Below are 69,903 nucleotides of genomic sequence, written 5' to 3' on the forward strand. Positions count from 1 at the left end.
AACTAACTATATCTTGACTCTGAACAACTTGAGCCATGTCAGAGGTTGTCTTAGAAATCTTTCTTGAAGTCATAGTAAGATCAGCATCTTCAACAGAAATTTCTTCATCCACAGGAGGCACATAAACCTTTATAGGTTCACCAACTTTTTCTTTGCCCTTGGATCTTGGATCTATCTGCAATTGTGATTTAGTCTTGGTTACCTCAAGATTTGTCCTTTCTTTTATCACAATGTCTTTGGCCTTAGGAAGTTTCTTTTTACCAATAGAAGCTTCAGATTTAGAATTAACTTTTTCTGACTTAAGTCTAGCTTCTTCTTCCATCAGACTCTCAAAGTCCATTCCTGGATTTTCTTTCAGAAATAACTGTCTTGAAATTTCTTTATCAAGATCCAAATGTTCATCAGAATTTATCCTTTTACCAGTATCAGAGGTTATTCTTCTCCCAGTATCAGAACTTATTCTATGACTTATAGTTCCAGCTCTTCTTGATGAGAGACTTCTACCTTGACCATGACCTCCACCCATTCCAGAGTTTCCCTGGTCATCCTTTTCATCATCCTTCTCGTTCAGTGTCTTAACAGTTTTGCATTTGGACTTAATTACTTTCTCCCCCTTTATGGCATCAGCATGTAAGAGAAGAGAGACAAGCAATCCCACTGAGGATTGGATCTCATCGAGTTGAGATTGCTGAGAAGCTTGATTTTTCAAAATTTCATCAATCTGAGACTGTTACTTCTCTTGGGTCTTCTCAATGTAAGCAACTCTGTCAAAGGTAGGTTGGAAAAAGTTTTTTTGTCAATTTTCTTAGTCATCTCTTGCTTGAGTAATTCTTCCTGAATTTTATGCATCTCTGCATGAGTTGTTGAATGTAGACCTTGAAGATGTCTAGTACTCAATGCAGTGACAAGCTGTGTCTTGAAATCATCATTAATAAGCATCTCATCAGCTTTTGCCAAGTGCTCAGCAAGAGTATTTTCAGATGGAACAAAGGTAACTGTGTTCCACTCCTCAGTCCACTCCTGTCCTCTAGGAGTTTCACTCCAAGGTACTGGTGCATCTCCTCGAACAAACTTTTTGACTAGTTCAGATTTAAGAACAGTTTGTTGATGTGCATGTCCTGATGGACCAGCTTCATCTGCATCTGTATTTATAGCAGCATCACCAGTATTAGCAGCATTTGCAGCATCAGAACTTACAAATTCAACATCCTCTGATAAAAGAACAGTATGAGAGGCTATGGAGGCTTCAACATCATCCTCTAAGTGCTGATCTGCTTCCAAGTTCTGATCAACAGCCATATTCTGATGCTCACCTATAGTCTAATCTTCAATGTCTAGATGCAGAGAAGGTGTTGTAGACAATTCTGGAGTATCATTAGCATCAGGTGCTGGTGTTGTTGATGGATTGAGTGGAGCTGGTGGAGCTTCTAAGTAGAGAACCTCAGGCACAACCAGGTTGTGAATATCAATTTCAGCACTTGTGCCTGGGTCTACAGTAGATACTGGTTCATTTACAGGAGACACAGGTGGTGTAGATGCTTTATCTGTAGCAGCTTCCTGAGTTGGTGACAATGGAGGTGGAGATGCAATAGTTTCAGCAAATTTTGGCTCTTTTGAGATCAGAGATTCCTGATCTCCTTCCTTAGCTGCTTCATCCTCATCCTCGGAAACTGGCCTGTGAGCTCTCTGTTTCTTTCTTTTCTTTGAAGAAGAAGATTCCTTGGGAGTTTCAGCATAAGACATTCTTCTAAGCCTTTTGAGAAGCTTAGATCCCCCAATTTCAGTATCCTTCTGAGAAGGGACCTTCTCAGCTTCTTTAACAACAGGTTCTGATGCAGGAACCTGTTCCTCACTGTCTGACTCATCTCTCAGAACAATCCTCCTTCTCTTCTGTGGTGTCTGAGGTATAGTCTTTGTCCTCTTGGGCTTGGAAGATGAAGGCTTCTGAGGTATAGTCTTTCTGATGATGAAGGTTGAGTTATCTGTGAAGGTTTGAGATGTGTTCTGATAGAGGGTTGAGTAGGTTGAGGAGTGTGTGTGGTATGTTCTGATGTTTGTTGTGGTGGTGGGTTGAACATCAGAGTAGACAGATCTGTAGGTTAGAGGATCAGCATTTACCGAGATATGTTTTACAGACTGAGGTATCTGTAAGGGTCTAACTACCTTCTTCTTAAGGTCAGCATTTACCAAGTCATTAAAAGTCCGTTTTGCAAGTTTAAAGGGTGGAAATAAAGAACTGGCTGTTTGAGGTACATTAGCACAACAAAAAGTATATATAAGTTGACAGAATCTAGCAAAGTATACTACATTTCTATCCTCTGTCATCTTATCCCCTATAAAGCCTAGCACAGCACTTGCAAAATCAAAATGAGTTTGGTTAATAATAGCATACCCGATGTGCTGACTCATAATATGAATGGCATCAAAGTTGGAACACTTATTGCCGAATGCTTTAGTGATGCAGTCGAAGAAAAAGCTTCATTCCTTTCTCATATGTGCTCTTTTCAACTGTCCAAACTTGGCCAAACTCTTCTCATACCTCAAATTGGCCATGAGCTCCTGTAGAACTGGTTCCTCCGCTGTTGAGAAAATGCAGCCTTCTGGTAAATGTAGAGCTTTGCGAACTGCTCCAGGAGTTACCACATGCTCAACATCATTTACTTCAAAAATAATGCTTGGAGTACCAGTAGCACCACCATTATCAAAATGCCCAGTCCGCCAAAACGTCAGAATTTGTTGGCTGGAAATGACTTGAGGCTGGGTCAATGCATACCCAATTTCACTGTGCTAGAAGATTTTGCACAAAATGCAACTCAGATGGAGCTTCATCATGGTTTAAGATTGCAGCATAGTTGTTGGGTACAAACTTGGCTCCATCTATAATCAAATCCTTAGGTGCCATGAGAAAAATTGAGAAATAAGGTTGCCTGTAAGGTGTTTGATAAAATGTCTGTATGAAAAAAACGTCAGGTGATAAGAGAGAATAGAAGTAAAGAAAGAGAGATAAAGTGTGAAAGTAAATAAAAGATTTTACAATCTTCTCTCTCTTTTACTTATACACGGTAGAAAAAGTAACCGTTGGACACCTGTCAGACATGCAGCAGTAAAGAATAATTAATGGGCACGGGAAAACAGTAATCATTACTTATCACATGCAGTTTTTCAAGGAAAAATTGTTTCATTTAACAAGTAATCCCATTAAGTAATGTAGTTCAGTTTTAATTTTAAAATTTAAAACTGATCCCACTTAGTAAATCATTTTCACTGCGAGTCCATTATCCTGTAAAAATACAATGAGTGGGAGAATGACCAAAAAATAAATCAAGTAAACCGAGCTGCCACGTCAGAATCAGAACTTGATTTGTATCAGAGATAAAGTGGTCATCAGAATATGGATAAATCAGGATTTAAAAATGCATCAAAACACCAAACAACTCAGAGACAGAATCTTGCAAAAATATAAAATTTCATTAATATACTGAGTGAATACATTTCATGAAATTTTAAATTACATTACAAAATTACAAGATTGTCCTAAGCTACAATTCCTAACACCAATAACTATTGTCCTAAGCTAAGAAGCCTGACAAAGCTGACGGTGAAGATAAACAGGGAGCAGAAACTATTTCTTCTTCCTACTCTCAACAAAAAGAACAGCGAGACGAATGATTCACTCCTGCTGTCGAAGGCGACGGAGATGTAGTTCTCTTCGAACTGTCAACATATCACATTTAATAATCTCTGGAAATTGAATCCAGAGATTGTGAGGGATGTTGGCGATAGGGTATGGAGTTGGAATTCCATTTATAAAGACATGTACAGTCTCATCGCCATAATTGTAAAACCATCCAAACGCAGCCATTTTTGGTGTTAAGAATAAAACGATAATGAGTTTGTGAGAAATTTAGAGATGTGCTGGCTGGAGTGAAGTGTTGGTTTATATAGCCAATGGAATGTCAGGAGACGCAAGTAAAATTTAATGAGTGTAGGTAAAAATAATTTTGTCTCGTCTCCCTGGACTGATGAGAATAAAAACAACTCTTGGAAGTGTAAAACATGATTTAATGCGCACATGAAACAAGTAAAAATTATTGTGCATAGCTGTGTACCACTAGTCCAAATTAAATTGACTGTTAATATCTCACCTAAATATATTCTGATTTCAAATACGACTGTTTCAGATTTTAACCATAAATAAGTCAAGTAAAGAATCAGGTGTTAATATCAGAACTTAGACTTATATCAGAACTTAACAGTCATCAGAACATGATTTCTTAACTCGAAAAGTGAATGCCTATTTCTGTAATTCTTCACACAAATTCTGATTTCGGTTTTTCAGAACTTAATCATCAGAACCTATTCTCAGAATTAATGCAATCTGACACATAAACTGTTCATCTAAAATATCATTTATCATCACGATAATTTTCATCATTCATATGGAGTGTATGTGTGTGCAATAAGCTAAATATCAGATAAAGATTAAAGTCTGATTTACTTCAGTACATCTTAGAAATAAGGCATAACTAAGAACTTTGCTCAAAATCTGTCAAAATTCTGAAGTCTACTTTAGAATGAGTTCATGCATGAGTCTACCTCAACTGTTTTGTGCTCATTTTATACATCTTTTAAAATTCCATTTTACAGTGGCTTCTCAGTGTAAGTGAGTCACGACTGCTTATCAGAATTTATGCTATTATCAGAGTATTTTTCCAGTAATCATAGAGTGTGAAAAGTCACCAAGAAAAATATTTATTTTTGCTTTTCTGATGCATATAACTTAATACCGGCAAATGCACTTGGGTCGTCTCTTCCACATTTTTACTCTAGATCTCAAAGGAGTACCTGATTTTTATTCATTTTTCTTTTTCTTTTGATAAGTGAGGTTTATCAGCACTTAGTACATCCATCAGATTTACTAACATCAGAACTTAACAGATTAGAAGCATTATTCTAGTTTTTGACTTAGTAATAAGATACACAAAGTAAATTTAACTAAGCTCAATATCAGAATTTGCTTGTGTTAAAAGATTTCCACATAAACAATTACTTCAAACATGGGATCTTTAGTATATTAAAGACTACTAGGTCAACATCTAGCGCAGTTATCCTCATAGGAGTGAATAGTCACAGAAATATTCATATCACTATCAGAGTTTAGAAATTCACATCAGACAACAATCAGTACTTAAGCAATTTTCAATTAAGCATAGAATACACAAAGATAGTAATATCTGTAAATACTGATCATAAAGTCTGATGCAGCAGAACAAAAACTAAGCAGATTTAGAGAAAGAACCTGAAACCATTCCAAGTTAATTTCCAATCTTGTAAAAGTAGCTTCACACAGTGGTTTTGTGAAGATATCTGCTAGTTGTTGATCTGTTGGAACAAAGTGCAATTCCACTGTACCTTCATCCACATGTTCCCTTATAAAGTGGTACCTAATGCTGATGTGCATTGTCATTGAGTGTTGAACTTGATTACTTATCATAGCAATAGCACTTTGATTATCGCAGTAAATAGAGATTTTAAAATATGTTAACCCATAATCCAGTAACTGATTCTTCATCCAAAGAATCTGTGCACAACCGCTTCCTGCAGCACTGTACTCTGCTTCTGCAGTTGATGTGGAAATTGACTTTTGTTTCTTGATAAACCAAGAAACCAATCTGCCTCCAAGAAATTGGCAGCTTCCACTTGTGCTCTTCTTGTCAATTTTGCAACCTGCAAAATCTGCATCTGAGTAACCTATTAGTTTAAAATCTGATTCTCTGGGATACCACAATTCCAGATCAGCTGTTCCCTTAAGATACTTGAATATTCTTTTCACAGCTGTTAAGTGAGGTTCTCTTGGATCTGCTTGAAATCTTGCACAAAGACAGGTAGCATACATGATATCAGGTCTACTAGAAGTTAGATAGAGTAAAGAGCCAATCATACTTCTGTAATCAATAATATCTACTGATTTACCAGTATTCTTATCCAATTTTGTGGCAGTGGCCATGGGAGTGGATGCACTTGAACAGTCTTGCATTCCAAATTTCTTCAGCAAGTTTCTGGTGTACTTGGTTTGACAAATAAAAGTGCCTTCTTCATTCTGCTTGACTTGAAGGCCCAGAAAATAGCTGAGTTCCCCCATCATACTCATTTGATATCTTGACTGCATCAGTTTGGCAAACTTTTTGCAAAGTCTGTCATTTGTAGAACCAAAGATGATATCATCAACATATATTTGAACCAAAAGTAAGTCATTTCCATGGTTGAGGTAGAACAATGTTTTGTCTATAGTTCCTCTGTTAAATTCACTTTCCAGAAGAAACTGAGCTAAAGTCTCATACCATGCTCTTGGAGCTTGCTTAAGGCCATAAAGTGCTTTATCAAGCCTGTAGACATGATTTGGATATTTGGGATCTACAAAGCCTCGAGGTTGTTCAACATATACCTCCTCTTCCAATTCTCCATTGAGAAAAGCACTTTTCATATCCATTTGAAAGACAGTAAACTTTTTGTGAGCAGCATAAGCCAAAAATATCCTTATGGCTTCCAAGCTAGCAACTTGTGCAAATGTTTCATCATAATCAATTCCCTCATGTTGAGAATATCCTTTTGCAACCAACCTTGCTTTATTTCTTGTAATTATGCCATCACTATCAGTTTTGTTTCTGAACACCCATTTTGTACCAACAACTGATCTGTTCTTTGGTCTTGGCACAAGGGTCCAGACTTTGTTTCTTTCAATTTCATTTAACTCTTCCTGCATTGCTTGCACCCAATCAGCATCTTGAAGAGCTTCTTCCACTTTCTTTGGTTCAGTCTGAGAAAGAAAAGAATTATAAAGACATTCACTTGAAGTAACTGTTCTAGTTCTGACACCTGCATCAGGATTTCCAATTATTAAATCAGGTGTATGTGATTTAGTCCACTTCCTTGCAGATGGAAGGTTTTCTCTAGAACTGGATGCTCCCCCATGATCCATGCTATCTTCATCAACATTTTCTGATGCTCCCCCTGAAAATGTGCTCTCTGAGTTGGGTCCTTCAGAATTTAAGTTTTCAGAACTATCAGAACTTGGCTTATCAGAACTTGAAGAGCTAGTTGTCTGTTCTGATGCTTCTTGAGATGTGGTTGTATCTTCAGTATGCTCCCCCTACACAGGTGCATCCTCCTTTGACGTAGTCACCACAGTTTCAATGACATCAGAGTTTAATCCATCAGAGTTTGCAGTATCAGGACTTAGACTGTCAGGGTTTTCAGTATCAGAATTTAATTCTTCATTTTCGAATCTCAGCTGATCATGATCATTGAAATCTTCAAGTCCAGTAATCTTCTTATCATCAAAAGAGACATTGATAGATTCCATGACCACCCTTGTTCTCAAGTTGTAGACTCTGAAGGCTTTTGTGGAAAGTGGATATCCAACAAAGATTCCTTCATCAGCTTTTAGATCAAATTTGGATAGTTGTTCATGATGAGTCTTAAGAATAAAATACTTGCATCCAAATACATGAAAATACTTCAGATTTGGCTTCTTTTTCTTCACCATCTCATATGATGTCTTTCCTTGCTTGTTAATGAGTGTTGCATTCTGAGTAAAACAAGCAGTCTGCACAGCTTCAGCCCAGAATTAGGTTGGAAGTTTTGGTTCATCAAGCATAGTTCGTGCAGCTTCAATAAGAGTTCTATTCTTTCTTTCAACAACTCCATTTTGCTATGGAGTTCCAGGAGTAGAAAATTCCTGCTTGATTCCTTGGTCTTTGCAGAACTCTTCCATTGTCAAATTCTTGAACTCAGTGACGTTATCACTTCTTATTATCTTCACATAATCTTTGACCAATTTATCCAGTTGCTTTACATAATCAATCAAGATAGATGCAGTTTCAATTTTTGTGTACAAGAAATGCACCCATGTGTATCTGGTGAACTCATCCACTATGACCATAACATATTTCTTCTTTGCAATAGACATGACATTCACTGGACCAAATAGATCAACATTTAGTAGGTGATAAGGCTCAAGAATTGATGATTCAGTCTTGCTCTTGAATGAATATTTCCTTTGTTTGGCTTTCTGACATGAATCACAAAGGCCATCAGGAGCAAATACTGACTTTGGCAGTCCTCTCACAAGATCTTTCTTGATTAGTTCATTTATATTATTGAAATTTAAATGAGAGAGTTTCTTGTGTCAGTTCCAGCTTTCTTCAATTGATGCTCTACTCATCAGACAGATTGCAGAACCATCAGTACTTGTTGAAAGCTTAGCTTCATAAATGTTACCATGCCTGTATCCTTTCAGAACAACTTTGCCTTTAGATTTACTTACAACTTCACAGTGTTCTTCAAAGAAATCCACATGATAACCTTTGTCACATATTTGACTAATACTTAGCAGATTGTGTTTAAGTCCTGATACCAGAGCTACTTCTTTAATGATGACATTCCCAAGATTGATATTGCCATATCCCAATATTTTTCCAATGTTTCCATCTCCATAAGAAACATTTGGGCCAGCCTTCTCCACAAAGTCTGATAGCAGGGCTTTATTTCCAGTCATATGTCCTGAACATCCACTGTCCAGAACTAGGATGTTTTTCCTGTTGCCCTGCAATCACAAAGACCACTAATGATTAGTTTTAAGGACCCGGACTTGCTTGGATCCTTTGGCCTTATTAAGTTTGTTAATATTTGCAGCGGATTTAGCATCAGAGTTTATGTTAATATTTTTCTTATCAGAATTTACACTATCAGACTTTGAATCAGTACTTACACTAGAAGAAACAATGCTAACTTTCTTTAAAGAAGGTTTTATTTGATAATAATCATAGTACAAACTATGATATTCCTTACAAGTATAAATGGAATGCCATAAACTACCACAATGAAAACAAGGATTTTGTGGCTTATATCTAACCGACTGACTCTTAACTCCTGACTTTGTAGGTAAGGAGTTTATGTTCTTATTCTTCCTGCAAAAAGAAGCCAGATGGTTAGAACTTCCACAGTTATGACATGTTTTTCTAGGAGCATCAGGAACATGCTTATAGTCATTGCTTTTATTCACACCTTCCTTTCCATTCTTATTTTTCCTAGGTGATTTTACCTTGTTTGCATTCTTAACATCTTTTAGCTTATGCTTAAGCTGCTTCTTTGTCATTAAGCCTACATTTACTTCAGTAGTCTTTTCCTGTTTTAGTTTTTCAGAAGTTAATTCCTTTTTAACTTCTGATTTCTCAGTTTCAGACTTTACAGCTACAAACTTAATAGGTTTTAACTTTGGCTTTTGTTTAACAACTATATGCTTAATATCTACAGTTCCTTTATCATTCTTATCATCTCCATAACCTAAGCCCTCTTTCCAGTTTCCACTACTTAACAAATTCTGAGTTGTTCTGCCAGAGTTAGTCCAAGTCCTGATAATCTCTCTTTCCTTTTCTAACTCAGTTTTTAGAGATTCATTCATTTTAAGTACTTCATCCCTAACATAGAAAGCATCATCTCTATCTTTCTGGGTTTGATGGAACATGACTAACTCTTTTTCTAAATAATCATTCCTCTTTTTACAAGCAAGATTTTCAGAAGTTAATCTTTCACATGTTAAAGTTTGATCTCTATAGCTAATGAACATGGTTTTAAGATATCTTCTCAACTCATTAATATTATCAGTATGAAAGGCATAAGTAGTTTGAGGTACCTTTAACTCAGCAGCTTCAGGACTGCTATGAGCATTTGCCATATCAGCATTTGCCATCAAGGCATAGTTCTCCTCACTTTCAGAATCTGAAGTGTCTGTCCAGCTTTTCTTCTTTTGACAAGAGCCTTGCCTTTGTCACTCTTTACTTTCTTGCAATCAGGAGATATGTGGCCTTTCTCACCACAGTTGTAGCATTTGACATTTGTGTAATCTCCTCTGTCAGATTTCCCTCCTTTGCCTTCAGATTTTCTGAAATTCTTCTTATCAGAACTTGCACCTTTCCTGGAAAACTTCTTTCCCTTCCTGATCTTCCTATATGCAATCCTTGTGATTCCTTTCACCATAAGAGCACACAGCTTCATCATCTCTTCATCAACATCCATCTCAGGCGAGCTTTTAGTTTCCGAGTCACCATCACTATCAGAACTTGATGACTCAGTATCAAACTTTGTGAAGAGCGCTTTACCCTTGCCTTTCCTTGAGGTAGCTGTCTTGGGGGACTCTTCTTCAGCCTTAAGAGCAACTGTCCTTGACTTTCCTCCTTTCCTCTTGCTTCTTTGTTCCATCTCAAGTTCATGAGTCTTGAGCATCCCATAGATTTCATCAAGAGTTGTTTCTTCAAGACTATAGTTGTCTCTTACGATTGTGGCCTTCAAATCCCAGTTTTCAGGAAGAGCTAATAGGAATTTAAGGTTTGAATCTTCAAGATCATACTCCTTATCAACCAGTGACAAATCATTCAAGAGTTTGACAAATCTATCATATAAATCAGTCAATGACTCATTATCCTTTGAGTCAAAATGTTCATACTCTTGAGTGAATATTGTCTTCCTGTTCTTCTTAATCGAATCAATTCCCTGACATCTTGTTTCCAAGGCATCCCATATCTCCTTTGCAGTTTTGCAGTTAATTACCCTGTTTGACATTACATTATCAATGGCACTATGCAGCAAGTGTCGTACCTTAGCATCCTTAGCAATTGATGCGATATCTTCAGCAATGTAATCACTCTTTTCTTTTGGTACTGACTTTGCTGCTTCACCTGCAACTGCAACAACGAGTTTTGTTGGATTGTGAGGTCCTTCCTTGATTCTATCAAGATATTCTGGATCTATAGCTTCCAGAAACATAGTCATCCTCACCTTCCATATGGGATATTCAGATAGTTTCAATATGGGAACTCTAATAGCCTCATATCGACTATGGATTTGTGTCTTTGGAGGTTCTTCAGTTTTGGTGGGCTTAGTTGGAGTTTATGCTTCAGACATAATTGTTTTTGGATCTTAAACTGTTTGTGTGTTAACAAATAGGCTCTGATACCACTTGTTAGGTCACACACACTGTAGAAGGGGGTTGAATACAGTGTATAGCACAATCAAATGGAATTCAAATAACACAAGTAACAGAAAACAAACTTTATTCAAAGCAATAAACTCTGTTACAATATGGAACTGTCCTCTCTCAGTGATGAACAAATATCACGAGAGCTGCTAGGGTTACAATGAATTATATTCTCGATAATGATAACACTTATAGTGTAAATCCTATGTCTGTGTTTATATACTACACAGTTATAAGATAATCGCTAATTGATATGAAATATAATTCTGCTTCCTAAAATATATCAATCAGATATCTTTTCTTCCAATATTCTATTCTTCATAGAATTCCTTCTTCATGCATATCTCTTCTTACGTTTGTCTCGATCTTCTCTTCCTTCAATCAGCCGCCTTCCTTCTGAACGTTTCCTTTAAGTCCTGATATTATCTTCTGATAAATATCTCCTGAACCTTAAGTACTGATGACTTAAGTTCCGACTTCAGTATAAGTGCTGATTTCAGTTAAGTACTGATTTGTCCTGTTTAAGTAAGATCTGAAAACTAAACATAAATCATATTAGTCATGACATTATCAAATATATCTAACAAAAAATATGGAAAGTTGTCCTCAAAGCAATCAAAGAAGGTGTACTTCCAATCGTGGATAGAAAATACAAAGGTGGATGACAAGATGTGCTTAGGACTTGGAAAATTTATGGCAAATTCCTCTTCACCTAAGAACTAATATTAGGACATTGGCAAATCAATTAAATACAAGCAAATCTACCGTGCATAAACTTGTTGAAAAAGGAAAAACTAGATCTCATTCCAATGCATTGAAGCCATTTCTAACTCCTCTTAATAAAGAAGTAAGAGTTAAATTTGTCTTAAACAATATTGAACGTTCGACCCTCCTCACGAATCCCGCGTATGTAGACATGTTTCATGTAGTTCACATAGATGAGAAATGATTCTATATGACAAGTAAAAAATATTACCTCATACCTAATGAACCCGAACGACACTGAACGTGTAATTCAAAAAGGTTCATAATAAAAGTGATGTTTATGAGTGCAATAGCTAGGTCTCGTTACAATGAAGATGGAATTTTTGTATTTGATGGAAAAATTGGAATATTTCCTTTTACAATTGAAGCCCATTGAAAGCATCAATAAGTTAGTGATTAAACAATGTGTGGTTGAGAAAATCATACCCGCTATTAAAGCTAAATGGCCGACTGATCTTAACAAATACATAGTCATTCAGCAAGATAATGTGAGGCCTCACATCAAGGATAATGATCTAGATTTTGTCAAAGCGACTGAATCTGATGAATTTTATATTAAATTAGAAAACCAGCCCCCTAATAGTCCGGACTTAAACATCAATGACCTTGGTTTTTTTAGAATAATGCAAGGATTGCAACATGAAAAAGCACCAAAAACTGTTTGTCAATTGGTCGACGCGATGGTCAAAGCTTATGAGGAGGTCACACCTACAATATTAAATTATGTTTGGCTATCTTTGATGAATTGTATGACGGAGATACTGAAGAATGATGGAAATAATAACTACAAACTCCCTCACATTGGGAAGAAAAATCTTCAAATTTAGGACAACTTTCTACTCAAATTACTATCTCTCGTAACTTGGTGCAGGGCATTCTAAATGGATTGGAATGAAACATGCTTGTTTAACTTTTGCTAATAAACTTTTGCTATATATAAATTATGTTAGTTCTGATTAACTTTTGCTTATGCTACTATTTATGTAAAATATGCTAATTTTGTTTATAATCTGTTTAAATAAATAATGATAATTGAGTTAATAATTTGTTTATGTAAATTATGTTAATTCTGTTTGGAATCTGCTTACTAATTTTGATCACAATGGTAATAAAGGTTTTCCTCTCCAGGGTCATTTACAGTACATTCACGGTACATTAAAAGGCCAACAAGTTCAGTTAAAACCTAAACTTATTGTTCAGTTAAAGTTCAGTTTATTGGAGCTTGGACTGCGATGATTAAACTTATCAGAAGAGTAGTGGTTAATCAGCGCCTAATCATCTCAAACGGGGCATGGCAATTTTATAAGGTTCTTGTTTATGATGACTGATGAGCCATCTCAAGATATTATTGAATGTTGTATAATGGGTCAGTATAGGTACTCCATGGTATAGGAAAGCTGCAAAACTAGGATATAATAAACAAGCCTGTATATCAAGGGTTTTTGATGATTAATCATATGTTCATCATGTTCCGGTTTCCATCACAAATCAGAACTCATGAGACGCATTCACATTAACGCATTACATTACCAGATTAAAGCAAACACATTAGTGATCCGCTACTCTTCCTAATAAACACAAAAATTAGACCCTTTCAACTTTTTAACATAAAAGTCATATGAATACACCGCATACATTAATTTAATCATAAGATTAACCCAAGTGTCGTTAAGATCAGGGGATGTGTTCTGCATTGAAATTCATCATCAATGTTATTTACCAATTTTATAATCGAAACAGTCTCTTCTAATTATCAGAAGTTCATAATTGTATGCATTGTCAGAATATAACCCAACTAGTAGTCCGTAAATCGAACAAATCAAAAACTAAATAAAAAATAATTAACTAGCATGTAACGAATATGAACCCTAATTCTACCAATAAACAATTCCATACCAAAATATTAAAGCATGAAACCCTAAAAATCAAAATTCTCCGAGCTATTAAAATATAAACTTCCAACAGAGAATACATATATTATTCTAACAAGAAGAAATCATACCTACCTTCAATCGTAAAATCGAGGGAGTAAAATCTGCAACAACCCCGTTGGATCCTCGAATTTCTTGATTTATGAGATTTCAACAACCTCGGTGAACTGTAGTTTTTGGGGTTTCAATTTCGTCACTTTCGATTCCATGCCCCGAGATTCAATTACTTAATCATGAGTATCTTCAACGATACCGAATTCAAAACCACGATTTGTAGAAGAAAGCGATGGCGGTGATAAAGAAAGATTAATCTCATAATCAGTTTCATTTTTCAGTGCTGAACCTTTATTAAGCTGGGACTCCATTGAATTGAAACTTTACATGCATAAATAAGAGGGGGACATAGTGGATAAAAATGGGGAAAATGCGACTTTTTCATTTAGAGAGAGGGTAAAGTAAGTACCGATAATATAATTAAGGGTTAATTATCAAATAGGTCATTTACCGCATCCAAATGTATCAATTGAGTCACTGATTACAAAACTGACTCAGATGAATCACCCATTTAAAAATTTGTGTAAAAAATATCACTCCATCGTTAGTCTAAATTCTTAAAAGTATTATATATTGAGTTTCACACATTTTTTATTAATAATATTATGCCCAAATAAAAGATTCCGAATCCTACTATTTTAGATAATATCGCTAATTTTTTTAAAATTAATTAAAAATAAATAAACAAAAGAAAAGAAATAGGAAAAAAAGGAAAACACAAGGTCACTATCACTACTCACTAGGTCACTATATAAATACATACACACTTTTTTTAGTATAAATAAAAAACATTAACAAAACACAAACACAAACACAGAGGTAAAAAGAGGGGAAAAAAGGCAGCAGACACATCCTAATTGAATCTAAATGGGTAACCCTAACAAAGATCTCGACATGTCTGATCTCGCCGCTTCTCTCCCTGCCGCCGCCGCCGGTAACATCCCCCCACTTCTTTTTATTACACAACCCCCCTTCCATCTCTTATGTTTCTATCCTAGTACTTTGCCCCTTTTTGTTTCCTGTCTTAATTCAAATTCAACACTTGTTTTTGTTTATTTATTTTTTATTTTTTTATTTGTTATTTATGCTTAATTGAGTTTTAATTGTTGTAGCTTTAAGTGCTGAGGATCGTGCTGGTCTTGTTGATGCTCTCAAGGTCATTATCTTTTATTTATTTTGTGTTTATTATTTTTTATTTTTTATTATTTTTGATTTTTTCTTTCTAATTTTGTTAATTTGTTTGGATTGTGTAGAATAAGCTACAGAACTTGGCTGGCGAGCACTCTGATGTCTTGGAGTCATTGTCGCCTGTGGTGCGGAAGAGAATCGAGGTTCTGAGAGAGATTCAGGTGCTACTTTTGTGTTTTCGATATATTTTTTAGTTGTATTGATAAGATTGGTATGACTAGTGAATTAAATTAACTTCTGAATCGTAGTTTAAATGAGTACATTTTGTTGTTGTTGTTGATTGGTATGCCTAGTTAATTAAATTAACTTCTGAATGATGGTGTAATTGAGCATGTTTGGTTGGATTACACTGTGTTAATGGTATGCCTAGTTAAATAAATTAAATTCTAAATTATAGTGTAAATGAGAATGTTTGATTGGATTACACGTGTTAATGGTATGCCTAGTTAATTAAATTAACTTCTAACTCATACTGTAAATGAGCATGTCTGATTGGATTACACCGTGTTCAGCATTTTGTAATCGTGTTTCGTCCACTTTGTTGGATGCATTTCTTATCCTGTTAAGTAGTGTCTATTTACATAAGTTTATGCGAGCATGAGAACTTGTGGTAGCATAGATGTTGAGTGGTTTCTTGCTTCAATTTTTGGAAGCATAAAGTTGGGATTTTAGGTTGTGTCAACCGAATTGTTGTTGTGTTGAGGCTGAGGATGTTGTTATGTTGCAGAGCGATCATGATGAGCTGGAGGCTAAATTCTTTGAGGAGAGAGCTTTGCTTGAAGCTAAATACCAAAAATTGTACCAACCTTTATACACCAAGGTAGGTCATGGAAAGTGATATCTGACAGTATCTTTCGAGCTAATGTTCTCCGAATCACTTGTTTTGCTGATTGTATTTTCAGAGATATGAAATTGTAAATGGAATTGTGGAAGCTGAAGGAGCTAGTGAAGCTTCTGCGGAGCAAGAAGAAGGTATTTGACTATATAAAGTGTAGTTTTTACTTGCAAAGGCCTGAAGAGTAGTTAATGTTCTTATTAACGACTTAATGTGTTATTTTTTTACCCTTCTATGCAGAAAAAGGAGTGCCTGATTTCTGGCTTACTGCAATGAAAACCAATGAGGTTTTGTCAGAGGAGGTGAGGAACTGATTTTCTTAAAGTAGCCTTACCGGTTAACTTTTTTCTTACTCAAAAGCTAATAATTTAGGTTGATGACTTAATGTTTTGTTTTATTTAGATAACTGAACGTGATGAGGAGGCTCTCAAGTACTTGAAAGATATCAAGTGGTACAGAATTGATAATCCCAAAGGATTTAAGCTTGAGTTCCATTTTAATACAAACCCCTTTTTTAAGAATACATTGTTAACCAAAACATACCACATGATTGATGAGGATGAACCTATTCTGGAGAAGGCTATTGGGTAAACGCTACATACCTGGTCTTATGTTGTAAATTTCCTTACCTCTTCTCTTTTGTATCTTATTCTAAGTTGGATTTTTTTGTAGGACGGAAATTGAATGGTATCCAGGCAAATGTCTGACACAGAAGATTTTAAAGAAAAAGCCTAGAAAGGGGTCAAAGAATGCAAAACCTATCACCAAGACTGAAGATTGTGAGAGCTTCTTCAATTTTTTTAGTCCGCCTGAGGTGCCTGAGGATGACGAAGATGTTGATGATGAAGTTGTAAGTTTTGATTTCTTTTAAAATTTAACACTGAAGACACTGGAAGTTATACTAACTAAATGATGTGCAATCTGTTGTGTGCATAACAGGCAGAGGAGCTTCAAAATCAAATGGAACAGGACTATGATATTGGGTAAGTGTATCATCTCAGCCCAGATGTTTCCGTCTGTTGATAATGGTCAAGAGTGCGTTATAATTATTCCATTTGGAGGATTAATTTCATTTTTATTGTCATATTTTAATAAGGCTTGTGTATTTGCTTTGCCATTCTCTATGCTTTGTTGTCATTTGGCCGAGGTTAAAAGCTGAGTTATAACCTACTTTTTTTTTTAGAAAAAAGCAGGACTATAAATTTCCAGCATATAATCATTAGCAAAATTGGAATTTTGTTTGTTTGTCTAGTTTTAGCTACCGTAATGAGTAATCTATGGTAGTTTAATGCTTTGAAGTCTGTAATCTATGGACGTAACTGTAAATGATGAAGAAAAGTAGCAGCTTTGCTGTTTATGTAATGTTTTCTAAAACATGGCATGTCTATTCAGGTACTTTGTTTGGCATCACTGCTGCTGCTTAGTTACTCTGAAATTTACTGCATCAATTCATTTGAATTTGTACTGTTAAAATGTGGAACATGGTCTCAAGGAACATTAGAAGAGGAGAGTAGTTTAGTTGAATCTATACTGTGTGTAGACCCATAGTTTATTAGTTTATATCAGATGAATGATATAAATATATAATTAAGGTAACGTTGTGTTTGTTTCCATGCAGATCAACCATTCGGGACAAGATTATCCCTCATGCTGTGTCATGGTTTACTGGGGAAGCTGTGCAGGGAGATGAGTTTGAAGATATTGACGGTGATGATGATGAAGATGATGAGGATGAGGACGAGGAGGAGGACGAAGATGAAGAGGATGATGACGATGATGAAGAGGAAGAGGATGAAAGAAAAAACAGAAAGAAGGTATTCAGACGGAATCTATAAACTGAACTTGCAATACCGTGTACTATTTGTACTTTCTAGTGTTTGAGTTTGCTAATACCTTGTCTTTTTAACCTTTTGCAGTCATCTGGATCGAAGGTGAAAAATGAACTTATGAGTTAATCAAGTAAATGAGTTATTTAAATAGAAGGAGATTCTCATAGGTTCTTTTATATTATGCAGAAGGGTGTGAAAGCACCAGGCGGGGAAGGTCAGCAGGGTGAGCGTCCCCCAGAATGCAAGCAGCAGTAATTAATTCAAATTCCATAGTTGATTGGCAAGTTTGGGTGTTTATCTTGGTATGCTTAGTAGTGAAGGTTTTTGGCTCTATGATTCTCGTCTCTTGCCCACAACGATTTGCGTTTGTGAGTGTACGGAGTTGTTTTATAGGATGAGTTAAATCTATCCTTTTAAGCTCGTATTTCGTCAGGTTTTGCCCTTGTGAAGTTTGATATGAACCCTTTAAATTATCAAGTGGCTTTTTTAAACTTATGCGATTATTTGTTATTATTATATAGATGTAGAAAGAATGCAAGATTAGAAACGCATTTTCTCCTCTGCAAGCCTGGAGTTGGTTGATTGTTACTTTAGCAGTTTAGCATTCATAATGTTGGTTCTTTTATTCTTTTGGCTAATTACAAATATTGTTTAACTGGCATTTGCTTGGCGTATTGCAAAAGAAGAAAAACATATACATATGGCCTTGCACAACAATGAATTTATCGGCAAGGCAGAATTGGTAGAAGATGTATGAAGATGTTCCAAGTGCATCAATGTCTATGCAAGAACTGAGAAATCTTTGGATCGGAATATCATTATAATATCAATAACAGTGTACATTTGCATTAATAGTTAAAAATCAGTAATCGTAATTTATGATGGCAATAAATATAATTTATTTTTAGTAAATCAAATATTTTTCCATACGCATTGCAAAAAAAAAGAAAAAGGCGTGGAGTGGAGTCGGTGACATAAGAATCTTAAAAATTATATTTTTTTGGGGTAAAATGATAAATGGTTGAAAGTATCCATTCCCGAAGCCGTATGTCTAAAAATATTATTTGTGATATACATTTGTCATACACAATTGTTAATGGGATACACAATTGTTAATGGGGATCCTATTTTGTATTAGAATTTGTTCGTTTGAAAAAATTATGATATGTATTTGATAGCTGATTATCTCAAATGTAATATTCAAATTATGAATACGTATTTTATATAATTTTAGGAAATATGCGTATTATCATTTTTTAATTAAGGAATGTGTAATTAAATTGATACTTCGATCGTGTACTTGCAAAATGAGTATTTTGATGAATTACGTCTAAAAAGGTATCATCCAGTCGTGAGTTGTGACGTTTGTCAAACGAAAACAATTAAACAAAGTGCAGAGAGCCGGAGATACTTAAAGAGAGAAGGGGCGAGAGAGAGAGAGAGAGGGAGAGAGTAATCGAGAGAGATTAGTTAAAATGCTGCTGCGAATTCGGCCAGCAGCAGCAGCTCCATCTTTCCGGTCAATCTCCTCCGACCGTTTTTCATTTTCAATCCCATCATTCAAGTCGTTGTCCTCTGCCCTTGTCTTATTTCCATCGACCAGTTTCTTCAAAACTAATCCTCTTCACTCCACAATCACCAATCTCTCTGGTACTCTCTCTCTCTCTCTCTCTCCCCCTCCCTCTCTCTCCCTCCCGTCCTCCCTCTCTCTCTCTCCCCTCCCCTTCTCTCCCTCCCTCACTCTCTCTCTCTCTCTCTCTCTCTCTCTCTCTCTCTCTCTATCTCTCCCTCTCTCTCCCCCCCTATTTGTCTTTAAATTTGCAATGTGGTCTTTATTAGTGTATATGTTTTTTATGTCTATAAGCTGTGCACAAGAGATACAGCACTACAGAATCTACAACAGCACAGCTCGGAACAGACATCCCACAAGATTCTGAAATCCTATTCGTAGGAACAGGAACTAGCGAAGGGATTCCACGTGTCAGCTGCCTCACCAATCCTTACAAAACATGTGAGGTACTCACACACTCACAACACCAATCAAATTGCATTTACATTATTTAAATTTAGGACACTACTTGTGTTGTGTTTTATTCATTTATTATTCTTAATATCGAACTCAGGTGTGTTCGAAAGCTGCTAATCCTGGTGACAAGAATAAGAGGCTTAACACCAGCATTCTTATTCGTTATTCTAGACCCTCCGGATATCTTAATATTCTTATTGATGCTGGAAAGTACGTTTTAGTATCTGTTATTACCATTTTGCATTTGTCTATAGTTTTTGAACCGCGTAATTAGCAAGTGTATCTTGTCATACAGGTTCTTCTACCATAGTGCTCTACGATGGTTTCCCACAATTGGGTAAGATACCATTTTATTATTACCATTGTTGCTTATGGAGATTTAAGAATATAACATACTTCTAAAAGTTTTCTAGCTCTCACTGATTTGATATTGCCTATATAGAGATTACAAAAATTTACATAACTTTAATCAGTGACGTTTTGTATCTATTACTATATCTGATTTGAACTATTAACCCTGATGGCTTCGGTATCTTCTGGAAGAAGGTTGAAATGATTATGTGCTTAGTAAATATATACATACTCCTAGTTCAGTTTGGGAACTCCTCTTGATCATGGATTTACTAATTACTATTATAAACTAACATTTTACTTCTTTAAAGAACATTGAAGAACTGGTTTCTGTCATACCAGTAATGTTGCCCTAATTCCTATGACGTCGATGAAATTGCACGTATCGAGATTCAAAAATGAATTAGCTTTAGAAGGACGAGGATACATTCCTTTCCAGTAAGCAATAGGTTAGTTAAGCAAAATATTCTCACCTCTTATGAGATGAGTAACTCCCAAAAGGTATTACAATTATAACTTTCTAAGTTCTGTGCCATTCTTAGCAACTTTGGTTCACTTGCGAGCGAAGTCCAGACCGTGGCTTGAAAGAGGATGTTCAATAGACTAGCGTCGCTAACCCAATGGTGGGGACTTGGTCAACAAGCATCACTATGATTTAACCAATTAATCAACATTTAACATTCTAAAGAGAACTTGAAACTTAACAGAAAGTTTGGTCCAACACCAAATGAACATTGAAACTAAACCCGTGCGTTGTCCGGAATTGAGCTGAATATCTGAATCACCAGTCTTAAGATTAGCCCCTTATTTTCAGCTAAGTGTTCTTATTATGTTGTCGTAGCTGGAAAATAGTTATGCTCAATTGGCTGAAGAATAGTTACCTAAGGGTGTTCAGGAAAAAGTTCTCCTGATGATTATCTTTGAGACCATTTGGCCACCTTGTATCTCTTTTTTACACCATGACAGGTTCATCAGATATTGAATCACATAATTTAGACTTAATAATATAAGCTTGCTTCTTTATCAGTAATTTTTTACCATTGTTCTTTGCAACTGCTTTTCATTTCTGTATGCAGTAGTGAATTTGTGATTATAGATCAGAAGATTCTGTATTATGTGTGTTTAAGTATTTGATTCTGTTTATTTTTTTCTACCATTTCCACATGTCAGGGTAAGAAAACTTGATGCGGTTATTATCACCCATTCTCATGCTGACGCAATTGGAGGTCTCTGTGCGACTCTTTTTTGTTATCATACCTATGATTTTTATTCTACATTTCAGTTTAATATTAAGAATATTTTCTTTTAGTAACAACAATCTATTATGTTCCTTTGTTATTTATCTGAATGTTATATTATGTCAGGTTTGGATGATCTTCGTGATTGGACAAACAATGTCCAGCGTAATATTCCTATTTATGTAGCGAATCGCGATTTTGAGGTTCAGACTCTACCGTACTTTTGCTCCACCCCTTTATTTTTCTTGATACATGTCTGTGTGGTATCATTTGTATAAAAGTACAGAAGAGACCTACGAAATACCAACTAGAAAAGAGATATACATTTTCTTATTTACATAATAACCTTCCTTAGTGCATGCATGTAATATGTATTAATTTGATAATGACTGTTTAATTTTTTTGTGCTCATAATTGTTAAGTTCGATGACTACAAGCTATAATACATTTTGAAAACTGTTATATTTCAAATAGTTGTAACGATGAGAATTGTTTCAGATTTGGCATTTTAAACCTATTTCTGAAATAATATAATTATTTTTATTGCTCCGTTTATTTGTACTCATTAGTGCAGTGTTTTCTCCCAGGATTTTACCTGCACAAGACCGTGCTTCCTTATGTTTCAACTTTTTAAAAAACATTGCATGAACAGGAAAGTAACATAAACATCTGGTATACTATTGATATTTTTGTTCAATTAAAAACTAAGAGCAGTTTCCGACACTACTAACATTAACTGGAATAACCATTTGAATTTTCAGTTCATCTTCCAAAAGCCAGATTTCGGAAGATCGTTAAAGTTAATATGACTTCTACTAATATTAATTTATTATCCTTATATTGTCCTGAAAATATTATACCAAATACATAATATATACACATACACGAAACTTTAGTTTTTGTCTTTTTATTTTTTTAATTCATCTTGAAAAGTAAAAAGGGGTTATTTATCTGGAAAGCAGGGAGCATATATACTCCTATCAGGGTAGCAAGTACAAACCTTCTTGTTGTGTTTGTGTCTAAATTTTTTACTCTTGAAGTAATAGTTTGTCTCAAATTACCTGGCCAAGTTATCTAATTTATAAATTGTCCAGTTGAAGATGTTCAAGATTGAACTATATAATTATTATATAATTGTTGTAGACATTTTCAGGTAATGAAGAAGACTCACTATTATTTGGTTGATACAAGTGTTGTAACACCTGGAGCTGCAGTATCAGATTTACAATTTAAGATTATAAGTGAGGAGCCTTTTGTTGTACATGATATTAAGGTTAGACACAACCTTCCATCCCTAATTTTTTTACTTTCTGTACATGATATTTTTCTCTGTAATTCTTCACAACGAGAATGATAAATGTGGCTCAAAATGTTTCGACATTAAAACCAAGTCTTTCGGTTCTCCTCATCAGCCCCATTTATAGGAGCCCCAGTTCGACGTTTCAATTTATAACATCCTTTAGTCCCTGTCTTTTAAGGCACAAAGTTATACGTGACAGTAGCTTGGGTTTGTTATTACACTTATTATGGTCATCTGAAGTTGAGAACAGCTATATGGAGTGAAACTTATGAAATTTACCTCCTTTAGAACGAAAATGACCACTGTTCTCGAAAAAATGTATTGCTGTGGATTTTTTTTCAATTTAAAGGACAGCCAACTGAATGTGGATGTTCTTCGTGAATTTTCGTTCATTTGTTTGTGAATTTACATTTACTCAAGTGACAAGAAGAAGAAGCAATGGTCAATACTTATGTCCAAAGGCAGATCCTGAGAATTTTTACAGTATCTCAACCTAAAAACCTAAAAATAGGAACTTTATAAAAAAAATTATTACTTATATATGTGTTTGTGAATTTATGTGAACCTGTTTTATGGGATGGTATGTCTTCCATCCCATGTTTTTATTGGTCTAGTTAAAATATTCTATACAGTTAGCTATTGTACGGGTTCCAGGGGTCAGTGAGTACTGAGAAGTGAGCACCGCCCATATATTTTGTATGGGTCTACATAGAATTTTCTGTTTAGTTGCATATCATTTGGGTTCCAGAAAGAGGGTAACTAACAGCCTCTTCTACCTGAACCCACCTCCCCAATATGCACTTATTTGAAGAAAAAACTAGGAATCTGATGTTACTCTTCGACCAGTGAAGTGTTTTCAGTCCCATCTGTGTCGTAGATTTATAAATCATTTGGGTGACTAAATGCGGAGGAAGTATATGTTAATAATGGACAACGATTGCATATATTATATAATTATTTTTAAAAGAATTTGGTTTTGAGTATGTTGCTTCAATACTTATCAGTTCCAGATGGCGTGCTTTCTCATGACCTGAATTTTACATGTAGACTTATAAGTAGCTGTCAGTTGATAATCACTTGTTATATGTTTTTTTTTCTAATATTCTATATTCAAAAAACCTATATAGACATGATGATATCATCTGTCAAGCAACCTTTTTTTCTAAATTGTAGTATGCAGTCTTACTTTTTCAACTTGTATATTTTGACTGCACAAAATGCAGTTCAAAGTGAATTAGTATTATAAATAATCGCGTTGCCGTGGATTGTGCTTTCAGTTTACACCCCTACCAGTGTGGCATGGCAAAGATTACCGATCCTTGGGTTTCCGATTTGGAAATATTTGCTACATCAGGTAATGTTTCCTAAGGTCCGTTGCCCTATTTGATTAGAGAGGTGATATGTGCACATCCTCTATGTATACCCTTAGTTAGTTAATGGGCTAGAACACCCCTGTTTCTAATTAATATTTAGGTTTCGTATATTCTTACTTTTTCAAGTTTTTTTTGTATAATATTTTTATTATATTTCGAATAATATAATTATGAAATCTATTCATTAGTTCTTACGCATGAATTTTAGAATATCATCTCTGTTAAATAAATAAAGACTTGCAAATGTATTAACTGAATATTTTTTCAAAAATGAGTTATTTTAATCAATTAATATTCAATAAACAAAGTTGTTTTTTAGATGAAAATGTAACGGGTTTTATACTTTTACACATCTATCTTACTTTAATGTAATTATGTAACTAAAATTTATTTTATAAAAAAATAATAACATATAAAATAAATTAATAAATATTCAGTTTTTAGAATTAGTAAATACAATATAAATATTTTTGTGGGTCAAAATTGTAATGTAGTGTGTGAATTATACTGTAATGTGTGAAGGGTATTCTAGTCCGTTAAATGATAAAGGTGTGCACCTATACATGCAGGGTGTGCACATGTCATCTCCCTTTGATTATGATTTCATGTGGATCCCTTTTTCTTCTGCAGTGATGTCAGTGAAATACCTGAAGAAACTTATCCACTTCTAAAGGACTGTGAACTCCTCATCATGGTGCACTGTCTCTCCTCTTGCTACTTTAATGCATATGAACAGGGAATTAGTAATTTATTCGATATACATTGATGTGCAGGATGCATTGAGGCCAGATCGATCTTCTGCAACACATTTTGGACTTCCCAGGGTATACTTTCATCTTCTTTACTTGTGTCATTCCTCATTTATGTTTGTGGTGAAAATTTAATCCGGAATTTGACCTTTTCAAGGCATTGGAAGAAGTCCGAAAAATTCAACCCAAGAGAACCCTTTTTACTGGTAAGTTTACCTTGATTACTCGATTGCTTCTCAATAGACTAGAATAAGATCGTTTTAAATTCTGAGCTGTTACAGATTTGACTTTCAGGAATCCATAAATGTAGGATATTGATATTAGACAGTCAAGGTTAATTGTGAATCATAAGTAGTAATGCATAGATTACAAGAGGAGAGGCTTTGCGGTGATTTTTAACTATAATTGGATTACTTTGACAATTTGAAGGTATGATGCATCTAATGGATCATGAGAAAATAAATGAACAACTTCTCAAATTGAAGGACAGTGAAGGCCTAGATGTGCAACTCAGCTACGACGGGCTTCGTGTACCGGTAACTCTATGATAATAGCCTTTTGGATTTTCTCGGGTTACTTTTTCCTTTTAAAAGTGCAAGTAGACAAGCAGGCGACTAATATCCTATAGAAACTTTATTAATCGAACACCAATTGCCCACCGTCCATTGGCTTTTACCTGTAAAAAATATTCTTTTAATTCTATTTATAAACATTGGTGCTATATACAATTTGGCGTTGGCTTAGACTTCATCTTAAAGAGTTCATTTTTCTCAATAATGGAGAAGTGGAATAGTTCAGTTGCGCATGCAAGTAGGTTCCACCAAGGGCATGTATGCTTATAATTTCTATGTAAAGAATAGAAGTGGGACACTCTAGTGTGTTTGCACCCTGTATGTGTGTTTCTGCGTGCAATATATGTTCAAAACTTGCCATGAAAACTCGCTTTCAAGTTTAGTTTAAGTGTTTAACACAAACCTACATTAAATTATCTATTAAGATTACAGACAGTCATAGATTAATATCGCCTTCTCAATCATTGGGGGTTTTAACTTTAAATTAGTACTGTGTCTGACGGATCGAAAGCTTTTGGTATTAACTAGTAACTCTAGGTTTGATGCATGCATCTACATCTACCTTTAGAATATTAGCCTTGTGCCCTTTTGTGCTGGCAAATGTTGGTCGTTTGTGTATTTTGTGTGTGTGTGAAGATATAGAACCCAACTTAAAGAAAACAGGAAGCATTATTATTCAAATGTTCTCTCTTTTGTAACTTACTTATAGCCCTGCTTATAAGTTCTTACTTACTTCGCTTAATGTTCTCTCTTTTGTAATTTACTTGTATGTTCTTACGTACTTCGCCTGAATTGGTGTGATACGATGTTACTATTGAAATGACGATGTGCCAATTGTCACGCTTCAACTGTAGTTCGATATGAATGTCTTCATTGTTTGACTGCACATATTTTTCAGCCTCTATGCGTACACAATACTAAGTATATAGAGAGTGATGGGTGAAGATTATAGATAATTTACTATGGAAAATTATCCCAAATTGACTTCTAACTGTGACGGATTTGAGTCGGCATTTTATTTGTAAAATTCAATATGCTCCGATTCCACACCATAAAATTGCTAATCCAAATACTATCAATTGAATTTTAAGTTCTGATTCCATTTAACCGTGTACTTTCAAACAATATCACCTTCTAATCCACGGGCGGATCAGGAATAATATTCTGGGGAATATTCACCATATTTTGTGAATATATCATTATATTTTTAAATTTTCCGAAATACTTTTATATATTTTCAAAAAATTTAATAATAAAAAAAGATAAAATTTCCTTTGAGGATGTATAGAGATGCAAAAAAACCCGGGTCCGAAAATCTGGCCCGGCCCGATCCGGTCAAAGCCCAGTCAAGCCCGGCCCGGTCCCGGCCCGGGCTTCGGGCCTCGACGGACCCTATATCTTTAGGCAAAACCCGGCCCAACCCGGTTAAAAGTCCGGGACCCTTAATCCGAAAAAACCCGGTTATAATCTGATTATTCTCATATATTTTCTTATATATTTATAAATTCACATTTATTATAAATATAAATAATACTTTAAACACATATATATTTACATATTTGTGATTAAAAATATTATTTATATACATCGTTGCATAAATAATGAAAGAAGTATATATATTTGGATATCATTGTTATCATAACAATGATAAAACGTATTATTCTATAAACATGTTTATTTTTTGCCGAACTTAAATGTTTTCATAAAATATTCCATGTAAACTGATATATTTTTACGATGATTTAGTTGCTAATATATGTATTCTTCGGAATCTCTAATAATACTCGATCCGATTTAAATTAGAAAAAAGTCCGGCCCGATCAAGCCCGAAAAAAAGCCCGGTTAGGCTCGCCTCGAGGGCTCAAACGGGCTATGATATTTTCGGAAAGTCCGGTCCGACCCGGTCAAAATCAAAGCCCGAAAAGCCCGACCCGATCAAAGTCCGAGTTTTTTAAGATCAGGTCAAAATCCTGTTCGTGGGTCTTTTGTGCTATCTCTAACGATGTACCCGTCCCTCGTTAGATCCTCCCGTGTTCTAATCTAACTTTGCTTCGTTACAATTTCTTTTGTAGCCAAGCGTACGTTTGGATCCACGAGTTAAATAGTTTAATGTAGATGAGCTGGAAAAGCATGTTGAGACCTTGGTCGAGCAACATGCAATATATAATATTGAAGGATTAACATATAAGACAAAATTTAGTTATTTTAAAATGTATGTTTTTTAAAAAATCACTAATATATGTCCCCGTCCCCACATTTTGTCAGCCATGCCGGATTCCACAACAGTCAATAAACGCATACAAGAAAAGATAAATAAATAAAATAAAAAGAATAGTATAACAGTGTATTAAATTTGCTTTTTTTTTCTGCATGCATGCACTAAGAGAACAAAAAATACTCTCTCCCGTTCAATTCTATACATTTAGTATTTACACATATTTCCAGACTTCTATAAAGTATAGTTTTATAATATTTTTTTTCAATTTTTTTTGAATAAAAGTTTAAACATAAAACTTTTATTCAGAAAAAAAATTAAAAAATACTGTAGAATTATGTTTTAAATAAGTATTAAAAAGCGTCAGCTTTATTACCTATTGTTTTCAAAACCTTGTGCGCCTGTCCGTTACGTACAAGTTGGCTATTAACTAATTTTACACGGCGGTTCTCAAAATCGACGCTGATGTGATTAATCATTATTAAATGTTCTATTCATTTATTTCTAAAATTTGATTACCTTTTTATATTCTTAAAAGTTAATATAATCAAGTTTGATAATAATTTATTATATTATTTTCTTTGAGTATATTTGATTACTATTCTTATCAATTTCGGATTATCTGATTAATCGTTATAAGATCGTCTTGCTGATCAATCCCCATCGAAAGTAATAAATTTATCTAAACAAACCATTATAATAATGCATGTTCTTTGTATGTGAGTGATTTCACATGATTGTAAAAATCGGTAATCGGCATTAATCGGTATAGGTACTGATTAGGGATTATTCGGCAAATAGGAGATTAATCGAAATAAAAATCTGATATATTTAAATATTTTATTAATATTTAATATATTTACCTTATTTATTATGATATATATAATTCAAAAATAATTATAAATACTAATCGGATTTCAAAAATTAACTTGATCAATTATTAATTAAAAATTAATCAAAAATTAATCGAGAATTTTTATAAAAATTACGGACTTTTAGAACACCGCACACACATAATAATTAAAAATACACTCGGTGGGTCATTTGATGTAAGGATTTTGTTATAATAAGGCAGGTGAAAGAATCTTGCAAGCCCACCCAAGTCAATCGACAACAAAACCAAAATTTAATATTCTTTAAAAAAATCTGTAACAAAATCTGTTTCATAAACGATGTGGGCTCCAAAAATTGACATCTTACAATTATTTATAATATTTGTTTACTAGATTTTATTCAATAAAATTAAAATCAATACCATTGCAGTAATTTTTAAAGCTATTTGCATGTCAATCACTACTTCTTGGCCGGCATTTACCGTTAAATTTAAATTTGTGGTGATAGTGAAATGATTGAAACTATGTCACGGAGTCAATCGAGATGGAGACTCGATATGCATTTTAAATTTCATTTATAGTATAGTATATAAATAGTTTTTAAATTTTTTTCTTATGAATAAGAATCTGTTGTTTAAAGTTTAATAAAAAAAATTTAAAAATAAATTATAAAAATATATTTTAAAATGAATATCGATTATTGAAAAAACCGTATACATTTGAATGAGATGGATGGAGTGCAATTTTACTCATGCAGACATGTAATTATTTATACGTGAATTTCGGATTCGTGACAATCAATTGACAAAAATTGAAATCCTTTATAAATTTAAGATTTTTGAGAGTAGATTTTAAAATTGATATGAATAGTGATTGACTTACATTATTTTATCCGCGCTCAATTCATGTGCGCATATGTAACTATATATACATAAAACTCGGATTTTTAATCGATTAATAACATCATTTATTGGTTTAAAAAAACATCAGTTATTAATCAAACAAAATTTAAGTACAGATTTGAAAATTGATGAGTGCACGAAGTTATATTATTCTATCCACACTTAATTTTATAAAAAATTTCGCTTATTCACCTAAAATTCACGAACACTAGATTGATATTTACGAAATGGTAGACATTGTAAAATTCCCTAGCCTCGCATAAAATTTAAAATTTAAGGTCGTTGGAATTCGAATGTTTCTGGTCTTGTTTATAATTATGATTTTATATATCCGTGTGTACAAAAATTACAAAATGATGAAACATTTTTCTTGCTTTCTGTAATTGGCTGCTTTTTGGCACACTTTATGATTGACAAGTGAAAGGTGCATGGTGCCTTGTTAAGAAAACTTGAAACTTTGATAAAAAAGCAATTACTACATTTTTCCACAAACAAGAAAAACAAAAGAGTGTGAAAATTTATCTGAGTTTAGAAATCAAACAAACCAAGAAACAGAAAGTGAACGTCAGATTAAACCACAGAGCTGACTCTCATCTTGTAAGCTTTCTGGACTTTACATGCATATCGTTTCTCATCCACATGACCTCTTTCTTTTTCTCGTATTTACGCGGTATGGTTGAACAGTCGTTTTGGTACGGGAATTATTCGGCTCGTGAAGTAAACGAGATATGGTATTATGTAACGTTGTATTGTGTAATAGTATAGTATTATTATTTTTTTTGTTGAAAATATTATTTTGGAGTAGAGGATAATATATAAGAATTTGTAGACCATGTTCTTTTGGATGTGTATCAGCTAGCATACAGTTTGGATAAGTTGAAGGAGGTTTTAACTAGTTCAGGTTCAGTCAACTCTGATTCTTTGTAGTTTCCAGTTTGTTATTTACATATTAATTAGTTAAAACAAAACTGTAATTGTCTCTTGGCTTGATGCCAAAGAGTTTATGAACAAAGAAAGGTAGTTGAAACTTATATATGGGCTTTTAACAACACTCTTTTTCCATTTCTCAGTTGCTTTGTCTAGCCTTTTCTAGGTTGTGGTTTTGCTTTAGATCTGTGGCTTATATATGATGGTGTCTTAATTGGATTGGTTTTTAGTTGTTTGAGTGTTTTTTGAAGTAGGATGATGATGATGAAAGGGATGATGATGAGCCCACAAGAGCATTCATTGATGGAAGAAAACATGTCTAATTTAACTTCTGCTTCTGGTGATCAAACAAGTGTTTCTTCAGGATTGCAGGCTCATGAACCTCCAAAGAAAAAGAGAAATTTGCCAGGAAATCCAGGTTCCAATCCCTTTCATTAGTCTTGATTTTCTTGATTTTTTATACTAGAAATCTTGATTTTCTTGATTTACTAATTATGGGATAAACAAACAGACCCGGAAGCAGAAGTGATAGCTTTGTCACCACATACACTAATGGCAACCAATAGATTTGTATGTGAAATATGCAACAAAGGGTTTCAAAGAGATCAGAATTTGCAGTTACATAGAAGAGGGCATAACTTGCCATGGAAGCTAAAGCAAAGGAACAGCAAAGAAGTGATAAGGAAGAAAGTGTATGTGTGTCCAGAAGCTAGCTGTGTTCATCATGACCCATCAAGGGCACTTGGAGATCTTACAGGAATCAAGAAGCACTTTTGCAGAAAACATGGAGAGAAGAAATGGAAATGTGAAAAATGCACTAAATGTTATGCTGTTCAATCAGATTGGAAAGCTCATTCTAAGATTTGTGGCACTAGAGAGTATAGATGTGACTGTGGTACTCTCTTCTCTAGGTAAATCTCCCATTTCAAATCATTTTTCATATAGACATGTCTCTCTCTCTCTCTGTGTGTGTGTGTGTTATTAGAGTATTGTTTTTGAGTTCTAGCTTGATAGGCTGATGTTTCTAGCTAGAGATATGCATTGGGATAATTGCTGATTGCACAATAACCAAGAAAAGAAAATGGCCATAATACATTATTAATTAGTTGTTTTGTGTTCTTGGTTTTTGTTGGTTTTTGACAATTTTTAAAGTGAATGAGTTAGATTAATTGTTTTTGTTGTGAATGGTTTGTGATTATCAGGAGGGACAGTTTTATAACACATAGAGCCTTCTGTGATGCACTAGCTGAAGAAAGTGCAAAATCTATTGCAACTGCAAACATTCATCAGCCACTTCTTGCTTCTAAATTTCAACCTCATACATTCAACACCAATCTGATGACTTTTGATAATCCACATGCACACATCATGAAACAAGAGCCACAAACTTTCAGTACTAATCCATTAATCAACCAACAGCATTACAGTGTTAATCCAAGCCCTAACCCTAGCCTAACTGAACATGGTGGGCCTATACATTTTCTCACTGGGCCTGGACTGATGAACACAACAACAGGAGGCAACTCCCCACACATGTCTGCAACTGCATTGTTACAGAAAGCAGCCCAGATGGGTGCAACAATGAGTACAAGTGATTCAGGCATGATCATGCCCCACAACCAGGCTCACGTGACTTCCAATACAACAACTGGCTTTGGTCTGCACTTGTCCTCACGTGACCAACACCATCTGTCTACTGAGTTCTTGTCTTCATTTGGGAACAAAGCTGCTCCACCAGTACAAACTGCAGATCAGTATCATCAACTATCTTCAGCTCACTCTTTTCTTCAAGATATGATGATGACTCAGGGCTTTGTTGATGATCAAGATTATGGTTTCCTGAATCAAAAGAAAGATGATCAAGATTGCGGAAACATCGAAGAAGATCAGTTTCGAAAAAGTGCTGCTGTTCTTAAGCATGATGATGGTATGACAAGAGATTTTCTGGGATTAAGGCCACTTTCACATGCTGAAATTCTTGCTCTCCAGGGTGCATGCAATGCTCCTGCTACTGCTGATGATCATCCAGACCATCGCGATTAATTAATTAGATTATCGTCGTAATTAAGGTACTTTTGATGAATTAGCATTCCATATTTCTACAGAAGATACACATTTTTTGGTACTACTAGTACTAGCTCCTACCTTTTGTTAACTTTTGGGGCCTTGTTAAATCTCAAACCTTCAGCTGCTAGCTATTCAATCAGCAAAAACTTGAAATAATTATATAAATTTTCAATCGGCTCGTGATTCCTTACCCCAACAAGTCTACAATATGAACGGTGGACAATAGAAAATGGAATGCATGTTGGTTTGAAATTTGCAGTACCCTAACTCTAGCTATAAGGATGTTGATTGCATGGGCCTATAAGGCTATTGGGAGGGTAGTATATAGGTCGTACATTGTGTTGGATTTGATATTCTCATGAAAGTGATGCACAAATTATTGAAGAAAATGAAAAGACACTAATTCACAGTCATCTATACAGCTATCCATTTTACATGGTGAAACAATTAGTGCAATTCTATCATCTGATTTAGAATGTCTACCACAATAGTACTAGCCAGTTCTTTACTCCTACGTCCCACCGGATTATATACATATGGGATGTTGCATCGAATTCGAGTCGAATATGAGTAAAAAGTAGAAATTTTAATTCAAATCTGGACCGAATCCGAACGAGTATTTATAAATTTGAGCCGAATCTGACCTTACTATTATTCGTACCTATTCGACTCGTTTTCACCCTTAATGAAAATGAGTGGTTGTATAGTTGATTTGTATAAAATTTTATTATTTTTAAAATATAGAGAATTGAGAGAGATGTCTCAAAAAAAAGTATAGAGAAATGAACGAGACAGTGGTAATACATTGGAGCTGGTGTTGTTGTATCGATGGTTCCAAAAATTATTGATTCGACCCGTTAATCGATTAATTCGTTACGAGGTACTCAGAGCTGTATATATTAATTCAAGATCATCTATATAGATAGCCAACTAGTACTTCCTAGATCTTGCATTAAAGCTGAAATTTAATAAATTTGGACAACCAAAAAATATCAAATATGAATGCATGTAAACACACACATGCATGTGTCTGCGGCTCTCCGCTCGTGTGTCACATGTAGTATAGTTGGGAAATGGTACTCCTCGTGCTTAAAAACGTTTCCTATTTGTGTTAGACACGTTTGCCAATGCACACTTTTAATTAGTAATATCTTTAATTTCGTATTAGCATTACAAATAAAAACTTTATTATATTAAAGTACTCATAAATACGAATCCAACAAAATCACTTTTAACTACGTTTGATATTATAAATTAGACGTAAATTAGCAGTCAATCGCTTATCATGTACAGTAAAAAAGACAAAACGAGAATAATATTTTGGGACGGAGGGAGTAATTTCATACACGTACAGTACATATACATTCAAGGTGTCAAGATCACTATTACATGTAATGTTATCACTCGAATCAAATTTAATCGGTTGAGAGAGATGTCGATATAAAAGATCGCATTCAGGCCAACTGTCAATAGTCACGAGTTTTTAGGAGAATCGGTAACTTAAGTATTCACATCCCCGGTCTTTGAATAAAACGAGTGATCTCTGATTGAATTGCAGGCGCTGCATGTAAAAAAAGCATAGGATTCTTTGAATTAGAATATACAGGATAATCTGTGTTAAATAAAATATAAAGATGGATGTATAATTGAAGAGGTATATAATGGTATAATACTGTTAGAACTGTAGTACAGGAACAGGAAATGGACAAAGACAGATGCTAGGACTTTGGACCCATGAAGCCTGATGCTGGGTGTTGTGTTGTTATTTGTGATGGTGATGTGGTTGCAAGTGGGATTCAATCCCCAGACTCAAATGATCAATATTGACTATACCTTAGTTCACATGTATGATTTGTACTCGGTCCTTTCGCATGCTGCGTTACTCGATCGGAATATTTTATAAGTAATTTACTCTGTCCTTTCGCATGCTGCGTTATTCGATTTAAGTAATTTATTCGATCCTTTCGTATACTGCTGCGTTACTTGATCGGAATAGCTTATAACTAACTTATACATAAACAGAAGCGGAAGGAAAAGGGGACTGGGGTCCATTACCCCTCCAAACATACATAGTATCTTGTTTATAGTATATATATGACGTCAAATAAGATAAGAATTTTTCAACACTTTTTCATTGGTGTACCGGTTAATTGAATTGGCAATACTTTTACCCCTGGTCACAATTTCGGTAGAAAGAGTTTTTTCGGCAATGAATATAGTAAAGACAAATTTGAGAAATCGATGGGAGATGAGTGGATAAATGATAGTTTGGTAGTATATATTGAGAAGGATTTTTTTTTGTAAAATTAATAAGGAAGTAATATTATGTCGTTTTGAAAACATGACATCCTGTAGGATTCAGTTGCAAGAAACAACGATCATTAGAAATTAGTAGTTATGTATTAAATTAGATTAATGCATTATGAGACAATAATATATTTATTTTAATGTAAGTGATGCTTCCTCTCTTATGAAATTCGGGTTCCGCCCCTGTACGTAAATGTTATGCATTTGATAAGAATGTGCATCCAGTGACAATTCTACCAATTTGAATATTTTGCAGAGATTCCCCAAAAACTTGAAGCAGCTAATAGTAGAAGTATCTAGCAAAAAAGTATGTTTCAAGCTATATATGCTTGTTTTTTATATATTTGCAAATTTTGAATCATCCGTTCATCACCTTCAATTCCTTTGTATAATATATATAAGCACGGTTGAATAATTCTCATTTATAAGGTTACAAGTCATATTTGTTAAAAAAAAGTGTAATTCATATTAATTTATGTAGTTTTGAATCAAAATAGTTATTTTTGTAGAAAATTGCAGTTTCATATTCAGAAAAAAAAGAGAGTATTAAGATAAAAAATAAAGAATAACTAATATTAATTTTTACAATTAATCAAACCGGCAGCCAAAATATATTTGTTACAATGAATATGGCCTGCTAATTTGAAAGCTGGCCCAAGAGTGCTAAAATGAAACCCAGTTGTCAGCTTAAGGAAATCCTGGATTGGGCCAAACAAAGGCCCAACATACGGGACAGAACTATAACATTTGATTGACTGTTAAAGTAAAACATGTGAATCATGTGTTAACCAGTCAACCACCATTGACTTTACATCAGAAAAAAGCACAATAACAGTTCAGTTAGTTGTGTTTGTGTAGTAAATAGCAAGTGAACTCAGAAGAATCATTTATCTACTAAAAATGGCGAAATTGCAAATTCTCTTCGAATTTAGAACAACAGTTTCGATCTTCTTCTTTTTATTATCTGTATTTTCTTCTCTCTCCTGCTCCACTTCGCACCAGCTCCATAATGTAAACACATCTCTCTCTCTCTCTCTCTCTCTCTCTCTCTCTCTCTCTCTCTCTCTCTCTCTCTCTCTCTCTCTCTCTCTCTCCCCTTCCCTCTCTCTCTCTCTCTCCTTCCCTCTCTCTCTCTCTCTCTCCCTCCCTCTCCCTCTCTCTCTCTCGCTCTCTCTGTGTAGATACATTTAGACTGCTTGTTTATTGATAAACTTTACACGTTGTTACTAATTAAAATCTGTTTAATTGAACTACCTTTTTGTGATTGCTGTTTGTTTATTTTACTTTATGAATTGTTATTAGAGAAAAATGTGAGTTCATTGTTTGTTTGATGATATGTGTAAGACTTGTGATGATCAGGATACTACTCGTAAATTTGAGATTGCTGATGATATGTTCTGGAAAGATGGGAAGCCTTTTCGAATTATTGGAGGTGATCTTCATTATTTTCGTGTTCTTCCTGAGGTAAACTCTTGTTTTTTGACCATTTTATATTTTTGCTCTATAGCTTTGTTTTAGAACAAGCTAACTAAATTAATACGACAAGCTGACAAGTAAGTGGTAACGGGTAATTTAAGTTTATCTAATGATTTGAATTCAGTGTTGTCTTTTTGCGAGTCATTTTTTTAGTTTTTACAGTGTTTTTATGTACAGAATGGATTATAGACTTATAATAACTATTTTCTGAATGTATTTTGATTTGCATTAAAATAACTTGGCTTTCGAGTTTTATGACAGTTAAGTGTTGCATTTTCTAAACTTCTGTGTTGATTGTCAATTGTAATGAGCTTCATGACTTTTAATTCTTAAATAGTTTTGTAATTAATTTATTGCCAAGTCTAGTGTTTGATATTTATGTAATAAAGTTTAACCTTTTGTGGATACAGTACTGGGAAGATAGACTTTTGCGGGCAAAGGCTTTGGGTTTAAATGCTATTCAAACCTATGTTCCTTGGAATTTGCATGAACCAAGGCAAGGCCAACTTGTATTTGAGGGTATTGCAGATGTAGTCGCATTTCTACAACTTTGTAAGAAGCTAGATTTCGTGGTTATGCTTAGAGCTGGGCCTTATATATGCGGAGGTTAGTCACAACAATAAGCTTATTAAAGCTCTAAGTTCGTAGAATATTCTGTTATTGCAACAATATCTTTTTGTTAATCCGCAATGTTGTCACTGGTTCTGTTAAGTGTTAAATACATTAATGTCCTTGTAATTTTTTTTGTTGTTGACTTTTTATTTGTAAGAATGCCAAAGATAAGAGTGGTGTCCAGCATTTAACTTATTTTTTGCTGCAGAGTGGGATTTGGGTGGTTTCCCAGCTTGGTTACTTTCAATCGAACCAGCTTTGAGACTTAGATCATCAGACCCTGCTTTCCTTGACTTGGTATGCATTAGTGCAGGTTGTCTTTTATAATAGTACATTTATAAAGGTAGGAGTAAGTTTCCATTTCGCACTTGTTTACTGAAGGTTGTTGTTTTCTGTTCCGGTCTGTATATCTTAGCAATTAGCATGAAGCATGTAGAAGTCAAATTGCTTGAACCGACTAATAATATATCATAATAGTCTACTTTTTTTCCTAAGCATATAGTCTACTTAATTCCATGCAACTGTGTTATAACTTATAATAACAGACAGATTGTTGTAATATATGGAAGAAGGGTTAGCAACAATGCTATTACTAGAAAATAGTTTTCTGATCAATATCTCAGTATCTCATCCCAAAATCTTATATCTAATAGATTTTTTACTTATTCTTATTTTTGTAATTAGATTGGTGAAAGTTAATGAGGTTTATGTTGAAAATTTACAAAAAAAGAAAAATATCAGAATATGCAGTGGTATGTATCGGAATTATGAAATGCTAATATTGAGTAGTTATTTGGATTATTATAGGTTGAAAAATGGTGGGGTATCTTACTCCCTAAAGTGGCTCCTCTTCTGTATAGCAATGGAGGCCCTATAATAATGGTCCAGGTCAGTGTGGATACTTTTGCAACCTTCTTTGCAGTTACTGTGTTGTTCTCTAGGAATCAAGTAGATTGACCCAGAGAAGCATCATAGTGTTACCTTTATTAAATAAATCAGTTATTATGGTGGAGATCTAAGCCAAACAAAGATAAAGTGATTCTATGTTTAATGTATTATCTATCAACATCATGTATTTGATTTCGCTATGACAGATAGAAAATGAATTTGGTTCTTATGGAGATGATAAACCATACTTGCATCATCTGGTTAAGTTAGCCAGATCACACCTCGGAGAAGACCTAACATTGTAAGTTATGTGAAGTGCTTTCTGACTGTTATTAATTATGTTGGAGGATATCTATCGTTGCTGTTGAATTTAGTACAAGATTTGTATTTTTCCATCGCTAATGACAAACTCTTACATGCCACATTAAATTTTCACACAAAGTTTATGCTGCTTAGGAATGCCCTGCAAATTTCTCCATATGCTAACACTGTTCACACATCTGACTTAAGTATATATTGCTTCTCATGTGTTTAAGTATATATAATACATCTAAGTCGCTACGTTATGCTATCAAAGTGATTGGAGTTAGAAATCGCAGTTCTTGAAGATATGTGTTATTGTGTTTGTTCAAAAACAGAAGTGTTTCTTATAAACCTTGAGATGATTTCTTAATTGTTTTAGAAGGAAATTTCTAACATAGGGCCATGACAAGGGAAAATATATAAAAAAACTTGAAATCAAGGGAAAAGCACCGGAAAGAGAGATTGATGTCTTAAACAGTTTTTTCATTAGTTTACATGCTCATGTTGCAGACGGGTCCCTAGATACTGCATATCCGATAGAACTATGTGTGTATGTTGTTTGTAGGATTCATCACCTGTACGACACATTGATTTGTACGAGTGATGGCTTTGTGAGGACACCCAAGGCATCTTAATGGTACAGTTCATATTAGTGCCGATGTTTGACACACAATGATGAGAAGTCTTTTTGGTCCAAGCAAATGTAGATACCATCTGCACAACATCGAAATTGCTGGTTTTCATAAAATGGAGATGAATGCACTGGCCAGATTTATAGATGTCTAAAATGTATACTTGTTATGCCGGTAGTAGTTATATTTGGTACACATCATGGTTATATGATATACGGATTATCTATGAATTCGTATACAAGTAGCACTCTCGTAAGTCTTTTATGTGCTTAAATAATTTATTGTTGAAGGTATGCATGTGCCTAGATTATCAAAATGTACTTTTGACTTTTGAGTGTCATCACATCATTAACCCTTTCTTGCATATGTATTTGATCTTATTTGTTGACTTAACTGCAGGTATACTACTGACGGTGGTTCTAGGGAAACTCTCCAGAAAGGAACAATTCGTGGTAATACTGTTTATTCAGGTAAGCTTGTAATTAATCTTTCTTCAGAACTAGGAACAGCATCTTTTTTTGTACAATTTAAATTTATGTTTTGAACTCTTTTAGTGAGGGTGGGGGTCCGTGTAATAGTAATTTATTTATCCAGTAGCAATCTAGTGTAACAATGATACCATTTTGAAGGGTGTAGGTAGGCACTGCAATATACTTAATAGAGATTTGTCGATACATATACCAAACATTCAGCTTTTTAATTTAGCAAAAAAAAAATCAGCTTTTTAATATTCTGCAATTATGTCTTCCTAGCTGTTGACTTTACAACCGGAGATGATCCTTGGCCTATATTCGAATTGCAAAAGGAGTTCAATGCACCTGGGAAATCACCCCCTCTTTCTGCGTCAGTAATACAATTTTCATCAAGTTATGAGCTAATTGTTCATCAATTTAATGGTTAGTTTTGTTTTTTAGGGAATTCTACACTGGATGGCTTACACATTGGGGAGAGAATATTGCACGTACAGACGCTAAGTCTACAGCAGCTGCCCTTGGAAAAATTTTGGAAAAAAATGGGTCTGCTGTGCTTTATGTATGACCTTAGATAATTTATTGTGCTTGCAAATGCTTATCTACATGTACCTCACTACAGTGATGTACTTGTGCTGTTTAGATGGCACATGGTGGCACAAACTTCGGATTTTATAATGGTGCAAATACTGGAGATGGAGAGTCTGACTACAAGCCTGATCTTACATCCTATGATTATGTGAGGAAGATATCAACTTACTTCTTTTTGTAACTTTTACGTGAACTGATGTCATTCCTACAGCTTACTAGTTACTGGGTCACCGACCCTAAAACTGACACCCTGTTTTTCAGGATGCACCCATTTCAGAGTTTGGTGACGTGGACAATGCAAAGTTTAAAGGTATAGATTGATTTATCTTTCAATCTTTTATACACAAGCTTATTTTATTATTACAAAAATGAATAAGATTTTTTCCTACATATTCTTGACCATCTCAAATGAAAACACATGTATGGGTGGATAGTGCATTTTGCTGCTTAAGTACAATCAACACTGACTAGTGAACAATACTGTCCTAAAGATTTTTCATTAAGTTCATTTATATATTCTTTCAAAATGTTACCGTCCACAACTCTTGTAGCGAGCCCTTTTATAGTTTTATTCTATAAAAGGAATATCCTGATACAGATGGTGAATCCATTATGAGTTTGGTAAATTTTAATTCCTTAAAGGCCTAGTGTCATGACTGATTAGTGAAATCTAGACGTTATAGCCTGACAGTTGTCAGGATATGTTTCAGGGTGATACTAGTTTAGAATATTTTTTTAAAGATCTCATTAGATATATAAATGGTTCAACTTTTTACTTATACGGTACCTTTTTCAGCTTTGCGGAGGGTGATTGGACAGTTTAGTGCCGTATCCCTCCCTCCCCTCCCTCGCAATAACAAAATGACTGGATATGGGAATTTCAGGCTGCAGAGAAGTGCATTTTTGTTTGATATGCTTGACAAAATAGACCATGCAGATGTCTTAGAATCTAATGACCCAGTTTCAATGGAAGTCTTTGGAGAGGTACACTCGTAATGTATCTTTTCAACTCTTTCTTGTCATTTCCTATTCTATTCAGCAGTCTTAAACTTTGTTTTGCATTTCAACTGTGGCTAATGGTATATTTACATAATTGCATTTCAGATGTTTGGGCTTGTACTATATGCATCTGAATTCATTCAAGAAGGCAAAAAAAATATTCTATCCATACCAAAGGTGGGTTTCTGTAAAGTTTTTAAGTTTAAAGTTTAGTATGGGTATGGGAAATTGAAGTGAACTCATACTGGTTGAGCATGTTGTATGACATCTGGCCTTGAAATTACTAATGAATTCAGTTTTCCTCTTACAAAGGATATGTGGGTTCAAATTCATGCATTGTAAAATCTGACATAGTTAATCAATTAGTAGATTGAAAATACTTCGTATAGGTAAATATTGTAGTTGACTGATTTTTGGACATCCCAGAACGAGAAAAATCTTAAAATCACCATGGGAGATCACTTTCTTGATGTCTTTTATACTTTCCCTGCGAATTCGTGATCGATATTGTGAAGTATGTCAACAATCTGTTGTACATCTGTAGTTTTTGGATAGTCTTCTTCATAGTAACATAAATTCCTATCACAGTTCCATCCAGAAACTTTAAGTATCTTGAGGCCTGATATAAAACATTAAGTATTCCTATTCAGAATTTTGTACTGTGTTCTCTTATTTACATCCTTTGATAATTTCTGCAACATTTAATTTCATGCACTCGGATCCATCAATATCAATTACGATCACATAGGAGAAATAATATACTTGAAGATATGTTCTTACCCAATAAGCCTATAGCAACTTGGTTAAACAGGCTCCCTAGTGGTAAAAAAGATTAACTGCAGGATATTGTACTTATCTTGGAGGTAATCTGGTAACATGGAGGAGTAATATGTGGTGGCTAGGTCATCTGGAATCAGAATATAGGTCTTGCCTGTGGTTCAAGGATTGTGCAAACTGTGATTGAGACAAATCTAGGTATTGAAAGTCAAAATTTGAAGTCCAGTGAAGCTCTATTCTGGAAATAAGTCAGCATTTACTGGAACTAAGTCGGCATTTAATTTTCTCCTAATCCTATACAAAACAATAGAACTAAACAAATTAGAATTTATAATACTTCCATAGAGGATAATTGGAAGAAGTTTGTTTGTGTGGCCTATGTTTCATCAGGATGTCAATTAGCTCATGTGCTAGATATAGAGCTCGACGACTCGAGTTTTCTATTTTTTATTTTTTACTGATGGTCAATTACAGAATTAAATACTCATACATCCTACAAGTGATTATGCTATGACTGAAGGATAATTCTAAGCTTTTATTTTTAGATGGAATGAAAGGCATCTATTTCTTAGCTTGAGCGGAGTACAAAGATGTGAATTAAAGGAAGACAATTGGCTGTTGGATGATAAATTAGGATATTTAGTCAGAATTTGTATTCATGTCTCTTGATTCGAGGGACCGAATTTTCTTTAATTGGTGCTTTTTCTTGTTTTATTGTACTACACAATGCTGTATATTCTGCATGGACAAAACAATCTCTTATTTTGCTTAGCAGTATTCTATACAGTACAACTGAATGATAGTATTTCCTAAATACTTGCTATTACAGGTGCACGACAGAGCTCAAGTGTTTGTCTCGTGTCCTTCAAAAGATAAACGACCAAAATATGCTGGGACAATTGAGAGATGGTCAAATCAAGCAATTAGCCTTCCGAATCTCAATTGCATTTCCCCCATCAAATTACTAATTCTGGTACATGATGCTCTACCTCATTCACCATCAAAATAATTTCAATAAGGTGGAAAAGTTTAACCTTGCTTAGTTGACTTTGATTCAAGTAACAAAGAATTTCGAGAACAATAAAGGCTTCAATGAGAGCTTTATTGCATTGAATTTTTTTATGAGTTTTTTAAATGATAAGATGATTCTTACTATAATTCTATTGCAAGTAATGCTCTGGCTTCTTACATTTTTCTGAAAATATGTGTTTTTTCTTAGTATACTAGGGAAAAAATATCTTTTTTATTATTTTTTGTGTTAATTATCTGTAGTTCTTGTCATTGCCTAGAGCTGCAATAAGATTTATGGCTAGAATATTAGGTGAATCATATCATAAATGTACATGCAAGGTACAGATCAACAATATAAATTCTTTGTCTTCAACCTATAGAGTTTGTGAAATTTATCATTGCATCAAGGAAAGAATACGTGAAAACAATTTTAACATTATAGAAGACGTATAATGTCATTTATTTTTCTGTTAAGTATTTCTTTCTTTCATGATACCTTACTTTCTGAACTGTAGACACAGCACAAGTAGGTCCTTTTCAATATAATCTTTTAGTCTGGTAGAATCAATCACTTACAGTAATACCTTCAAAGTGATTTGTGCATTATCTATGTAAAAGTTCTACAGTCTGAAGTTTATCTGTCTTGGTTATGCAGGTATCTTAGTATGATTCCAGTGTCTTGTAATATCCCGTAATTTTTAGAATTAGATTAATAATTGAATAATTGAATAAAAGGATTAAAATTTGATAAGAACTAGGATCTAAAATTGAATTAGAGTTATGGGCTTAAAATTTGGATGAGGTTTTGATATGGATAACTTGTAGGTTAAGATTTAGGGTTGTGTATTGTTATAAATACACCATATTCGTTTTTCTCGTTTTTATTCATTAAATTCGTAGGTCTTTTTCTCTCAAAATCAGCAGTCTTGTAAAATTCGTAGAAAATTTATCGTAAGTCGGAATTTGTTGATTCTGGACTTTTGGGAAAGGTCTTTTCGTTCTCTTCAACTTTTGTGTTTCGTGTTTTTCAAGAAACCGTGTCTCTCCACAGACTTAATCTCATTATTACTATTTTTGATGTTTTACTTTAACTTCCTTGAGTTCTTTTATAAAATTTATAGGTTGAAAACATGGGTCGTCTGAATTATGGGCTATATATGTTTGACAGGAAGGTAAAAATTTCATGACCGATTGTAATACTACTATTGTCCCCATTTTTACACAACATGACCCCTGTGCTCTTGATATTGTAAACATCTATGGCTGAATGCTTGTGGTGGTTTTGGTTTATTGTGTTGTTTCAGGGTATTCTGTCCTCTGTTTATCTAAATGGTAAACCTATCCATAAGTGGAATATGGTATCAGTACCTTTCCAGAAAATACCTGAAATCCAGAAGATCAATCCAGTATTTCAGAATGCACAATCGGACTATAAAAAAATATCTAGTCACAAAAAACCAATAATTAACTTAGGTATTTTCACTGTTTTGGTTGTACAAGTTTTTGTACTCGTCTTAATCACTAAAAAGATATCGGGTAGTAAGTAGATTAGCAACTGTTTGTTCCTTTCTTTTGTAGACTCGTTCTTAGAAGAGCCAGCATTCTATGTTGGTAGTTTTGATGCTGGAGAAGTTCATGATTCTTTCATTTCATTTACTGGCTGGGGTAAAGGGATTGCATTTGTCAATGGATTCAATATAGGCAGGTTTTGGCCGGTAAGCTAATGCTTTAGCTTAATTATGTTTTTCTATTTTATGATATTGGATCTGACTTGTAATATATTTAATTATTGTATATCTACCCGCAGTTAGTTATTTATATATCTTATTGTTCTTCCTCAGTCGATGGGACCGCAATGTAACCTCTATGTTCCTGCTCCAATCCTACATCATGGCAAAAATGTTGTGGTAAGATATGCTATTAATACACCCGCAAACAAACATGCACATTTGTGTGTATTAATGTAGGCTTCCACAAGAATATGAACTTTATGAAATAATGTTTATGTCCTAAAAATCAAGTTTAGCTCCTATGCAATTTGCATAAGAAATGTCACCAGTTATAAGTTACCTACTTCAGTTACTCGGTCTTCCCTATTTGCACTTTCCAGCAAGCACAGTTTCCTCTGTGCATCATATCCAACCTTGCTTTTTTGTCTACATTTACTTACAATCTGCCACTTTATATAATAGAAATCGAGAACCAAAGGTCGGACAATGTTTTTATCATTAGAAATCTAATCATTGCATTTAGTTATCTCTCCATCTTCTCTTCCACCTCTAATTTTCTCCGTTCAGTTATCTCTTCCATGTCATTCCTTCCTATTGAACAAATCTAAGAATATTGATCGCTCTATAAAAAACCATGAACATTGTATAGTCTATGATTTACAATTTTGAATTTTAATTATTTTTTTAAAAGGTGTTACCTTAAACTTACTGTAGGTCATACTTGAATTGGAATCTCCAAATCCTGATCTTGCGCTGAGCTCAGTTGATCATCCAAATTACACATGTGGTTCAAGAAGTTCTAAAGTGCATCAGCTATAGAAGTATCACCTGCTTAATCTGTGGTGATTCTCTTAGGCATGTAAAGTTATGATGCAGCTGATTTAGTTACAAGTGCTGTATATTACGATGTCTGGTGTTTCTAGACTTTCATTTTCCGTAGCATCACGAGACCAGGTTTACGATTTACTTCAGGAGGTACCAGAGTCACCAGAGTCAGTACGACAGTTCCTGTTCCTGCTTCTTGCAAGGAAAAACCGAGGTTATTGAAAGGAAAAAAAAGCTAGGCATACACATCTCTGCTTGTAAGGATTAGACCATGGTTATAAAGACTTGTGATTGTAAAATCTGACCCATTGTTGAACACCTGAGGTCTTATGTGCTTGGCCTTATCTGGAATATTGTGTATGTATTTCAACTGAAAAATGAAAGGATTGTTGTAATATACTAGCTTTAATAATATTAGAAGGGGCTACTAAATCTAAGAGGGAAAGAATGAATCGGAGGGAGATAGAAAGCATGTATTAGGATGCCTGTGTAGTTTTACATTCACCAAGGTCATGTATTTATAGCCAAGGTGAAGAACAAAAGCAATCAATGTATTATCAAAATTTCTACTCCTAAAGTTTAGCCCTACTATTACAATATTTGACCACATGGCAAATCAATTCACAACACTCCCCTTTGATTGTCATTGTGGTATGGATCATAGACTGCCTCGTTAAAACCTTGTCAAAGAAAAACCCAATGAGATAAAAACTTTGACGAAGGATAAAAAGTACAATCTCCCCTTGGAAAAACTAATCATTCTCTGAATTTTGTTGAAACAAATTTTTGAGTCGACGCATTCCAATGTTCTGTCGTAATTTCTTAAAGGTTGAATTCGGTAATGATTTCGTGAATAAATCAGTAAGGTTGTCACAATAACCGAATTTGTTGCACATCAATTTCACCGTTCTTTTGAAGCTCATGAGTGTAGAAGAATTTTGGTGAAATGTGTTTCGTCCTATCTCCTTTGATATATCCTTCCTTGAGTTGATCAATGCATGCAGTGTTATCCTCAAACATAATGGTAGGACTTCTAGTGATGTCTGGTAATCCACATGATTCCCGAATATTCTTGATGATAGATCGCAACCAAACACATTCTCTACTGGCTTCATGAATTGCAATGAGTTCTGAGTGATTTGTTGAGGTTGCCACCGTAGTTTGCTTCGTGGATTTCCAGGAAATGGTTGTACCGCAATATGTAAATACATATCCAGTTTGTGATTTACCAAAATGAGGATCTGACAAATATCCAGCGTCTGCATATCCAATCAACTGAGATGTTGATTTTTCCGGGAAGAATAATCCAAAGTCTGTTGTTCCACGAAGATAACGAAATATATGTTTGATCCCATTCCAATGTCTGTACATCAGAGCAGAGCTAAATCTAGCCAATAAATTCACAGCAAATGCAATATCTGGCCTTGTATTATTTGCAAGATACATAAGTGCACCAATTGCACCTAGATATGGGATTTCAGGACCAAGAATCTCTTCATCGTCTTCCCGTGGTCGAAATGGATCTTTATCAGGCTCTAAAGATCTAACCACCATTGGAGTAGTTAATGGATGAGATTTATCCATGTAAAATCTGTTCAAAACCTTTTCTGTATATGTGGATTGGTGGAGGAAAATTCTTGTTGACAAGTGCTCGACTTGTATCCCAAGACAATATTTTGTCCTTCCAAGATCTTTCATTTCAAACTCTGTTTTTAAGTATATGACAACATTATTAACCTCCGTAGTTGTTCCTACAAGATTTAAATCATCCACATATACAACAATAATCACAAAACCAGATTGTGATTTTTTGATAAAAACACATGGAGAAATTTGGTTACTAATATACCCATTCTTTTGTAAATAACGACTTAGTCTGTTATACCACATATGACCAGATTGTTTCAGCCCATACAATGATCGTTGAAGTTTAATGGAGTATATATGACGAGGTTTCTTGAACTGATCCATTTTTAACCCTTCTGGGATTTTCATAAAAATTTCACTATCAAGTGAACCATATAGGTATGCAGTAACGACGTCCATAAGACGTGTTTCCAATTTTTCTTTAGATGCCATACCTAATATAAAACGAAAAGTAATTCCATCCATCACTGGCGAGTATGTCTCTTGATAATCAATTCCAGGCCTTTGAGAAAACCCCTGTGCTACAAGTCGGGCTTTATATCTCATAATTTCATTCTTTTCATTTCGTTTTCTTATGAATACCCATTTATTCCCAACAGGGTTCACACCGATTGGTGTTTGGACAACAGGTCCAAATACTTCTCTTTTACGCAATGAATTTAATTCTTTTTGGATTGCGTCTTTCCATTTTGGCCAGTCTTTTCTTCGACGACATCCATCCACACTTTGTGGTTCAGGATCAAAATTTATGTCTACATCCAATGCTGCGGAATACACAAATACATCATCGATTATGGCTTTACTTTGATCCCATAATTTCATATCATGCACATAATTTATTGAAATTTCGTGATTGTTTAACCCTGTATCTTCAGGGACTGGAATCTCTTCAGGAGATAATACCACTTCAGGGGTATTTGCTTCTTCTGGAGCATGTGTCACTTCAGGGGCAATTTTCTTTATTTTTCTTTTTCGTGGTGCAACATCTTTTGCACCGACCGGTCTACCACGCTTCAGGCGTGGCTTTGATTCTGTAACCAATTCTTTTGTATCTGATTTTTGAATTGGTATATCTATTCTAGCTGGAGTATTTACTGCAGGTATATGAGATTTAGTTATATTTCTAGAATCGTTAAATACGTCAGGCATTTGGTTTGCGATATTTTGCATATGAATAATTCTTTTAACTTCAAGTTCACATTGACCGGTACGTGAATCTAGAAAATATAATCCTGATGCATTCCATGTTATGTCAGGATTAACTTTATTTGAATGTTTATCTCCCCCTAAGGGAGGAAACATAGACTCGTCAAAATGACAATCTGCATATCTTGCGGTAAATAAGTTTTCGGTTAGAGGCTCCAGATATCTAATTATAGATGTGGAATCAAAACCAACGTAGATACCCACTCTTCTTTGAGCTCCCATCTTCGATCTTTGTGGTGGAGCAATCGGTACATATACAGCACTTCCGAAAATTTTGAAGTGAGAAATATTAGGAACTTGACCAAGTACCAGTTGTAGCGGAGAATGTTGGTTGTAGGAAGTTGGTCTAATCCTAATAATATTAGCAGCATGAAGTATTGCGTGACCCCAAATAGATGTAGGTAATTTTGCTTTCATCAACAGCGGTCTTGCAATAAGTTGGAGTCTTTTGATAAAGGACTCGGCTAACCCATTTTGTGTATGTACATGAGGAAATGGGTGTTCAACTGAGATACCTACAGACATGCAATAGTCGACAAAAGTTGCAGATGTGAATTCACCGGCATTATCTAAACGAATTGACTTAATGCAATAATTTGGGAATTGAGCTCGTAATTTGATTATTTGGGCAAGTAATTTTGCAAAAGCATCATTACGAGTTGAGAGAAGACAAACATGAGACCATCTAGTTGAGGCATCGATTAATACCATAAAGTACCTAAATGGGCCAGATGATGGGTGTATAGATCCACATATATCGCCTTGGATCCTTTCTAGAAAAGTTGGGTTTTCAAGCTGAACTTTAGTAGGGGATGGTCGAGTAATCAATTTTCCTAAAGAACATGCTGAACATGGAAGGTCATTGTTGGAAAGAACTTTAAAATCTTTAAGAGGATGACCAGTAGAATTCTCTATAATACGACACATCATAGAGACGCCAGGATGACCTAATCTATCATGCCAAAGTGTAAAAGATTTTGGATCTATGAGTTTGGAAGCAATGACATTGTGTGACTCAATAGTTCTAATTTTCATCATATATAATCCTGAGAAAAGTGAGTGAAACTTTTCTAAGATTTTCTTGTTTGTAGAATTAGCGGAAGTAATAAGAAGATATTCTCTATCAGTCTCAGAGGTAGTTTCGATGTGAAAATCATTGAGTCGGATATATTTAAAACTAAGAAGATTTCTAGTAGACTTATTAGAATATAATGCATCTGGAATGTGTATGTGAGTACCATTAGGGAGGATAAACTAGCTTTTCCAAAACCTTCGATTATATTAGATACGCCGGAAATCGTTCCGACTTGAGCTTCGGTTTTGGTTATTTGAGTAAAATATTTTCGGTTCTGTAGAATCGTATGAGTTGTACCACAATCAGCAATGCACATATCTTCAGAATCCATTCTGTATATAATTAAGAAACATAATTTATTTGATAAGAACATAACACACTACATAGTTCAAACAAAATAAAGCACACAATACACACTACTATAGTAATTATATGAAACTAATCTTCAGCCTCCCATATGGGAGTTTCGTTAGGTTCATTCGGACCATTAATGCTTATTCCTCTAGTTGTGATTCTCGGGAAATCATCTATGTTATTGTTGGCGAAATTTGTTTCTACCATTTTCTCTTTTGATTTTTGTGAAGATTGGTATAGTTTAACAAGATGATCTGGGGCATGACAATTACGTGTCCAGTGCCCATCCATGCCACACCTATATCAAACATTTTCAGTTTTTCCTCCTCGTGTTGCCTTTCTTTTACTCTGTGATTCAGATTGCCACTTCCGGTGACCAGAGTTGTTATATGGACGAAAATGCCCGTGGCTCCGACCTCGTCCACGGTATCGCCATTGGCCCCGTCCACCTCTATACCCTTTTCCATGTACATTCTGCTGGAATGACATGTTATTTATTTCAGGTAATGGGGCAAATCCTGTTGGACGGGATTGATGATTCTTAATCACCAATTCATGATTCTGTTCAGCAACGAGGAGAGTTGATAGAAGATCCCCGAACTTAGTAAATTTGCGCTCCCTATACATCTCTGCTAAGTTGATATTGTTGGGGTGAAAAGTTGATAGTGTTTTATCGATTTTTCTTTTTTCCGTAACTTTCTCACCACACATAATAAGCCAAGAACTTATTTTGAACAAAGCAGAGCTATATGCTCGGACACTCTTAAAATCCTGAAGTCTTAAATTAGCCCAATCATTTTCAGCTGCAGGTAGATAAACTAGTTTCTGGTGATCGAACCTATCCTTTAGATTTTCCCATAAAATAAAGGGATCCTCGACTTCTAAGTACTCGGATTTTAAATCTTCATGCATGTGGTGTCAGAGAAAAATTATAGAGGTAAAGTTTTCTTCGGCTGTGGATTTATTTTCTGCCTTTATTGTATCGCTTAATTTCTTTTAACCCAAGTGCAACTTTACATCTTGTACCCATGATAAATAATTATCGCCAGAAATGTCCAAGGCAACGAACGACAAGCTTGTAATATTTGTCATACTAAATCTGAATTAACATGAAAATTATTAAATTTTAATTCATCAATGTAAATATTACATAAAATCCTAGTTAATCGGGTGCGTTAACAAGTACGCAATAATCAATGTATATATCATTATTATCATTGATATTATAAACATATCTATATATAAAATGACAAATGGATTTTCACCCGCCATACGGACGTCTGCGTATGCAGGTTATCTCCGACCAATAATAAATTAAAGTGGACAATCCTGCATAAGTTAGTTAGGGGCAAAAAAAATTATTATCTGAAAAGTATGCAATTTATAAATTAAGGTTCCCACTATACTTCGGTATTACCCAAAATTAAATGGTACCGTAAAATAATTTTAATAGGCGGTGCTCCGGCCATATATATTTAAATTATTAGTAGAGGGTGTAACCACGTCTACTCCGGTTATATATATTTGAATTATATGTAGAGGGTGTAATCACGTCTACTCATATATATGTATATTTAAATTAAAATTATACCTTCTTAGTTTCGGCAGAGCTTCGTGCTGATAACGTGTTGTAATATACTAGCTTTAATAATATTAGAAGGGGCTACTAAATCTAAGAGGGAAACAATGAATCGGAGGGAGATAGAAAGCATGTAATAGGATGCTTGTGTGCAAGTTTTACATTCACCAAGGCCATGTATTTATAGCCAAGGTGAAGAACAAAAGCAATTGTTATTCCTAATGAACTAACAATGAGATTTACAGAAGGGGGATTGAATGTAAATCTCAAAACTTTTTCAAGTTTTGAGCAGTTTCAAAGGCTATGTGTTTAAGATAAACAAGTGTATGAATTGCTTTAAGCTAATACTGACAGATATATATTCAAACACTAATGTAAAGAACACAACAGACCTTAAAAACTTTTCTGGTGGATTGTTGTTCCACCAGAGATGGTATTTCAGAAAATCTGTGATTCAAGAAGTTGATCACAGCTGCGTCCTAATACAAACTAGATAATTTTTCTCTCAAGATTTTTCTAAACAGCACTGGAAAAATTCTTTTCTAATTACTAGCTGCTACTTGGTTTATATATCACCAAGTTTACAAGTGAAGACAAAGATAAAAAGTACAATAATAAAATAAGTTCTCCACTTGTTTCTTCTCCATTTTACTCCAGTGCATTGTTGACTATTGCCTCTTTATACTAGAGTAGAACGGCTGCTTTTTCTGATGTTCCTGAAATAGGCTACCACATCTCAGTTGTCTCTGTCAACCCATGTGCCTCTGTTTGTAGGTACAACTACCACTTGTCAACTGCTATTTAACAGAACATCCGTTGAAACCTTCATCCGTTGATGGCTTTATCCGTTGATGTGTTAGCAGTTGAAGCTCTATCCGTTGATGCACTCATCCGTTGAAGGATGTTATCCGTTGAAGCTTTAGAGACATCCGTTGAAGCTTTGTTTCTCATCCGTTGAAGGTCTTTAAGTTATCCGTTGACACCATTTCATTTATACAAAATTACAAGGCATGAAATACTTACAATTGGCCTTCCTATCTGCATATCCTCTAGTAGTCAACATGACTTATAATTTCCCTCAACATTTAAGAATTTATATCTCAAATTCAGAGACTGAAATGTGCTACAACACTAGACTTATTTCTAAGTAAAGCTACACCATCAACGGATAGCCAAAATGGTCTTATCCGTTGAGGCTACAAACACTAGATTTCTACTTAAGTGTTTTGTTAAACATATCATCAAACTAATGCACATATATTCCTAACAATCTCCCCCTATTTATGTCTATAAGAATTGTAGACATAAATTCAAGGTTAACTTGATGATAACAAAACACTTAACAAATATATGAACTGAAACTAAGTAGAAATTCAAAAGTGCTGCAAAAGTGTATGTACTAGAAGGTAATTGAAGATTTACAGTATTTCCAAGGATGCTCCTCTAGCCTTAGCAAATCATCTTTTTCTTCTTTGATCCCTGGTTTTCTTTCCTAGCCCTTTGTCATTTTCCTCAATTTGGAGTTGGAGTTGTCTGAAGAATTCAGCTTCATCTTCATCACTGATATCCAACTTAGATTGCATTTCTTTGAGAGTTTCATTGCTGGCAATCTTTAGTTGGTCTTCAAATCTGAAAAATCTTCTGACTCCTTTATCATCTCTGAATTCCATCAACCAATGAGGTGATTTGTGAATTGTAGTTCCCCTTTCTTGAATGAGTAAGGTTCTGGGCAAGGCATTGGGCTCCCTCCAAGTTTTCCTTATGTTGGCAATCTTGTTGAGAATGTTAGATATATTTGATAATGTCATGGCTAATATGTTTTATGTTTAGATTTCAGATCTTATTTGAACAGAACAAATCAGTACTTAACTGATCAGTACTTATACTGGACGTCAGAACTTAAGGGATATCAGTACTTATGTTATCAGGAGATAAGCATCAGGAGATAGATATCAGAACTTAAGTGCTGAAGGACGATCAGATAAGGACAGTAGCTGATTAAAGTTAAGAAGATCAAGATAAACATAAGAAGAGATATGCATGAAGAAGGAATTCCGTGAAGAATGGAATACTTGGAATAGAAGATATCTGATTGATATATATTAGGAAGCAGAATTATATTCCATATCAATTAGCGATTATCTTGTAACTGTGTAGTATATAAACACAGATATAGGGTTTACACTATAAGTGTTATCATTATCGAGAATATTATTTACTGTAACCCTAGCAGCTCTCGTGATATTTTGTTCATCACTGAGAGATAACAGTTCCAGATTGTAACAGAGTTTATTGTTTCAATAAAGTTTGTTTTCTGTTACATAAGTTCTTGAAGTTTGATTTGATTGTAATAAACACTGTATTCACCCCCTCTACAGTGAAAGTGTGACCTAACAAGTGGTATCAGAGCCTTCTGTTAACACACATACAGTTAAAGATCCAAACACAATCATGTCTGACACAGAAACTCCAACTAAGCCTACCAAAACTGAGGAATCATCAAAGACATCAACTCAGAGTCGATATGAGACTATCAGAGTTCCCATATTGAGACCATCTGAATATCCCATATGGAAGGTAAGGATGACCATGTTTCTGGAAGCAACAGATCCAGAATACCTTGATAGAATCAAGGAAGGGCCTCACAAACCTACCAAGCTCGCTGTTGTAGTTGCAGGTGAAGCAGCAAAGACCGTACCAAAGGAAAAGAGTGATTACACTGCTGAAGATATAGCATATATTGCTAAGGATGCCAAGGTACGACACTTATTGCATAGTGCCATTGATAATGTAATGTCAAATAGGGTAATCAACTGCAAGACTGCTAAGGAGATATGGGATGCACTGGAGACAAGGTGTCAAGGAACTGAAACAGTTAAGAAGAACAGGAAGACAATACTCACTCAAGAGTATGAACACTTTGACTCTAAGACTAATGAGTCATTGACTGATGTATATGATAGATTTGTCAAACTCTTGAATGACTTGTCATTGGTTAATAAGGAGTATGATCTTGAAGATACAAACCTTAAATTCCTGTTAGCTCTTCCTGAATGTTGGGATTTGAAGGCAACAACAATAAGAGACAACTACAATCTTGATGAGACAACTCTTGATGAAATATATGGAATGCTCAAGACTCATGAACTTGAGATGGAACAAAGAAGCAAGAGGAAAGGAGGAAAGTCAAGGACAGTTGCTCTCAAGGCTGAAGAGGAATCCCCCAAACCACCTTCCTCAAAGAAAGACAAGGGTAAAGCTCTTATCATAAAGTCTGATACCGAGTCATCAAGTTCTGAGAGTGATGATGACTCAGATTCTGAAAGCTTGCCTGAAACTGATGTTGATGAGGAGATGATGAAGCTGTGTGCTCTTATGGTGAAAGGAATCACAAAGATTGCATACAGGAAGTTCAGGAAGGGAAAGAAGTTTTCCAGGAAAGGCATAAGTTCTGATAAGAAGAATTTCAGAAGATCTGAAGGAAGAGGAGGAAAGTCTGACAGAGGAGATTACGCTAATGTTAAATGTTATAATTGTGGTGAGAAAGGCCACATATCTCCTGATTGCAAGAAGACCAAGAGTGACAAAGGCAAAGCTCTTGTCACAAAGCAGAAAAGCTGGACAGACACCTCAGACTCTGAAAGTGAAGAGAACTATGCATTGATGGCAAATGCTGATAAATCAAGTTCTGAGAGCAGTTCTGAAGCTGCTGAAACAAAGGTACCTCAGACTACTTATGCTTTTCATACTGATGATATTAATGAGTTGAGAAGATATCTTAAAACCATGTTTGTTAGTTATAGAGATCAAACTTTAACATGTGAAAGATTAACTTCTGAAAATCTTGCTTTTAGGAAAAGAAATGATTTCTTAGAAAAAGAGTTAGTCATGTTCCATCAAACTCAGCAGGATAGAGATGATGCTTTTTATGTAAGGGATGAAGTGCTAAAAATGAATGAATCTCTAAAAACTGAGTTAGAAAAGGAGAGAGAGATTATCAGAACTTGGACTAACTCTGGCAAAACAACTCAAAATTTGCTAAGCAGTGGAAACTGGAAAGAGGGCTTAGGTTATGGAGAAAATAAAAATGAAAAAGGAACTGTAGAAATTAAGCCTGTTGATAAGCAAAAGCCGAAGTTAAAACTTGTTAAGTTTGTAACTGAAAAATCTGAAAATGAGAAATCAGAAGTTAAAAAGGAATTAGCTTCTGACAAACTAAAACAGGAAAAGACAGCTGAAGTTAACATAGGCTTAATGACAAAGAAGCAGCTTAAGCATAAGCTGAAAGATGTTAAGAATGCAAACAAGGTAAAATCACCTAGGAAAAACAGGAATGGAAAGGAAGGTGTGAATAAAAGCAATAACTATAAATCTGTTCCTGATGCTCCTAGGAAAGCGTGTCATAACTGTGGAAGTTCTAACCATCTGGCTTCTTTTTGCAGGAAGAATAAGAATATTAACTCCTTATCTACAAAATCAGGAGTTAAGAGTCAGTCTGTTAGATACAAACCACAAAATCCTTGTTTTCATTGTGGTAGTTTATGGCATTCCATTTATACTTGTAAGGAATATCATAGTTTGTACTATGATTATTATCAAATAAAACCTTCTTTAAAGAAAGTTTCTGTTGTTCCTTCTAGTGTAAGTTCTGATTCAAAGTCTGGTAGTATAAGTTCTGATAAGAAAACTGTTAACATAAAATCTGATGCTAAATCCGCTGCAAATGTTAACAAACCTAAAAAGGCCAAAGGATCCAAGCAAGTCTGGGTCCTTAAAACTAATAATTAGTGGTCTTTTTGATTGCAGGGCAACAGGAAAAATATTTTAGTTCTGGACAGTGGATGTTCAGGACATATGACTGGAAATAAGGCCCTGCTATCAGACTTTGTGGAGAAAGCTGGCCCAAGTGTTTCTTATGGAGATGGCAACATTGGAAAAACCTTGGGATATGGCAATATCAATCTTGGGAATGTCATCATTAAAGATGTAGCTCTGGTCTCAGGACTTAAACACAACTTACTGAGTATAAGTCAAATCTGTGACAGAGGTTATCATGTTGATTTCTTTGCAGAACATTGTGAAATAGTTAGTAAATCTAAAGAAAAAATTGTTCTGAAGGGATTCAGGCGTGGTAACATTTATGAAGCTAAGCTTTCAACAAATTCTGATGGTTCTGCAATCTGTTTAGTGAGTAGAGCCTCAACTGAAGAAAGCTGGAATTGGCACAAGAAACTCTCTCATTTAAACTTCAACAAGATAAATGAACTGATCAAGAAAGATCTTGTGAGAGGACTGCCAAAATCAGTGTTTGTTCCTGATGGTCTTTGTGACTCATGTCAGAAGGCTAAACAAAGAAAATCTTCGTTCAAGAGCAAGACTGAATCATCAATTCTTGAGCCTTATTATCTACTTCATGTTGATCTATTTGGTCCAGTGAATGTCATGTCTATTGCAAAGAAGAAATATGTGTTGGTCATAGTAGATGAGTTCACCAGATACACATGGGTGTATTTCTTGCACACAAAAAGTGAAACTGCATCTATCCTGATTGATCATGTTAAACATCTGGATAAATTGATCAAAGATTCTGTGAAAATTTTGAGGAGTGATAATGGCACTGAATTCAAGAATCTGATAATGGAAGAGTTCTGCAAAAATCATGGAATAAAGCAGGAATTTTCTGCTCCTGGAACTCCACAGCAAAATGGAGTTGTTGAAAGGAAGAATAGAACTCTCATTGAAGCTGCACGAACAATGCTTGAAGAAGCAAAGCTTCCAACCTATTTCTGGGCTGAAGCTGTGCAGACTGCTTGTTTTACTCAAAATGCAACACTCATTAACAAGCATGGAAAAACACCATATGAGATGGTGAAGAACAAGAAGCCAAATCTCAAATACTTTCATGTATTTGGATGTAAGTGTTTTGTTCTCAAGACTCATCCTGAACAGCTATCCAAGTTTGATCTAAAAGCTGATGAGGGAATCTTTGTTGGATATCCACTTTCTACAAAAGCCTTCAGAGTCTATAATTTGAGAACAAAAGTGGTCATGGAATCTATCAATGTCTCTTTTGATGACAAGAAGATCACTGGACTTGAAGATTGCATTGATCATGATCAGCTGAGATTTGAAAATGAAGATTCATATTCTGATACCTCAAGTCCTGACAGTCTAAGTCCTGATACTGTAAATTCTGATGGATTAAACTCTGATGTTATTGAAACTGTGGTGACTACGTCAAAGGAAGATGCACCAATGCAGGGGGAGCATACTCAAGATATTATCACATCTCAAGAAGCATCAGAACATACATCTGGCTCTTCAAATTCTGATTCGTCAAGTTCTGATAAGCCAAGTACTGAAAATCTAAATACTGAAGGATCCAACTCAGAGAGCATAGTTTCAGGGGGAGCATCAGAAAATGAAACCGAAGACATCATGAATCATGGGGGAGCATCCAGTTCTAGAGAAAATCTTCCATCTGTAAGGAAGTGGACAAAATCACATACACCTGATTTGATAATTGGAAATCCTGAGGCAGGTGTCAGAACTAGAACAGGTACTTCGAATGAATGTCTTTACAATTCTTTTCTCTCTCAGTCTGAGCCAAAGAAAGTGGAAGAAGCTCTTCAAGATGCTGATTGGGTGCAAGCAATGCAGGAAGAGTTGAATGAATTTGAAAGAAACAAAGTCTGGACCTTAGTGCCAAGACCCAAGAATAGATCGGTTGTTGGTACAAAGTGGGTATTCAGAAACAAAACTGACAGTGATGGCATAATTGTAAGGAACAAGGCAAGGCTGGTTGCAAAAGGATATTCTCAACAGGAGGGAATTGACTATGATGAAACATTTGCGCCAGTTGCTAGGTTAGAAGCCATAAGGATATTCATGGCTTATGCTGCTCACAAAAAGTTTACTGTCTTTCAAATGGATGTGAAAAGTGCTTTTCTCAATGGAGAATTGGAAGAGGAAGTATATGTTGAACAACCTCCAGGCTTTGTAGATTCCAAACATCCAGGTTATGTCTACAGGCTTGATAAAGCACTTTATGGACTTAAGCAAGCTCCTAGAGCATGGTATGAGACTTTAGCTCAGTTTCTTCTGGAAAGTGGATTCAACAGAGGAACTATTGACAAAACACTGTTCTATCTCAACCATGGCAAGGACTTACTTTTGATCCAGATTTATGTTGATGATATTATTTTTGGGTCTCCAAATGACAAACTTTGCAAAAAGTTTGCCAACCTAATGCAGTCAAGATATCAGATGAGTATGATGGGAGAACTTAGTTATTTTCTGGGCCTTCAAGTCAAGCAGAGTGAAGAAGGAACTTTTATTTGTCAATCTAAGTACACCAGAAACTTGCTGAAGAAATTTGGAATGCAAGACTGTTCAAGTGCATCCAATCCCATGGCCACTGCAACAAAACTGGATAAGGATACTGGTAATTCAGTAGATATTACTGATTACAGAGGTATGATTGGCTCACTTCTCTATCTGACTGCTAGTAGACTAGATATCATGTTTGCTACCTGTCTTTGTGCAAGATTTCAAGCAGATCCAGGAGAACCTCACTTAACAGCTGTAAAAAGAATCTTTAAGTATCTTAAAGGAACAGCTGATCTAGGATTATGGTATCCTAGAGAATCAGATTTTAAATTAATAGGTTACTCAGATGCAGATTTTGCAGGTTGCAAAATTGACAGGAAAAGCACAAGTGGTAGCTGCCAATTTCTTGGAGGCAGGTTGGTTTCTTGGTATAGCAAGAAACAAAAGTCAATTTCCACATCAACTGCAGAAGCAGAGTATATTGCTGCAGGAAGCTGCTGTGCACAGATTCTCTGGATGAAGAATCAGTTACTGGATTATGGGTTAACATATTTCAAAATCCCTATTTACTGTGATAATCAAAGTGCTATTGCTATGACAGGTAATCCAGTTCAACACTCTATGACAAAGCACATCAGCATCAGGTACCATTTCATCAGGGAACATGTGGATGAAGGTACAGTGGAATTGCATTTTGTTCCCACAGATCAACAAGTAGCAGATATCTTCACAAAACCACTGTGTGAAGCTACCTTTACAAAATTGGTAAATGAACTTGGAATGATTTCAGGTTCTTTCTCTAAATCTGCTTAAACTTGTTCTATGTTATCAGACTTTATGATCAGTATTTATAGAATTAATCTCTTTGTATATTCTGTGCATTAATTGATAAATGTCTTTAAGTACTGACTGTTGTCTGATATATGTTTCTAAACTCTGATAAGTGATATGTCTGTTTCAGTAACTATTCAATCCTATGAGGATAATGTGCTAGATACTGACCTACTAGTCTTCAATAAACAAATGATCCCATGAAAGAAGTATATTTTCTGTGGAAATCTTATGACACAAGCAAATTCTGATACTTGAGCTTAGTTAGTTTACTTTATATCTTATTACTAAGTCCCAAATTAGAATAATGCTACTCATCTGTTTATTAGTTCTGGAATTCTAGTAAAACTGCTGAATGTACTAAGTGCTGATAAACCTCACTTATCAAAAGAAAAAAGAAGAAAGATCAAAGAATAATCAGGTCTCCTAGATCTAGAGTAAAATGTGAATGGGACGACCCAAGTGCATGCTGGTATTAAGTAAAAGTTCTTCCAACCTACCATTGACAGGGTTGCTTATATTGAGAAAACTCTAGAGAAGCAACAAGCTCAGATTGATCAAAATTCTGACAAATCAAGCTTCTCAGCAATCGCAACTTACTGAAATCCAGACCTCAGTGGAACTACTTATCTCTCTTTTATTACCTGCTGATGCCAAAAAGGGGGAGAAGGTAATTAAGTCCAAATGCAAAACCAACAAGTCACTGCAAGGAAAGGATGATGGAAAAGATGACCAAGGAAACTCTGGAATGGGTAGTGGTCATAGTCAAGGTAGAAGGTTTACATCAAGACAAGCTAGTCACAGAACAAGTTCTGATACTGGGAAAGAATAAGTTTGCTGCTGGTAAAAGGATAAGTTCTGATGAACTTCTAGATCTTGATGAGGAAATGTCAAGACAGTTATTTCTTCAAGAAAATCCAGGGATGGACTTGGAAAGTTTAAAGGAAGAAGAAGCCAGACTTAAATCAGAGAAAGTCACATCTAAATCTGAAGCTTTGGTAAAAAGTTTCTTCCAAAACCTAAAGGCATTGTGATCAAGAAAGGATAAATACTGAAGAAACTTTGGCTAGATCACAACCACAGATAGATCCAAGATCCAAGGGTAAGAAAAGGTTGGTGAACCTATCAAGCCTTATGTACCTCCTGAGGAAGAAGAAATTACTGATGGAAAAGATGATCTTGCTCTGACTTCAAGAAAATTCTTAAAAAACCTCTGACATGGCTCAAGTTGTTCAGAGTCAAGAAATTGTAAGTTCTGATATTCAGAAGAAGCAAGTAACCTCTGACAGCGCTCAAGTTAACTTGATATCAGAAAATAAATCTAAAACACTCCTACCAGGATTCACTAAAGCAAAACAGACTCAATCTTTGAAGACTACTCCAAGTGGTTTTGAAGCAAGAGTAGTTACTGGAAAGGAAGCTAGAGATAAAACTGGATTGGGAAGTGCTGATGAAAGAAGAGTACACAACACTACCGATGATCCAACTTCCTTGAGTGAACCAGGTATTGGAGCAACTCCTGAGAGTTGAATCAACTAGAATCTGTACAGTGGTTTACCATATCTACTTGAAAGAATACATCATGTTGTATTTCATGACAGATGGTAGGGTTTATCATATAAGACAAAATGCCATTCCTTTGAAGTATTTTGAAGAATTGGAGCATGTACTTTTCTTACTTCAAGTGGATGACAGAATAACAGAGACTGCTGCAAACTACTTAAAAGAACAGATTCAGAGACAGAAAAGGCTTTATTCTGTTAAGTCTGACAGCAGATATGTTCCAAAGTACAGAAATCACAACGGGATATTGTTGATATGAAGCCTAATACTGCACAGATCAGAACATATCTTGGTATTAAGGGGCTTGAATTCAATCTAGAGTCTAACAAAGCTTATGTCATAAGACTAGATCGGGAGTTGAGAAAAGCAAAGATTAATGATCTCAGAGCTGCAATATTTCAAACTGGTGAAGATACTGCAGAGCTTAAAGATGTCAAACGAGAATGATTGATGAACTCAGATATGCTGAGAAATGTTTGTTGAAGAATTATCTCAGAACAACTCCTGACATCAGAGAGATCAGAAAATGATGAAGCCAAGTCAAAGATCTACAACTACTTAAATTCTGATGTGTATACAGACCAAAGTTGTTATCAGAAGTTGAATTGGTAAAAGCTTTAAGGACTGTAAGTTGTAGTTATCTTGTCTATTTCTCATGCATTTGTACTTAATGTTTTTGACATCATCAAATATCTGTTAAACTTGTATATTTTGCTAATTTACAAGTTGGGGGAGATTGTTAGATATATTTGATAATGTCATGGCTAATATGTTTTATGTTTAGATTTCAGATCTTATTTGAACAGAACAAATCAGTACTTAACTGATCGTACTTATACTGGACGTCAGAACTTAAGGGATATCAGTACTTATGTTATCAGGAGATAAGCATCAGGAGATAGATATCAGAACTTAAGTGCTGAAGAACGATCAGATAAGGACAGTAGCTGATTGAAGTTAAGAAGATCAAGATAAACATAAGAAGAGATATGCATGAAGAAGGAATTCCGTGAAGAATGGAATACTTGGAATAGAAGATATCTGATTGATATATTAGGAAGCAGAATTATATTCAATATCAATTAGCGATTATCTTGTAACTGTGTAGTATATAAACACAGACATAGGGTTTACACTATAAGTGTTATCATTATCGAGAATTTTTATTGTAACTCTAGCAGCTCTCGTGATATTTTGTTCATCACTGAGAGATAACAGTTCCAGATTGTAACAGAGTTTATTGTTTCAATAAGTTTGTTTCTGTTACATAAGTTCTTGAAGTTTGATTTGATTGTAATAAACACTGTATTCACCCCCTCTACAGTGAAAGTGTGACCTAACATTTTCTAATCCTGATATGCAAGATATATTTTAAATTTTTAATAATTTTTTCATTTGACTAAAAATAATATATCTTAACATCCGTAAGTTTGAATCGTTTAAAAAATAATTTTTCAAATTAATCTTGTAAAACGGGAACGAGTCTCATTGTCGATAGTGGTACTTTTACTAGATTTTTCTAATCCTGACATGCAAGATATATTTTAAATTTTTTAATGATTTTTTCATATGACTAAAATTGATATATATTAACATCCGTACGGTTGAATCATTGAAAAATCCTTTTTAAAATTAATATTGTGAATCGAGAACGAGTCTCGTTGTCTGGTGCAGTACTTTTACTAGATTCTTCTAATCGTGACATGCAAGATGAATTTCAAATTTTTTATTAATTTTTTCATATTACTAAAATTCAAATATCTTAACATCCGTACGGTTGGATCGTCCAAAAAATATTTTAAAAATTAATCTTGTAAATCGGGAACGAGTCTCTGTCGGTAGTGTGATACTTTTACTAGATTTTTCTTATCTTGACATGCAAGATGAATTTCAAATTTTTTAATAATTTTTTCATATGAATAAAAATAATATATCTTAACATCGTACGGTAGGATCGTCCAAAAAATTATTTTAAAATTAATCTTGTAAATCGGGAACGAGTCTCGTTGTCTGGTGTGATACTTTTACTAGATTTTTCTTATCTTGACATGCAAGATGAATTTCAAATTTTTAATAATTTTTTCATATGAATAAAATAATATATCTTAACATCGTACGGTTGGATCGTCCAAAAAATTATTTTAAAAATTAATCTTGTAAATCGGGAACGAGTCTCGTTGTCTGGTGTGATACTTTTACTAGATTTTTCTTATCGTGACATGCAAGATGAATTTTAAATTTTTTAATAATTTTTTCATATGAATAAAAATAATATATCTTAACATCCGTACGGTTGGATCGTCTAAAAAATCATTTTAAAATTAAATTTATAAATCGGGAACGAGTCTCGTTTTCGGGAGTCGTACTTTTACTAGATTTTTCTAATCGTGACATGCAAGATGAATTTCAAATTTTTATTAATTTTTTCATATGACTAAAATTTATATATCTTAACATCCATACGGTTGGATCGTCCAAAAAAATCATTTTAAAATTAATCTTATAAATCGGGAACGAGTCTCGTTGTCGGGAGTCGTACTTTTACTAGATTTTTCTAATTGTGACATGCAAGATGAATTTGAAATTTTTTATTAATTTTTTCATATGACTAAAATTGATATATCTTAACATCCGTAAGGTTGGATCGTTTAAAAAATCATTTTTAAAATTAATCTTGTAAATCGGGAACGAGTCTCATTGTCGATAGTGGTACTTTTACTAGATTTTTCTAATCCTGACATGCAAGATATTTTAAATTTTTTAATAATTTTTCATATGACTAAAATTGATATATATTAACATCCGTACGGTTGTATCATCGAAAAATCTCTTTAAAAATTAATCTTGTGAATCGAGAACGAGTCTCGTTGTCTGGTGTAGTACTTTTACTAGATTCTTCTAATCGTGACATGCAAGATGAATTTCAAATTTTTTATTAATTTTTTCATTACTAAAATTCAAATATTTTAACATCCGTACGGTTGGATCGTCCAAAAAATTATTTTAAAATTAATCTTGTAAATCGGGAACGAGTCTCGTTATCTGGTGTGATACTTTTACTAGATTTTTCTTATCTTGACATGCAAGATAAATTTCAAATTTTTTAATAATATTTTCATATGAATAAAAATAATATCTTAACATCCGTTCGGTTGGATCGTCTAAAAAATCATTTTAAAAATTAATCTTGTAAATCAGGAACGAGTCTCGTTGTCCTGTGTGATACTTTTACTAGATTTTTCTAATCCTGACATGCAAGATATATTTTAAAATTTTTAATAATTTTTTCATATGACTAAAATTATATATTAACATCCGTACGGGGACCATCGAAAAAACCTTTTTAAAATTAATCTTGTGAATCGAGAACGAGTCGCGTTGTCTGGTGTAGTACTTTTACTAGATTCTTCTAATCGTGACATGCAAGATGAATTTCAAATTTTTTATTAATTTTTTCATATTACTAAAATTCAAATATCTTAACATCCGTACGGTTGGATCGTCCAAAAAATTATTTATAAAATTAATCTTGTAAATCGGGAACGAGTCTCTTTGTCGGTAGTGATACTTTTACTAGATTTTTCTAATCTTGACATGCAAGATGAATTTCAAATTTTTTTAATAATTTTTTCATTTGACTAAAAATAATATATCTTAACATCCCTAAGGTTGGATCATTTAAAAAATCATTTTTAAAATTAATCTTGTAAATCGGGAACGAGTCTCATTGTCGATAGTGGTACTTTTACTAGATTTTTCTAATCCTGACATGCAAGATATATTTAAATTTTTTAATAATTTTTTCATATGACTAAAATTATATATTAACATCCATATGGTTGGATAATCGAAAAAACCTTTTTAAAAATTAATCTTGTGAATCGAGAATGAGTCTCGTTGTCTGGTATAGTACTTTTACTAGATTCTTCTAATCGTGACATGCAAGACGAATTTCAAATTTTTTAATAATTTTTTCATATTACTAAAATTCAAATATCTTAACATCCGTACGGTTGGATCGTCCAAAAAATTATTTTAAAAATTAATCTTGTAAATCGGGAACGAGTCTCGTTGTCTGGTGTTATACTTTTAATAGATTTTTCTTATCGTGACATGCAAGATGAATTTTAAATTTTTTAATAATTTTTTCATATGAATAAAAATAATATATCTTAACATCCGTACGGTTGGATCGTCTAAAAATCATTTTAAAAATTAAACTTATAAATCGGGAACGAGTCTCGTTGTGGAGTTGTACTTTTACTAGATTTTTCTAATTGTGACATGCAAGATGAATTTCAAATTTATTATAATTTTTCATATGACTAAAATTTATATATCTTAACATCCATACGGTTAGATCGTCCAAAAAATCATTTTTAAAATTAATCTTATAAATCGGGAACGAGTCTCGTTGTCGGGAGTCGTACTTTTACTAGATTTTTCTAATCGTGACATGCAAGATGAATTTGAAATTTTTATTAATTTTTTCATATGACTAAAATTGATATATCTTAACATCCGTAGGTTGGATCGTTTAAAAAATCATTTTTAAAATTAATCTTGTAAATCGGGAACGAGTCTCATTGTCGATAGTGGTACTTTTACTAGATTTTCTAATCCTGACATGCAAGATATATTTTAAATTTTTTAATAATTTTTTCATATACTAAAATTTATATATATTAACATCCGTACGGTTGTATCATCGAAAAATTCTCTTTAAAAATTAATCTTGTGAATCGAGAACGTCTCGTTGTCTGGTGTAGTACTTTTACTAGATTCTTCTAATCGTGACATGCAAGATGAATTTCAAATTTTTTATTAATGTTTTCATATAACTAAAATTCAAATATTTTAACATCCGTACGGTTAAATCGTCCAAAAAATTATTTTAAAAATTAATCTTGTAAATCGGGAACGAGTCTCGTTATCTGGTGTGATACTTTTACTAGATTTTTCTATCTTGACATGCAAGATAAATTTCAAATTTTTTAATAATATTTTCATATGAATAAAAATAATATATCTTAACATCCGTACGGTTGGATCGTCTAAAAAATCATTTTAAAAATTAATCTTGTAAATCGGGAACGAGTCTCGTTGTCTGGTGTGATACTTTTACTAGATTTTTCTAATCCTGACATGCAAGATATATTTAAATTTTTAATAATTTTTTCATATGACTAAAATTGATATATATTAACATCCGTACGGTTGGATCATCGAAAAAACCTTTTTAAAAATTAATCTTGTGAATCGAGAACGAGTCGCGTTGTCTGGTGTAGTACTTTTACTAGATTCTTCTAATCGTGACATGCAAGATGAATTTCAAATTTTTATTAATTTTTTCATATTACTAAAATTCAAATATCTTAACATCCGTACGGTTGGATCGTCCAAAAAATTATTTAAAAAATAATCTTGTAAATCGGGAACGAGTCTCTTTGTCGGTAGTGATACTTTTACTAGATTTTTCTAATCTTGACATGCAAGATGAATTTCAAATTTTTTAATATTTTTTCATTTGACTAAAATAATATATCTTAACATCCGTAAGGTTGGATCGTTTAAAAAATCATTTTTAAAATTAATCTTGTAAATCGGGAATGAGTCTCATTGTCGATAGTGGTACTTTTACTAGATTTTTCTAATCCTGACATGCAAGATATATTTTAAATTTTTTAATAATTTTTTCATATGACTAAAATTGATATATTAACATCCATATGGTTGGATAATCGAAAAAACCTTTTTAAAAATTAATCTTGTGAATCGAGAATGAGTCTCGTTGTCTGGTATAGTACTTTTACTAGATTCTTCTAATCGTGACATGCAAGACGAATTTCAAATTTTTAATAATTTTTTCATATTACTAAAATTCAATATCTTAACATCCGTACGGTTGGATCGTCCAAAAAATTATTTTAAAATTAATCTTGTAAATCGGGAACGAGTCTCATTGTCTGGTGTGATACTTTTAATAGATTTTTCTTATCGTGACATGCAAGATGAATTTTAAATTTTTTAATAATTTTTTCATATGAATAAAATAATATATCTTAACATCCGTACGGTTGGATCGTCTAAAAAATCATTTTAAAAATTAAACTTATAAATCGGGAACGAGTCTCGTGTCGGGAGTTGTACTTTTACTAGATTTTTCTAATTGTGACATGCAAGATGAATTTCAAATTTTTTTAATTTTTTCATATGACTAAAATTTATATATCTTAACATCCATACGGTTAGATCGTCCAAAAAAATCATTTTTAAAATTAATCTTATAAATCGGGAACGAGTCTCGTTGTCGGGAGTCGTACTTTTACTAGATTTTTCTAATCGTGACATGCAAGATGAATTTGAAATTTTTTATTAATTTTTTCATATGACTAAATTGATATATCTTAACATCCGTAAGGTTGGATCGTTTAAAAAATCATTTTTAAATTAATCTTGTAAATCGGGAACGAGTCTCATTGTCGATAGTGGTACTTTACTAGATTTTTCTAATCCTGACATGCAAGATATATTTTAAATTTTTTAATAATTTTTTCATATGACTAAAATTTATATATATTAACATCCGTACGGTTGTATCATCGAAAAATTCTCTTTAAAAATTAATCTTGTGAATCGAGAACGAGTCTCGTTGTCTGGTGTAGTACTTTTACTAGATTCTTCTAATCGTGACATGCAAGATGAATTTCAAATTTTTATTAATGTTTCATATAACTAAATTCAAATATTTTAACATCCGTATGGTTAAATCGTCCAAAAAATTATTTTAAAAATTAATCTTGTAAATCGGGAACGAGTCTCGTTATCTGGTGTGATACTTTTACTAGATTTTTCTTATCTTGACATGCAAGATAAATTTCAATTTTTTAATAATATTTCATATGATAAAAATAAATATCTTAACATCCGTACGGTTGGATCGTCTAAAAAATCATTTTAAAAATTAATCTTGTAAATCGGGAACGAGTCTCGTTGTCTGGTGTGATACTTTTACTAGATTTTTCTAATCCTGACATGCAAGATATATTTTAAATTTTTTAATAATTTTTTCATATGACTAAAATTGATATATATAACATCCGTACGGTTGGATCATCGAAAAAACCTTTTTAAAAATTAATCTTGTGAATCGAGAACGAGTCGCGTTGTCTTGTGTAGTACTTTTACTAGATTCTTCTAATCGTGACATGCAAGATGAATTTCAAATTTTTATTAATTTTTTCATATTACTAAAATTCAAATATCTTAACATCCGTACGGTTGGATCGTCCAAAAAATTATTTAAAAAATTATCTTGTAAATCGGGAACGAGTCTCTTTGTCGGTAGTGATACTTTTACTAGATTTTTCTAATCTTGACATGCAAGATGAATTTCAAATTTTTTAATATTTTTTCATTTGACTAAAAATATATATCTTAACATCCGTAAGGTCGGATCGTTTAAAAAATCATTTTTAAAATTAATCTTGTAATCGGAATGAGTCTCATTGTCGATAGTGGTACTTTTACTAGATTTTTCTAATCCTGACATGCAAGATATTTTAAATTTTTTAATAATTTTTCATATGACTAAAATTGATTATATTAACATCCATGGTTGGATAATCGAAAAAACCTTTTTAAAAATTAATCTTGTGAATCGAGAATGAGTCTCGTTGTCTGGTATAGTACTTTTACTAGATTTTCTAATCGTGACATGCAAGACGAATTTCAAATTTTTTAATAATTTTTTCATATTACTAAAATTCAAATATCTTAACATCCGTACGGTTGGATCGTCCAAAAAATTATTTTAAAAATTAATCTTGTAAATCGGGAACGAGTCTCATGGTCTGGTGTGATACTTTTAATAGATTTTTCTTATCGTGACATGCAAGATGAATTTTAAATTTTTTAATAATTTTTTCATATGAATAAAAATAATATATCTTAACATCCGTACGGTTGGATCGTCTAAAAAATCATTTTAAAATTAAACTTATAAATCGGGAACGAGTCTCGTTGTCGGGAGTCGTACTTTTACTAGATTTTTCTAATTGTGACATGCAAGATTAATTTCAAATTTTTTATTAATTTTTTCATATGACTAAAATTTATATATCTTAACATCCATACGGTTGGATCGTCCAAAAAATCATTTTAAAATTAATCTTATAAATCGGGAACGAGTCTCGTTGTCGGAGTCGTACTTTTACTAGATTTTTCTAATCGTGACATGCAAGATGAATTTGAAATTTTTTATAATTTTTTCATATGACTAAAATTGATATATCTTAACATCCGTAAGGTTGGATCGTTTAAAAAATCATTTTAAAATTAATCTTGTAAATCGGGAACGAGTCTCATTGTCGATAGTGGTACTTTTACTAGATTTTTCTAATCCTGACATGCAAGATATTTTAAATATTTTAATAATTTTTTCATATGACTAAAATTGATATATATTAACATCCGTACGGTTGGATCATCGAAAAAATCTTTTTAAAAATTAATCTTGTGAATCGAGAACGAGTCTCGTTGTCTGGTGTAGTACTTTTACAAGATTCTTCTAATCGTGACATGCAAGATGAATTTCAATTTTTTTATTAATTTTTTCATATTACTAAAATTCAAATATCTTAACATCCGTACGGTTGGATCGTCCAAAAAATTATTTTAAAAATTAATCTTGTAAATCGGGAACGAGTCTCCGTTGTGTGGTGTGATACTTTTACTAGATTTTTCTTATCTTGACATGCAAGATAAATTTCAAATTTTTTATAATATTATTATGAATAAAAATAATATATCTTAACATCCGTACGGTTGGATCGTCTAAAAAATCATTTTAAAAATTAATCTTGTAAATCGGGAACGAGTCTCGTTGTCTGGTGTGATACTTTTACAAGATTTTTCTAATCCTGCCATGCAAGATTATTTTAAATTTTTTAATAATTTTTTCATATGACTAAATTGATATATTAACATCCGTACGGTTGGATCATCGAAAAAACCTTTTTAAAAATTAATCTTGTGAATCGAGAACGAGTCTCGTTGTCTGGTGTTACTTTTACTAGATTCTTCTAATGGTGACATGCAAGATGAATTTCAAATTTTTTATTAATTTTTTCATATTACTAAATTCAAATATCTTAACATCCGCACGGTTGGATCGTCCAAAAAATTATTTTAAAAATTTATCTTGTAAATCGGGAACGAGTCTCTTTTCGGTAGTGATACTTTTACTAGATTTTTCTAATCTTGACATGCAAGATGAATTTCAAATTTTTTAATATTTTCATTTGACGAAAAATAATATATCTTAACATCCGTAAGGTTGGATCGTTTAAAAAATCATTTTTAAAATTAATTGTAAATCGGGAACGAGTTATTGTCGATAGTGGTACTTTTACTAGATTTTTCTAATCCTGACATGCAAGATATATTTTAAATTTTTTAATAATTTTTCATATGACTAAATTGATATATTAACATCCTTACGGTTGGA

The 69,903-nt window shown here is 33.8% G+C and overlaps 5 protein-coding genes across 9 annotated transcripts; 4 read left to right on the forward strand and 1 right to left on the reverse strand.

The window, feature by feature from the left end:
- The first annotated feature begins 14,572 nt into the window (after window positions 1–14,572).
- LOC141701932 (nucleosome assembly protein 1;2-like) lies at window positions 14,573–18,203 on the forward strand. 2 transcript variants are annotated; one of them, XM_074505563.1, is made up of 12 exons: window positions 14,573–14,719; window positions 14,898–14,941; window positions 15,039–15,134; window positions 15,701–15,793; window positions 15,876–15,945; window positions 16,049–16,110; window positions 16,211–16,395; window positions 16,481–16,658; window positions 16,748–16,791; window positions 17,427–17,622; window positions 17,725–17,739; window positions 17,824–18,203. In XM_074505563.1, exons 1-12 carry the CDS (start codon window positions 14,653–14,655, stop codon window positions 17,890–17,892), a joined length of 1,119 nt encoding a protein of 372 aa, XP_074361664.1. In that variant the 5' UTR covers window positions 14,573–14,652; the 3' UTR covers window positions 17,893–18,203. The 2 variants fall into 2 exon arrangements, with proteins under 2 accessions (XP_074361664.1, XP_074361665.1); XM_074505564.1 differs by lacking the exon at window positions 17,725–17,739.
- Window positions 18,204–18,994: 791 nt separating this feature from the next.
- LOC141701937 (putative hydrolase C777.06c) lies at window positions 18,995–25,417 on the forward strand. The gene is made up of 12 exons (XM_074505573.1): window positions 18,995–19,287; window positions 19,502–19,653; window positions 19,761–19,873; window positions 19,959–20,000; window positions 21,185–21,240; window positions 21,379–21,455; window positions 22,406–22,525; window positions 23,830–23,906; window positions 24,556–24,619; window positions 24,699–24,749; window positions 24,832–24,880; window positions 25,104–25,417. Exons 1-12 carry the CDS (start codon window positions 19,113–19,115, stop codon window positions 25,220–25,222), a joined length of 1,095 nt encoding a protein of 364 aa, XP_074361674.1. The 5' UTR covers window positions 18,995–19,112; the 3' UTR covers window positions 25,223–25,417.
- A 4,236-nt stretch (window positions 25,418–29,653) lies between these two features.
- On the forward strand, window positions 29,654–32,362 carry LOC141701933 (protein indeterminate-domain 12-like). Of its 4 annotated transcripts, none has more exons than XM_074505567.1 (4): window positions 29,654–29,793; window positions 30,378–30,541; window positions 30,635–31,034; window positions 31,326–32,362. In XM_074505567.1, exons 2-4 carry the CDS (start codon window positions 30,379–30,381, stop codon window positions 32,164–32,166), a joined length of 1,404 nt encoding a protein of 467 aa, XP_074361668.1. In that variant the 5' UTR covers window positions 29,654–29,793; window position 30,378; the 3' UTR covers window positions 32,167–32,362. The 4 variants fall into 4 exon arrangements, with proteins under 4 accessions (XP_074361668.1, XP_074361666.1, XP_074361669.1 ...); XM_074505565.1 differs by lacking the exon at window positions 29,654–29,793 and adding an exon at window positions 29,854–29,927; XM_074505568.1 differs by lacking the exon at window positions 29,654–29,793 and adding an exon at window positions 29,953–30,097.
- A 2,982-nt stretch (window positions 32,363–35,344) lies between these two features.
- Window positions 35,345–45,208, forward strand: LOC141701931 (beta-galactosidase 17). The gene is made up of 19 exons (XM_074505562.1): window positions 35,345–35,508; window positions 35,857–35,961; window positions 36,384–36,579; window positions 36,794–36,882; window positions 37,393–37,473; window positions 37,680–37,774; window positions 38,808–38,878; window positions 39,161–39,251; window positions 39,323–39,440; window positions 39,522–39,617; window positions 39,731–39,779; window positions 40,266–40,453; window positions 40,574–40,645; window positions 42,075–42,218; window positions 43,378–43,428; window positions 43,561–43,729; window positions 43,835–43,971; window positions 44,098–44,163; window positions 44,701–45,208. Exons 1-19 carry the CDS (start codon window positions 35,398–35,400, stop codon window positions 44,803–44,805), a joined length of 2,034 nt encoding a protein of 677 aa, XP_074361663.1. The 5' UTR covers window positions 35,345–35,397; the 3' UTR covers window positions 44,806–45,208.
- Window positions 45,209–45,681: 473 nt separating this feature from the next.
- On the reverse strand, window positions 45,682–46,395 carry LOC141701930 (secreted RxLR effector protein 161-like). Its single transcript, XM_074505560.1, has one exon. It carries the CDS (start codon window positions 46,393–46,395, stop codon window positions 45,682–45,684), a length of 714 nt encoding a protein of 237 aa, XP_074361661.1.
- Window positions 46,396–69,903: the final 23,508 nt, after the last annotated feature.

Source organism: Apium graveolens, unplaced genomic scaffold, assembly GCF_009905375.1.
Source record: "Apium graveolens cultivar Ventura unplaced genomic scaffold, ASM990537v1 ctg4471, whole genome shotgun sequence".
Lineage (NCBI taxonomy): Eukaryota > Viridiplantae > Streptophyta > Magnoliopsida > Apiales > Apiaceae > Apium > Apium graveolens.

Bases quoted from the DNA above. Each gene is read 5' to 3' on its own strand.
- LOC141701932 (XM_074505563.1), top strand. From the start codon at position 14,653: ATGGGTAACCCTAACAAAGATCTCGACATGTCTGATCTCGCCGCTTCT. The intron at 14,942-15,038 runs GTCATTATCTTT...TGGATTGTGTAG, and splicing joins GTCTTGTTGATGCTCTCAAG to AATAAGCTACAGAACTTGGC. The intron at 16,396-16,480 runs GTAAACGCTACA...ATTTTTTTGTAG, and splicing joins ATTCTGGAGAAGGCTATTGG to GACGGAAATTGAATGGTATC.
- LOC141701937 (XM_074505573.1), top strand. From the start codon at position 19,113: ATGCTGCTGCGAATTCGGCCAGCAGCAGCAGCTCCATCTTTCCGGTCA. The intron at 19,654-19,760 runs GTACTCACACAC...TATCGAACTCAG, and splicing joins ATCCTTACAAAACATGTGAG to GTGTGTTCGAAAGCTGCTAA. The intron at 24,750-24,831 runs GTATACTTTCAT...GACCTTTTCAAG, and splicing joins CACATTTTGGACTTCCCAGG to GCATTGGAAGAAGTCCGAAA.
- LOC141701933 (XM_074505565.1), top strand. From the start codon at position 29,869: ATGGTTGAACAGTCGTTTTGGTACGGGAATTATTCGGCTCGTGAAGTA. The intron at 29,928-30,377 runs GTATTATGTAAC...TTTTTGAAGTAG, and splicing joins CGTGAAGTAAACGAGATATG to GATGATGATGATGAAAGGGA. The intron at 30,542-30,634 runs GTTCCAATCCCT...ATAAACAAACAG, and splicing joins AAATTTGCCAGGAAATCCAG to ACCCGGAAGCAGAAGTGATA.
- LOC141701931 (XM_074505562.1), top strand. From the start codon at position 35,398: ATGGCGAAATTGCAAATTCTCTTCGAATTTAGAACAACAGTTTCGATC. The intron at 36,883-37,392 runs GTATGCATTAGT...GGATTATTATAG, and splicing joins ACCCTGCTTTCCTTGACTTG to GTTGAAAAATGGTGGGGTAT. The intron at 42,219-43,377 runs GTACATGATGCT...TAAAATTTATAG, and splicing joins CCATCAAATTACTAATTCTG to GTTGAAAACATGGGTCGTCT.
- LOC141701930 (XM_074505560.1), bottom strand. From the start codon at position 46,395: ATGGATAAATCTCATCCATTAACTACTCCAATGGTGGTTAGATCTTTA.